This window comes from Molossus molossus, unplaced genomic scaffold (assembly GCF_014108415.1).
Source record: "Molossus molossus isolate mMolMol1 unplaced genomic scaffold, mMolMol1.p scaffold_m16_p_17, whole genome shotgun sequence".
Classification (NCBI taxonomy): Eukaryota; Metazoa; Chordata; class Mammalia; order Chiroptera; family Molossidae; genus Molossus; species Molossus molossus.
Window position 1 is genome coordinate 9,663,902 of NW_023425352.1, and position 72,089 is coordinate 9,735,990.

Sequence of the window (72,089 nt, forward strand, 5' to 3'; positions counted from 1 at the left end):
CTTCATAAGACTATATGATATTAGATGCAAGACACCTAGCATACATCAGTGTTCAATAAGCTGTCCTCTTCCCCTTCTGATGTACGCCTATTGGACCAGAGGACTTTGAAAGCACTAGACATGACCAATTAAAAAAAATGCTTTTCTTTAGCAACATCCTATATTACAGAAATGTCGTTTCCTCAAATGTTAACTCGTGCTGATGTCACAGTGCTCGTTGTTTAACGTATTCCTGGAAGAGTAACATTGTTTATAGACATTCCGGTTTGCAAATTTAAAGAACAAATCCAGAAGAGAAATTGCCACACAATTTGTAAAATTCAGAACTCCCTTGTTTCTATTCTTTTGCATAAGTCATGAAGACCACTTTTTCTTCAGTGCACCAAATAAGACATTTTGTATAGACGGAAATTAATTTATTCTCTTTCTCGGTTTCAGTAAGAAACACATTTGTTATACATTCAACAAGGTCGTATTCACTTTTTCCAGCTGAGAAATATTTAAGGGATCTCATTATATTTGGGAAATTTTTCATCAATCAGAGATTTAGCAGCCACCAAAAAAAGACCTCCACAATTAATCTTTTATAACATGAGTGTGACTTGTAATCTCTACACTAAAAAAAAAGACGAAATATAAGGAAAAGCTATTCAGAAGCTATAATATTTCTTGGCAAAGAAAAATGGCTTTATGATTTTTAAGATATGTTCGATAATTTAAGTGAAACTTACATGTTTGAAATTAGTAGCAGATGCAACACCATTCAAGCTCGATTCACTGGCTGCATTGCATTCGGTGGGATTTAGTAAAAGGTATTTAATAATTCTGTGTTTCATTGGAATCTCACAAATACAAGTATTTCATTCACAAAATGCATGGTTTGGCAGGTTTCCAGGGCAAGAGTTTGCTGGAGGGAAGGTAAATTTATTGATTAAAATAAATCAAATGACGAACAGTTCCTCCAGAAAACTGGCAAAACAAGCATATTCAGAGAGTGCAAGTCTCACAACCAGAGCCAGAAGCAAGTCTGAGCTAAATAGGAATTTATTTAGGAATCCAATTATAGGAATTATAGGAATCCAATAATGCCATAGAGTAAACAGATATTTGAGAATTCTCCAGTTAACAGAGAAAAAATTTAAATACCTAGTTTGGAGTAGGACTTATCAAAAAACCTTGATGTGAAATCTGGTGTTTGTAGGTCTTTGGAGTACTTATAATTACATCCCCCTCTATTTTTCACATTTGTATGTACTAAAAACCCAGTGTTCTCTGATGGAATTTATGTGGAAACCATCTAGATAGTTCTTAAATGGGCCAACATTACTTCCTTCCTACTCCATTTCTCAGTTCCTCCCTCTCTGCACTCTTTCCCCATTCTGGCCACACTTCCACCATAAGCACTTTTATGGACTGAATGTTTGTGTACCAATTAAGTTCATATGTTGAAACCCTAACCCCCAATGCGGCTGTATCTGGAGATGGGGACTAGAAGGAATTAATCAAGGTTACTTAAGGTCTTAAGGGTGGGGCACTGATAGGATTGGTCTCCTCCATATGAGAAGAGACAGGAGGCAGGAGATAGCCCTGGAGTGTTCTCTTTCTACCACCCTCGCCCCCCTTCTCTCTTTCCAAATACACATGTACACAGAAGAGATCATGTAAGCACACAGCAAGATGGCTGCTGCCACACAAGCCAAGAGACAGGATTCAGAAGGAAACCCACTTTACTGGCATCTGGATCGCGGACTTCCCAACCTTCAGAACCGTGAGAAATAAACTTCTGCTGCTTAAGCTGCCCAGTCTGTGCCCCAGTCGACTTGTACAGCAGTTGAGAGACCCAATGCCACAGCTACAACTGCCCGTTCATGCACATCCTTTCTTTGGATGCTTAACTCTAAGGTTTTGGATTCAGGGAAAACTCCATTGAGAATCTGGACACATTTAGCCAGGATAGTTTCATACAGCTCCTTAGATAGCTCTGCTCTGCTTCTATTCTAGAATCAGAGAATGTGAGCATGTTTTCAAAAGGTCCTTAGCCACCCTAGCTTGTCAATTCAGGTGTCACTGATTCTGGGGTTATAGAAAACTACTCCGTCACCCTGGCACATCTTCTCGAAGACCCTGGGGGTGACGCAGTGTCTTAGTTAAGTACTGAGCTTAAAGATCTGTTTATACTAAATCGTGACATATAGAGGGCCATGCTACATTTTTATACATTTTTAGAATGCTTCAAAGAAAGGCATTATTGATAATAACAAATACCTAAGACAGAATTACTGTAGGTCAGGTAATAAGTTAAGGGCTTTATGAGTATTTTCTTATAGAAACGTTACACTAGAAAATAGGGAATATTCTTAGTGGTCTTCTTGTTATTACAGAACTCTGTTTCAGAAAATAGAAGTCCTGCCAAAACAACGCCCCCCCCCTGCCATCACGATCACATTGCTGTTTCCTCTTCTTCACAGCGCTTTTTTCCTTGGTGGTTTTCCCTTGCTCCTTTCTAAGCTCCCCCAGCCCCTCCTCGGGGCCTAGAACAGTGGCTGCCAAGGAAAAGCAGTTCAATACGCTTCCGGCCAAGACCACCTGCCGGCTGGTGACGCAGCCTGCACAAAACCAGATGGTAAGCCCCACGAGGGCAGGGTCGGGCCGTTTATCCTCAGCAGGGCCTGGAAGGAAGCCTGCTCAGTAAAGATGTGCACAAGGAAAAACACGAAGGGAGGGCACAAAAAGGATTTACGAATAGAAATGTTCCCAGAAGGGCCCAGAGAGCGTCTGCAGCGATTCTCTGTCCTTGTGGAACGAGCTTGGGTCAGGGTCTAGGCCAGCACCGGCGCGGGGCAGGGCCTGGAGGAGCAACGAGGTCTGGAGAAACGATCAGAAGAAAGAGGGAAAACGGTGAGAAGAGAAGTGGAAAGTAACCAACACCTCTGTTCTGTGGCTTTAACCGCGGAGTTGGGCGCGGCCAGTTGCCATGGCGACCGCCAGGCCAGAACGGCCTCAGCCTATTGGCTAGGATGTCAGAGCCAATGAGAAGGCGCGATGTTTGCGGAGTCTTAAGATGGCTGCCGGGCGGCTGGCTCCTCACCGGTGAGTAGAGCTGTTTGCGGAGCGGCTCCCGGGCGGCTCGGGCTCCGGCGCGAGGGGTCGGGGACGGCCCGGTTCGGGGAGTGAGGGAGCCAGTGTGCGCGGCGTCACAGCCTGTCCACCGAGCCGCCCCGGGCCCACGGGAGCGTCGCCGGGGCCGGCCTCCGATTTGCTCGGAAGGGGCGTCGCAGCGCCTTCCCCAGCCTGGTGGTTGGACAGGGCTTCTCCGTCCCCCTCCGGCCCAAGTGAGAGGGGCGAGGAGGCTTCCGAGGCGGGACACAGGCTCCGGTTCACAGTGCTGTGTCCCGGGGGAGAGCTGCGGTGAGGGGGACTGTCAGCAGGCTGGACGTGTGCCCCGGAACCTTCGGCGCCAGTGCTGTGCGCGGGACGGCAGTCGCGTTCGCGGACCGGAGACGGACGCCGGCCCCAGAGAGCCCGCGGAGTTCCGGGTTGTGCGGCCAAGCAGGAAACGGTGGACCTTGCAGAGCCCCCCTCCTGCTGCCTCGAGCCCCGTGAGTATTGTCACACTGCCATCCGGCTGAAAGTGAGCCCCGACGTGTTACTGGCGAACTGTAACTTTTTGGGGTGTAAGGAAGTGTTTTTCATTGGCTGCACCAAACAGACTCTGTTTAAGTAAAACATACACATGCACGGAGACTCCTGCTAAGTACATACGTAGTTTATCTGGGTGATCGGATGGGTAACAGATCCGAAGGCGGCCCTGTGATTCACTTGTATTGTCTACTTTTTCGAGAAGAGGGAACACGTTTATTTCATGAAAGTAAATATATTTGCATTAATGTTGATGACACATGTTTAAAAGTATTTTCGTTAAGTAACTTATTCCAAGTCACAGACACTGGTTATCATTGTAAATTACTAACACCCTCTTCAGATTGGTGAGTGGTGGTTTATAAGGTTAAATTCATACCAGACAAGGTTCAGATTCCTGTGATTATTTCTAATTGAATATAAAATATGGGAAACAAGATAGCGTCATTTGGTGAAAATGGAATCGAAGTTCTGGAATATCAGACAGGAGACATTTACTCAATAAACTGCTCAGATTATATCGTTGGGGTTTTGGTTATAATCGCCCCCAAATATGACAGTATTACCTGAATGTGACTTTGATATAGGCAGTTTAGTGTAGCATCCTACGTATCTTTCTGCACTTAAAACAGTGACAAAGAAGCTTTCTTGATCAAATTTTAGCAAATCTAGGCTTATGGGCTAGAGTCATTATTCAGATACACTTTCTGTCTCCAAGAATATGTTGGTATTTAAACTCTGTCCTCTAAAAATTTATAATTTGAAGCCAATAGAGTTCCATTTTTGTAATATAAGTGAATCACGGTGCATTACACAAGTCAGTTACCTTATTTGTAAAAGGTAGTAATTCCTAGTGAAAGAATGGTTGTGAGATTAATGGTACATCGGTACCTGTCACATTGTATACTATGTATAGCAGTGACCTACTTTGTTTCCCTTTTCTGGTTCTGTTTCTTCTGTCATAATGGGTTTTCTTCCCTTTCTCCAGAGTATCTTTGAGATGTCCTGTGTGAAGTGCAGAGTCTAACTGAAAACTATCAGTCTTGGCTGTGGCAGATAGGTTGAGGAGAGAACCTTATCTCCTGGGGTATTGGGGTTTAATCACTATTGTATCTCACTGGGAGAGAATGGAGTGTTATAGCAAGAATGAGGTGACTGAGTATGTGGCCACTTGTAATATTAAGATCCACAAAGAAACATGTTAAAGCTACAAGACATCTCACAGATCACCTGATCATATCTTCATTTTATAACTTAAGAGTGGAGATCCAGGCAAAATGCAGTGTCTTGCCCACAGTTGTGTTGCTCAGAACTAGAAACCTGTCTTTGATTTTCAAAAGCAAGTCTTTTCCTGCTGTACTAGCTGTTCCCAATTCTTTCACAACCTAAAACCCCTTTTATTATAATTTGATACCTACATGGGTGCCATATTTTGAAAGGTGGTGTCTACTACACATATTCATTAGTTTTTTTGTTTTTGTTTTTTAAATAAAAATCAGGTCTATAGCTATAGCTACTGATCAGTGAATATGTGGTGAAGAATAAAGCTTCATTGAATTTAAGTCTCCTCATCGAAAGGTGGATAATATTGTTTGAGGGGGAAAAATATGTCAGGTTTTTAAATATTGAACTTAGCTTAGAGACCTCCATTAATGTCTTCATACAACTTTGTAAAACCCTTAGATTAGGAATTGCTGACCTGTGTCATGTTCTTCTTGATGCATTTCAGTGTGCCCAAGTGTGCTAAGTAAATAGTGACTATGGTAGGTTTTTAAGAGCAAAAGAAAACCCAGCTATTCAGACTAGAATATGATACAAAAATATTTTCAGTTCATAGTAAATTGTGTCATCCCAGGACTAAAGATGTATTCTGTGTTGTATACACAGAATTTTTTAAAAGAATAATTGTCGGAAAAAACTTAACTTCAGAAATAGAGAGTGTATGAAATGAAGAAGCTGATACTCAAAACCATAGAGTAAAAAAGGGATTCTGAATCACATCTTTTGGGGGACAAAAATGATTAAATTAAAAATTATTTGAATTACAGGCTAAAATCTGAAAGGTCACGTATTAATACATGGACTGTTGTGTAGACCTGGCTAGAATCTACACTAAAAACTTAGGTTTCTAGTTCTCTTGTGTACCACTTCTCTTGGGAATGGCTGAATAATTTTCACATTTAAAGGTTAATTTGGAATGATCTGCTTTAAAATAAAGGAATGTGCTCTGAAAAAGTGAGAGACACTCCAAAGAAAGAGTGAATCAGAATAGCCAAAACAAGTCACATGAGGCCTAACAGTATAATCGGAAAAGAATGAAAGACATGTATATGCTACGAATAGGAAGACTGTTTCAGCATGAGCCCACAGCATGTCAGGAAGCAGCCACTCCATGTTGGCTGCTTTACAGTCAAGCTTCTGCTCATGTGGACTGCTCCACTTTGCAGCTCTTCAATGAGTTATCTGTGTTTATCAGTGGCCACTTGTATTTAGGTTGTGCTTGTATTTAGGTGTTTTTTTAAGTTACAGGAGAATGGCACATTAAAGATGTTTAGGAATTGAGTTCTGAAACATATCTTATTTGAATTTTGCCTTATTTCATGGATTTGGATGTAGAATCCACTTTTTAAAAGTTATTTTAATGTTTTCTTTCCTGTGGGCACACGAAATCATACCAGCCAATGCCACACTGAAAACCATTCTTAATGCCCTATCAGCAAGAGCTAAAAACAGATGATTTTGGGAAAGTCCAAAAAGCGATAAAAAATAGGTAACTGCTAGAGCCTGATGAGGAAGGGCATGGCATCTCCAGGGTAACTGAGAAGTACATTTGGGTGCCCAAAGCATAGTCTTCCCAGTAGAGCTGCTAAAGTGGAAGAACTGGGCCTGCTGAGAGTCATGTGCCTTTCACGAGCAGTTAGAACTGAAGTCTGGGCTGAGTGGTACTTGGCTGATGGTGGACAGACAGAAGCTTGCCACGTGTGTAGAATGTCTGCTCCATGAAGTTAGGCGTTTTTGCCTGTTTTGTACACAGCTGTCCCATGTCTTGACGAGTGCTTGGCAAACAGTGGGCATACGGAAGATGCTGTGGACAGGAAAAAGAAACAGTGGTTTCGAGCATAGAAGAACCCCAATTTGGAGAAAGCTGAATTTGAAATTTGTTACTAAAATCCTGAAATGGATAATGAACCTAAAGGTACATTATAAGCCAGTATTCAAGTCATGCTGGAGCTTATTATTGCTTCCCTCTCCATGCTTTTCAGAACAATAGAAATATTTTTAATAATATCTGCTTTTTATTATTGGCATATTTTACATGATGTCCTTTGTGCCAATAGAGTATCTTAAGATGACCTTCATTCTAACTCTTAAAATCCTTAGGCCTGGTTTAGGGATGCAGCCAGGTTTTATGGGGCCTGGAGCCTATATAATTTTGGGTCTCTTCTTTTAAAAAAAAAAAAAAAAAAAGGGAAGTCATACTCTAAATAGAAAATTAGGTATAGTGTTTTGTGCAAATGAGCCTTGAAGCTTAAGCTCCATTATCTTCATGGTAATTTGCTTCTGGTTTTATTGCCCCATTCAGAAAACCACACACCAACATGTTTTATAGAAGCGTTGTCAGCCTGTGGAAATCAGGAAAGTAAATGTTTTGTATCAGTTGTTAAGTGAATGCACTTCAAATGTTAGAAACCTTAAAACTACCTTATAAATGCCGCTACTCATAATAGAAATAATCAAAATGTACTACATAGCCACAGAAATAATAATAGCAAAAAGAATTTAGCATTGATCGAACCTCTAGAATCTCCTAAACACTGTGTTGAGTGTTTTATCTCATTTAATCCTCAGAATAACCCTGTATGCAGTATAATTATCCCTGTGTTACAGATGAAAAAACTGAAGTATTAAAAATTATTTCCACATATTACTAGTATATGGTAGTGACAGGATTACAGTTGCAGTTAGATGTCAGAGCCCTTCTTAAAAAGCCAAGAGAATATTTTAGTGAGGATGTTTCAGAGAGCTAACAACTGATGAGTCTGGACCAAAGTGGCAGAAAGTAAAATCTCATTCTTTGGACTTAGGAGGAGGTCCTTAAAGTTATTGGGAATTCTTTATTTAGAGTTATGGAAAAGACCATGATGTCTGTGTCTCAGAGATAATGGTGGTGGTTTTGTTACTAGGTTACTCACAATAGTGGAACGAAAACTCAGCAAAAATGTTTTCTATTCTTCCATTTTATTCCTTCAGGTTGATAGTAAGTCATGAACAGTACAACCAACTTCTCTGTTTTAGGCACCTTTTAAGCAAACTGGTTTTGGCTCAGTATGTATGCTAAGATAGACTGTGCCATGGAGATTAATAGTGAAAATGTACTCAGTTATCTTAATTTGAACAAATTGATTGCGACTCCAATTTAAAAATAATAATTTTATTAAACTTAACAATAGCTAATGGTTCTCTCTACCAGTGGACAGTATTATTCTAATGCTAAATATTATTCTGAACTTGAACATTAGTTTCCCAACTATAGTATTGTTATTCAAAAAAGCTATATGTTTTTGTTAAAATGTTAGGGTTATACTCCATTTAATATTATTTTAGCAAATAGTATAAAATTTTAAACTAGGATATTCTTTTACCATCACAGTTTCCTCAAGGTAATTGTACATGCAGCTTAACAATTTTTTTTTTTGAATAATTGTTTTCCTGCTCCTTAGTAAGTCCCCTGGACATTTTATACATTTAAATACAGGTGGAACATTTAATTTTGTTTTCTTCTGTCTGTTATAGCTTGAAATATAGTATTATAGTCCTTAAATTGCCTGCAGTATATATTGTTAGGCTCTTAACATTATTGAGCAATGGATGCTTTTACTGGATTTTCTTTATTTCTTTTTTTAGGCAAAATTATGCATATACTAGAGAATCAAGGTCCTATTTTCTTTAGGTCATTCATCTATAGCTGTGTCTTGCACTTGCTAAACTGCTTTACACATTTTATTTATACAAGCAGTTTTTAATTTTTTTAATTTGGAGTGCATATCCCATTATAGATTTTTTAAAAGTTTAGATGGACTGTTCCCAAATCTTAGGTATAATTATTAAGACTCCTGGATTGTCATTTAATGGTTTTAAAATTCTTTGCATGTCTACTTTAAATAGCTTTAAATTTATTCTTTTCCTTTTAGAAGAAAAGATGTGGAGTGGGCTGCTACCTTCTGGCCTAAATGAAAGTGATGTTGAGTTGAACTCTGAAGATGAAGACACATCAGAGAACTCTGGACTTAACTTACAGGAAGATAAAGGAGATGGGACCTTTACAAAAACAGAGATCTCAGATTTCCCTACAGATGGACCAAAAACTGAAGCAGAGGCAAATGTAAATGCATACGAAGACTGTCCCTCTGGAATTCCCTTACATATGTGGAATGTAGGTTTTCTCCGATGTGTTCTTATTAAAGCCTGTGTTCGTACATGCTCATGTGTGTCTCTCTGCCATAGTCAGAATGTGTATGTTCTTGGGAGGTAATAGATAGGAAAGATTCATTCAGAATTCTTTTTTTTTTTTTTTTTCAGTTAATCCTCACCTGTGGATATTTTCCCATTGATCTTTAGATAGAGTGGAAAAGAGAGAGAGAGACATATTTATTGGTTGTCTCCTGCATGACCCCAACTGGGGCTGGGGATCAAACCTGCAACCCAGGTATGTGCCCTTGATTGGGAATCAAACCCACAAGGGCCGACGTTCTAACCACTGAGCAAAACCAGCCAGGGCCAGAATTCTTTTATTACCCTGTGGGTCTGTGTTCAATTCATTGGCCACTCAGATACTTGCTTCCATTTTTGTTTTGTTTTTCATAAAAAGAGGAAGAAAACATTTAGTAGAATTAGCTACTTTGCCTAACATGATATAGGAAGAATTTCAATCTTAATTTAATTTAATTTATTTTTTTATCCTCACCCGAGCACATTTTTTTTCCATTTTTTGTTCAGATAGAGTGGGAGGGAGAGGAAGAGAGAGAGAAACAATGACGTGAAAGAGACACATTGAGTGGCTGCCACCTGCACGACCAACCAGGGCCAGGGACAAACTGCAACCGAGGTACGTGCCCTTAGCGGGAACCGAACCCGGGTCTTTCTGGACCGCAGGTCGACGCTCTAACCGCTGAGCCAAACCGGCCAGGGCAATTTTATTTTTTGTCTAAGTCATTGACTTTTACTCTCAGATTATCAGACTGATTTATTTAGACATAAAGTGAGATGAAAACTCAGGTTGTGGAAGAGTCTTGGAGAGTAGAGTATCTCAAGAAGAGCTTTAATTTATATGTTTATAAACACTAGAGTATAATTTTTAATTATTTAACATGTTTGTTTTTTTTTTGAATTTTGCTTTGCTTTAAAATTGCTTTTAATTTTTTTGCTTTATATAGAAATTTCAAGAATTGCATAAAAAACACTCTGAACAGAAAATCTCAACTTCAGGATTTAGAAGGAAAAAAAGAAAACGCTCTAGAAAAGGTATTTTGTTTTCATTCATATTGATTGTCAAATGTGCTAATGTTAAACTGTGACTAATGGAGCTCATTAATTTTTAATGTAATTTTGAAATAACTAAATACTTAGCTCTTAACACTGTGAATTCTGTTTCAGGTAAATTGAAGAATGAAGCAGAATCTCATAGGTACGTGGAATTAAAAATATTTGTCTATTCTAGACATTATTTGTAGAATTTATACAAATAGTTGACCTACTTACCTCTGAAACATAAGAACTAGTTGTTGTAATATAATTGAGGTAAGCTGTTGAAAACAATGAAAATAAAAATAAGTACATTTAGTGCAAGACATATTGTCTGTCTTATAGTGAGCAGTCCCCAAGTGAAACCCAGTGGAAGGAACTTACTCAGTATTTTGGAGTCAATGACAGATTTGAACCCCCTGTTAAAAAGAAAAAAGTTGAAAAGGTAAGGTCTTTTTTATTGCATCTTATATTACTCAGTAGGAAATGTTTGTAATTAGCCTTGTCTAAGATAGTTCTCATTAATTCATTCAGTGAAAATGTTACAGTTCCTACTATGTGCCAAACAAGGTGCTAGATAAACAAGTAAATATATAGTTACAAATTATCAAAACAAACAAACTGTTAAGAAGGAAATGAATGGTGTTGTGAAGCAGTGCAAAACAAAAATGGAGACCCCACCTGAGCTTGTGGTCAGGGAAGACCTTTCTCAGAAGGTGCCACTTCACTGAAGAATAGGAAGGAACCATCTAAATCAGGAGTGCTAGTGTAGAGGTAATAACCTGGATAAAGATCCTAGGGAAGAAAGAGTCATTTGTCACGGGACATTTGAGTAACTGTAAGGAGGTCAGCCTGGCTGGAATGTAGTCATTAAGGAGCGTGGCTCAAGATAAGATTGGAGAGGCAGGCGGGCAGGGACCAAGCTGTGTAGGACCTCAAGGGGCACAGAAAGGAATTGAGTTTTAGTCACAGTGCAGCTGAGAGTCATTCAGGGGTTTTAAGTTAAAGGAGTGACATGATCTAAATTATGTTTAAAAAGATTGCAATTATGTGGAGAATGGACTGTGGGGCGGCATAAGTAGGTGAGAGACCATTTAAGAGACTGTTTTAGGCATGAAGTCATGTCAGCCTGAACAAGAATGCTGCTGCTGAAGATGGGGAAAAGGCAGGATTTGAAGTGTACAGTGGAAGTAGAATTGACAGTATTTGCCTCTGGATTGTTTGGATGGTAGTGGGGAGGATTTGGGGAGTGAGGAGGGAAGGAGCCATTCAAGGCTTTACCGTAAGCAGTGGTGTGAAGAGTGATGCTAGTCATGAAGGTGGAAAGCTTGGGAGGGGAGAAGATTGAGAGTGGGGCCTCTCCACAGTTCAGTTGGGGTGCGGGTGATATCAGGAAGCAGGAGCAAAGTAGACTGTTGATGAAATAAGGCAGGAACTCGGAGGAGAGTCTGGGCTTTAGAAACACGTTTGGGAGTTGTCATTCTATAGATGATATTACTGAGTAGAGGCTTGAATGAATGAGTAGCTTACATATTCACATAGAGCAGGGATGGGAACGTCCGGCCTGCAGGCCATATAAGCCTGCGAAATCAATGCCAACGAACATTGCATGCCTCACCAAATTAGCCTGACCAAATATAGCAGGCTAATCTTTAAGTTCATAACGTTGTGTGGCCCTCGAATGATGTTATAAATATCCAAATGGCCCTTGGCAGAAAAAAGCTTCCCCACTGCTGACATAGATGAATGATGACAGATTCCAGGAGCTCAAAAACCGACCACTGAGTGGTAGGGGTAGAGGCACAGTCCTGCCTGGTTGAGCCCAAGTACATTGTACCTTGCATGTGTAGACAGATGCCTCCTTCATGGGTCATTGCTGTAGACTACTGTGTATACATTGAGATGATTACTATTTTCTGTTAATCAGTATTTCTTAGAAAAACCTCTGATTTTCAACCCACCATTGGGTGGTAGTGTGTCATTGAGGGCATGTGAATTAAGGAACTAATACAATAGAATTTTACATGTGAACTTGTGATTCCAACTTCGTCAGGTATCCTTGTCATTTAGTCCCTAGTACACTGGGGAGTTGGAACCAGCGTAGCTTTCTGCCACAACTGTGTACTGGTACTCTGAGCAGTCTCTTTTTTACAAATGTTCAAGCAGGTACAGAATTTTCTTACAAAGAAAGATTACTGGTAGGGTTGAAACTAAAACCCAGCCTCTATCACACCATTACGCTCAGTTCTCCAGCTTCACTGCAGAGGGCTGGGAAGCAATTTAAAGTGTGATTGCCATGCACTCCACACTTGTGATTCCGGTGGGCTGGGGGGAGGGAGCACACGAGGGGGTGCTCTTGACTGTCCCAGACCTGTTCTGTAGCATCAGGGAGGAGGCGTGCTGACGGAAGTGGTCCAGGGCCGTCTCTGGCCTGCCTGCTTTACAGCCCCAACTTCTCACTAGATTGTTCTTTTGAGGGAAGAGATGGTTAAATGTTAGTTCTCATAGGACTTTTTTTTTTTTAAGTTTTGTGAATTAGGTGGTCTTTGATCTTCATTTATTTACAATATTTGTTATGTTTTCTCATAACTGTATTTATAGTGTCTGAATTATTTCTTAGTGAATTTAAAGCCATAAATTAAAATTTTTAACCATTGTAAAAAGTAGAAATTTTGAGAGTATTTTTTGTAATCTGTCTGTGTTAGAATTTTATTATTACCCTACATATATGAAATTGTACCTTCTTGATACTGGCTGTATGCGACTATTATTCATTGTCTAAAATTTGTAATTTGTGTAGAGTAACTTTGATAAAGGACACTAGGTGTCCTTGTGCAAAATCTTTGAGACAACTAAGTTTTAGGAACTAGGGTTCTGTTTTACATTATATATTAGATGAATTCTAGAAAAATTATAAGTCAAACATCATTTCAAAAATGAGATTTCTGTTTAAGGGAAGACTGCCATAGATTTTTTTTGTAATCACCCAGTGATCTATTTTATGTTTGGATTTTCTTAACGGTTGACATTCCTCTGTATGAATGACATCTGACTAAGAAAGCCATGGCAATCTTGTAAACCAGCACACTGATGCTGGCCAGTCTTATATCTGCCTAGGATTTGCCAACACTAAATATTCTATGAATAAATGCAAGCCTAACAGGAAAGGAAGGATTTAGTGAAGCCAAATTGTCTCTCTTGGTAGTTCAGCATAATCACGTGCCAGCAGGTTCACACTCATTCTTTGGTTTGGGATCACTGTTTTGCATGCACCCCTCTTGCTATAAATCCGACACAAGTAACAGACATTAAAGAATGTCCACAGCAGAGGCACCAAGATGAAAGCTAAGAATAAATGTAAGTCCAGCATGTGATAGTTACTGCCCAGGAAATCTAGAGAGGATCATGGAAAAACTAGCATAGATTTCTATTTCTAGTTCATTATTTTATTTCTCTGGAGCAGAGGCTGATCTGTTACTGTATCTGAGAGAGCCTTTTAGTCTGGATTCACTTGACCCTCAAGATTAGTAAAACAAAGCAAACTTCTTTTTGCATTTTTTTGCAAACTTCTTAATCCACCTATCCTGCAGTCCTGTTGTCTTTTCCTGGAACGCTGCCAAGCTACAACTGCTGCTCAGGCGAAGTGTGGGCACAGCACCAGTCTCCCCTCTGCCCTCCATGGAGCAGGGTCTTCCTAATATCCAGTGCCGTTTAAAGTGCCCTTTGTGTTACGTACAACTATAATTGTGTTGCTGGCAGCAGTTCTGGGACTTACTAATAATTCTGTAATCATTCATTTGAATCTATGTGGGAATTTCTTTAAAATAAATTTTTTACTCATTAATTTCATTATAAATGTCTCAAGTATTCTTTAGTTGAATCAATTTGATTAGCCAACAGTCTTTATTGAGATAGTTTTATGTATACTTGATGGATACTTTTTGGCATGAAAAACCACGGGTACTTTTAATTTTTAGAATAGTTGCACAATGTCTTTGATGGTTTTCTTTAGTTGTTTATGAGAGGAAACTGCTATTGTATGGTGTAGCTTTTTTCAAATTTATTTCTGTTAGTAGAATGCTTTTTCCAACCAGAATCTTACATTAAACTTCAATACATAGATCAGATAAAAATCTGAGTGCCTTGGGTGGGTAGGCAGGAGGGCAGGGTGGGGGTGTGGAAGTGGGGGGGGTTGTAGTGGTACCATGATTGTTCCCCTGGTGTCAATTACAAAGCGTTCTCTCTTGATCCCTGTGATCCCTTTGGGTGGGTAGGTAGGACCAGTATTATTCTTCGAATATAGGTGAAGAAACCGAAGCCCAGCATGATTTGTCTAAGAAAACAAACAGAACGGATAAGACATGAAATGAGACTAACCCAAATCATTTAGTCACAAATACAGTTTTTTCTGAAGTAAAACCCAACTTAGTTTTTACTTTTCTGACTCAGATAGTTTAAGTGGATAGGCTCTAAATACAAAAGTTACAACACTAATTATTAGCCCCGTCCCCCTTTCTTTATGGAGAGATTACCTATGTTTTTCTCCTTAGCTATTTAGGTCTTATCATAGTACAGCAAACGTGAGTGGATAATTCATTTGTATTAAGCTTTAAAAATTGAATATATTTTTAAATATGTAATAAAAATTATATATTTTTATTCAAATAAATATTTAGCAGCAGAATTTCTGTAGAACTATATTGTGGTGCAGTTTGACTTAAGCTTTAATCACGTACTGAAAGATATTCTACATATGCACATATGGGTGGTTGATCCTTAATGTTAAACCCGGTGTTAAACCCATGAGTTTTATGGATATTTTTGTAGTACTACCTTCTTGGCAACTGCAGCTAAACTTAATTAGAGGTTACTTCCTGCCTCATGGGAACCTCTTAGATGCTGGCCTTAGATGATTTTCCACCTGTGGCCAAATTGCCATCCCTATGTGTTTGTATTAAGATATATCTTAAGCTGAATTCTGATTCCTGCCAAAAGGCATCTTAAAAGCACACCAAGGCCCAGGCCCTGCAGAGTATGCCGGTGCTTCTGTGCCTCCTGCCTTTCCTGTGGTGTGAAAGACATCCTAGGAACTTACAGCTTACTCTTAGGTCCAACTTAAAACTTAAAAAGACTTAATACTCGAATCTTATTTCATGAGACTACTTGTTGACTCAAACTTGAATTCTTGAGTCTTGTACCCTGAAAGAATTGTGATTAGGTCTGTAGCTATGTAGAGCTAAGCCTTCTCTTTGTTGTAATGGTGTCCTCATTTTTAGATATAATGATATGAACAACTTATTTCCTGAATGATTACTATATTTAAAAACTTTGCTAGGTATTTTACACGTATTTTCTTTGACCCTTATTATAACCTTGCAAAGAATGTGGTATTCTCATTTTATATATGAGATAATTATAAGCTGTAGAGGTTTAGGAGCTCATCCAGGTTGCTAGAGGAACTGGACCATGAACCCAGCTCTGACCTCACCAACCATGCTATTAACTTACAGTGTCAAGGCGATGGAAGTGTTTTATCTAAGGATGATTTTGTACTAATGTAAGCCTTTGGAATGTTAATATCATCTCAGAAGGAGAAAGATTGGTTGTGCACATGAACCCAGACATTTTTCAGAGCTAAAAGGAACTATTATATTTACTTAAATAAGTTGCCAGAAAAGAATGAAAAATGAGGGGAAAAAAGGTTATATCTAATGAAACTTTGCTGAAATTAAAAAATAAAAACACTTTTAAAAGACCTAAAAACAAACTTGAATATATAAGTGGAATTCTAGGATTTTATTTCCAGGAGAGAATTTTGGTTGTCCAAACCAATATTCTTGCTTTCTTTAAGGAAACTGACACTTATGCATTAAGTACTGTATCTCATTTACCCAGAGCTTTGACCACATTTCCTAACTCCTAGTCCAATGTTTTTCTACCATATTATGCCATCTCCCTTAGATGCTGCTCTGAATGGCTGGGGAGTGGGAGTTGATTGATGGTGAAGAGACAAATTTATAATTTTAGATGATTTATAAATGAAAATTATATGTATAAGCTCAGCAGTTCATATAAGTTTCTAAAAGAGGAGAATGTTCTTGTTTTCCCCTTTGTGATATTAACTTGTAAGCTGTGTACCCATCCAGGATAGCCAAAGGAAAGTTAGCAAGTTGACTTAATAAACAGACCACTGGTTTATTCATGGGCAGTGGTGGTAAAAATAGGGTGGGTTTCTTTTTGCTCACTACCTGTGATCATTCCAGGTTCTGGAGTAAGGATGCAGCACCCAGATGTTACGTACCCTCAGGCAGCCTGGAGAATTGGAGGCACACAGACAGAGCCGCCATGTGGAATAAGCAGGACAGGCTCAGAATGGTTGCTGTCAGTGACCAGCTTGCTGAGGCGAAAGACTGGAGATTAGATCTGGGATGAGGCATCTGGCTACCCCAGAAATTGTTGATGCAAGGAAAATTGCAGTTTGATACTAGTGTTTTGTTTTCCCATATCTCAAATGAGGAGATACCTAATATTCTATGCAAGAAGGAGGGGCCATTGTTGTAGCATTTCTTAAATGCTTTATTTCTGCTATAAAAGTAAATAATAATTGTAATGTCCCAGGTACAGGTACTGTGCTGTGCTAAGTTCTGGGAGGAGCCCACGATGGAGAAGATATTCTCCATGCCCTCATGGAATGTATAGTCTAGTGTGGGGAGATTTACTTATAAATAAGTGCAATAAAATGTAATTTTTTTTTTTTTTAACCATAGGGCTACTATTACCCTAATATTACTGTGTGGAATTCTCCTGGGAACATGTGAAAGCAGTGGATTTGTATGAATGTTTCCCATTTGGGTGGGGTTCTTTAGAACTAATGCAACCATGGATTGCTGCGCAGTAACGCAGGCTGAGTGAGTCTCCTGTGTGAGAGAAACTGGGCTAGATGCTGAGACACACCAAGCTAGTAACACGTGTTGCCCTTAGTGAGCATAGAGCCCAGGAGGGGAACAGACCAGCCGGTGCTGGAGGGAGACGTGGAGTATAGCGACAGCACAGAGTGGGAGCAGTTAGGTACCAGGCGGGGTCACTGGGTACATGGAGATAAGGGCACATGCATAGATAGAGAAGGTAACATTTAACACGAGACTTAAACAAGGATGATCAAGATTTTTTAAACGGAAACACATCAGAGGCACAGGGCATGTTAAGAGAATGGTAGATGTGACCAGAGATTAGAAAATACAGCATTGCCCAAGTTGAGGCTGAGCAAGCATTTTGGAACCCTATTGCGAAGGGAGTTGGGCGCTATTCAAAAGGAGTAAGGAAGTGATACTGTTTTAAGCTGGGTAATGACATGGTATTTGCTTTAGAAAGATAGAAGACTAATTTGGAGACAGTTATAATCTTTCAAAAGAGATCATGAAGCCCTGAAGCACAGGATGGAGAAATGAGAGTCACTACAAAAATAGAGTTAAATGAAGAGCACAGGATTGGAGGCATTGAAGCTAACTGAGGATTTTACCAAGGGCGACCATATGGGTAGGCAGCTCTAAAGGAGAAGCAGGGCGGGAGTGAGGAGCTTGGTTTTAGACATAATAAAATTGAAGACCCTGCCTTCAATATGAAGATAATTAGCAAGTAGCTGGAGCTGTTGATCTTGAGAGGTTAGATGTCTTAAATTATGTTGAGATCCAAAGCAGCTTATAAGAATCAATTGAAGCCCTAGGATTGAGTTACTGGGCAAATGAAGAGTAAGAAGAAGAGGGGGCCAATCACAGAACCTGCAGGACTTCTGTAATTAAGGGGCAGCAAGAGGAGATAAGGGCCTTCAAAGGAGATTGAAGATAGATATTTGGGAAAATAGTTTTAAGAATGAGGATTAGTTAATATAAAAGACAATCAAGTAGAAGGATGACAGATGGTGTCACCTATGACTATAGAAGGTTAGAGTTAGAATGAGATAACATGGGGCAACTGATACAGTGTTTTAGAGGGGAGAGAGGAAGTACTAACATAAGAAATCAGTTTGAGGCAAGGGTCTGAGTCATCCCATCTAGCCCATGCATAGTTATTACAGTATTAGTGACTGTAATCCTTATGCTGTACTTTACATCCCCATGACTGTTTTTATAACTGGCACTTTTGTACTCAATCCCTTCACCTTTGCACCTAGTCCCCTGTGGTGACCATCAGTTTTTTCTCTGTATCTATGAGTTATTTCAGTTTTGTGTGTGGGGATATTTTTAAAGTCTCATTTCAATGAAGGCTACACAGGAACAACATTTCACTTGGATGATGGCTGTAAACAAGCAGTACACAAATGGAAGACGCATTCGCAGGACTTCTTTTATTAGATGGGGCGGGGGAGTTGGTTAACTGAAAGTGTGAATGATAAAGGGTACATTAGATAAGCCATTCTTAGGATAAAATTTTCTTGTAAGAAGCATATATTAGACCATTTAAAAATTTTTATTTTTTTGTAGTAGCTATTTCCACAAGCTAAAACTCAATTATTTAAGTCTAAGCATCTTTCCATAAATATATGATGAAGCCTACCTGTTTGGTAGTTCCACGAAAATTGTAATTAGGATTTCCTGAAATATCTTTAACTAGTAAATCAATTTCTATAGGAAGATAAAATCATTCTCATATATAACTTTCTTCACATGTTTGATATCCAGCTTAATACCCATAGTCAAAGAGTAGGAGGGGATGTTGAATGAAGGTCTCAAGCAACAGGAATGGGTGGTAGAGAAAAGAGGCAGAGGAAGACTGGTTGAGAGTACAGGGTCAGGGCAAACCCTGATTCTCACGATGACCTTGCCACTTACAGACACTGTGACCTTGGCCAAGTTAGTGAGCCAAAGCCTCTGTTTCTTCTCCTTCAAAACAGCATACCTGTTATTTCATAGGGTTTGTTACAGGATTTAATGAGCTTTCTTACAGTACTAAGCCCAGAGTCTGTCATAATAAGCATGCCATAATTTCTATTATAATTTAACATTGTTAGTAAGAGAAAGTATAGGCCTTAGAGTCACAAAAATATGGACTTGCATCTCTTTTTTTCTTAGTTTAAGAAGTGATATGACCTTGGATAGGCCTCTTAATGTCTCTGAGTTGCATTCTTGTCAGTAAATGGGAGTGATACCAACTGCCATATAGGGTCAACATGAGAATCAAGTGGTCTGAGTCTGTAATGTATTTGGTGGAGTCCTAAGACCTAGTCTTTGCTAGCAAGTGTGTATTTGCCTTTATTCCTGCCTTTAACTTTTAGGTTTTGTTTCTTTCTAGTCGGGCCTTGAAAAGAGTATAGACAAGGCTGTGGAAGAGTGGAATATCGAGAAGGCCGAGGAACTCAGCAACCGGCTAGCTACCCGAGAGGCAAGTCAAACTGATGACACACTTTCTTATTTTCAGATTTTCTAAAATGAATATACATTCTTTTTACAATCATAATTGAAATATTTATCTAAGATTTTCCTTTCAGTTTAAATTAAGTCTAAAACTTACGGTGGAAATAATCCGTGATTGCTGTTCACCCTTAGATTTTACCTAGTTCAGAGAGCTTTCTGCCTGTTAGGATGAAAAGGCTGGCGTTCTTTTTCTTTTTGCATCTTTAACTCGGTTTACCTGTCCCCGAGGGCATGTGTGTTGTAAGGTCACATCTCTTAATGTTTTTCTAACCCTTGCTCCCCAGAAGGCTTTTTAACATCATATTCTGCACCATTCCCTCAGCCCTGAAGAATTTTCAGTTTTCAAACAAACAAAAAAATACAAAAGATATTATATACATATATATATATATATATATATATATATATATATATATTTGTGTGTGTGTGTGTGTGTGTGTATGTGTGTAGTTTATGGTATAAAACTATTAGATATATTGAATATTCTTTTTCCAAGTACAAAGGCTTCTGGAAGATTCTGACTTGCACCTTCTGGAGGGAATATACCTCTGATTGGTAATCACTGCTAGGTGTCGCTAGGCAAGGTCACACAGAGAGTAAAGAGCTCATGTTGGCATATGTTTTGTTGTTGCTATTGTTGTATTGTAGTTTTTTCCTTTTTTGGTCCTTTCTAGGAAAAAAACTCTACTATAGCTTTCACTTTTAGCATATCTTTACCTTCTTCACGTTATTCTTAAGCTATGACTACGCCATGGTGTTTGATTACATGGAAAGCGTCGTCGGTCGTCTGTGTAAACTCTTGGCCATGCATGCTGTTTGCTGTTCTTTCTTACTCACCTGCAGGTGAGCATTTTTTCTGAGATTAGTGATGAAATGACTATTTTAATAAATTTTTCTATGGAAATACTGTTTTACTCCTACATTAGCAGATGTCAAACATCTTCCATGGATGGCTGTTTGTTTTCTGGTTTTGCTGCTGGCCATAAGTATCTTGTGAGGTTGATATTTTTATATAGGGGGAAAAACAAGTCCAGAAGTGAGGCTTAGGGATTCAGAAGTTAGCTTTCTTTCCTGAGGCTTAAATGATGCCCTGGGAGGAGACGGGGTCACCTGTGGCCTCATGTCAGGCAGCGGATGCACGTTAACTCCACTTAGTTTGCGTCACCGTGTTCCTCGCGAGCTCTCCTTTCTCTGCCCTTTGAAGCTGCTTGTGAGAATGTACAGACATGCGCCTGAGGCCTCAGAGATGTGTGCTTGGAGGGTATTCGGTTTCTGCTTTTGTGTGTTTATGTGTATGTCATACTGCTATTCTAGAAGTGGGAATTGTATAATACAGGCTAGGCATTTTCCATTTTAAAGGTTATTTTGTGTCACACTTTGACAAATGAGATTGCTGTGGAAATACATGTATTTTCAGCATTTGTAAGGATAGTAAACATTTTCTCAAGTGTTCTCTTTACCTCCATACAAATGTAATGCTTTGTTCTACTACAGTAAATTAAATTTATTTAGTGTGAGGTTAAAGAATTCTGATTAAAAGAGAAACAATAATTCGAGTCCTAGTCTTGTCTTTGTATAAGTGGAAAAACATCTGGAAAGTGTTTGCTGTTCAGATACAGACATTGGAAAGATACTGATGCCATGTTAATTAAGTACTCATGAAGAATAAAGTAATCAAGATGGATTTCTTAAATAAATAGTTTAGTTTGAGATTTAATTTTTCATATTTATCCCTTTGATGTCAAACACTGTGGAGATGAGAGATGGGATTTTGAGAAGTAGGTAATTGTGAGTTTGGGGCAGAAACCCTTTATAAATTAAATGTATACATGCGTGGTAGGTGTCCTTTTGGAAATCAGGTATGTTGGTTTTCTAATCAGTAGCATTTTCTTTTTTCAAGAAGCAGTGACTGGGACCAGCTGATAAAGCCTTTGCTCAGAGGCACAGATCCTAGAGTCCTTAAAGCCTTTTCTAACCACAATAAGTGAAACTAATTTTTGATGTTTAACATTTATAAGCCTGTGAATAGGGCAGAATCAGTATTGAGAAAAATGAAGCCAAAAGTAGAACCATGTTTGATGATGGGCCTTGAAACTAGTTCCTCAAAAATATGCCAAAATAAGACTGTCAGGGCCCTATTGTTGTGACACAGCAGGTGCACGATTTTCCAGATCACTTCTCTCAAGTTAATGGTGAGACTCTAAGGATGTATATGAACAAGTTCACATGTTTAAAGCCTAGATTGTGCTGTTATCTTTGGTTTTGCCAGGTAGTAATATGGTTGCTTTGGGACTCCCTACTTCTTTGTTGTTAATAATTTTGGAGGAGAGATGAAGTGAAAAATAAACTTGGGTTTGTATCATACTGATGAAACTGTTTAAAAAGTTGTTTTTTAAAAATATTATTTACACACACACACACACACACAAGTATTTGAGCATATTTGTGGCTTGTTAACCTCAGGCCTAAATTGGAATTACCTTCCGTTCATTGATAGTGAGCTTTTGCAAATGCCATTTTTAGGTACTTTTTATAATTTGCAAGGTATTAATAGACACATCTGAAATGTTTTAGTTGTAATCTGCTGCCATCTTTGCTAAAGCCACAAACCTTCAGTTTGGAGTAATGATATCAAATGTTTTATATTTTAAATCTTTTTGCTTGAGTTTATGAACGCAGGCCAAAGGTGATGACTTCTGCCTTCTGTGCTATTGGCATCATATTTTTAAAGAACATCAAGGTCCAACAAGTATAAATGATTTTAAAAATCCCTTTTTAATAGATATAAAAATATTACATTGGCCAGAATGAGTTAAACTAAGAATTTTAATTTTTATTACATTTATTAAATAGACTACTTAAATGTTTGGATTCCAAAACACAGGTAAAGTTAATAATGTTGAAATAATAATAGTTTGTTAATATTTAAATAACAAAGGTAGGAATGGCCATTTAAAAAAAAAGTTAGAATTGATTGAGTTATATTCTTTCCTAGCTAAACAAATTAAGAGCTATCTAAATTTGGGCAGGTTATTAATTTGTAGCATAAACTCTGTTTTTAGAGTAATTTCCTAGAAAATCTGAAGGCATTCTCATTGAAGAGGGCTATATGTACATTGAAGAGATAGTTTCTGCATTTTATATTTACATCTAAGAAGTGGTCCTTCATCAGAAATGCTTCAGGTGCCAGAGTGCTCACTCTACTCTAGCATTCAGAATTTTCCAATACAGTTTACAGTTAGGTGTTAGTTTCCCTGTGAGGATCTGAGGATCCTGACTACAATTCACCCTTATTATTTTGGTTATTAGTTTTATGTTGATACATATGCCATGTTGTCTTGATGGAATGAGAGTTGAATTACCCCCCCCCCCCACCAAAAAAAAATCTTTCCGAAATAATATAATTCTGGCAGGTTTAGCTATCAAAGTACCTGGAGCATTATCATATCTAGAGTTCAGAATTGAAACATTTGTTTAAATTTTTGGAATAGAGATTCTGCCAAACTTGGTGAGTTTAAAGTCACGCATCAGCGCTGTTTCAGAGCTCGAGCGTTTCAGGAAAGGCGTTTGCATCTCATGTGAAGGAGCTAAACTGAAGGACGTGTTACAGGAAGGAAATCTCGTGGTTCTAAACCCTTCATTCTCTAATCCAGAGAGCAGAACTGTTTTCTTCCTGTTTTCCTGAAACTTTCTTTGGGTAGAAATATCTTAGCAGCCATGTTTCCAAGGTAAAACAATTCAGATATGAAGCTGAATGTATAGTCCAGTTAGCTGTTGCAAGAATTTATCAACAGAACCTGTGATCTTACGAAGGATGGCAGGTACTTACCATTTTCTTAATTACAGTGATTTCTAGCAACTGAAGATTGTGTAAACAAAGTAAAAGTGCCTTAAGTATTACTCATTTGTATACATTAAGAATTTAAAATTAAATATCTCCATTTCAATATGTTATTTTTGTAGAAATGAGATTATTTTGTTAATATAGTACCAGGGTTATATATGAAGAATACATTATTTCATACAAAGTCGTCCAGTGCCTTTAAACTGGCTAAATATATTTTATGTCCTTCTTTGAAATTTTATTACTCTGCCTTTTATCCTTTACTTCTTTATTTTTTATTTCTCCAGTTAGACAGAACTGAGTGTAGGACCATTTTCTTTGTGATACATGTCACTGATTAGCAATGGGAAGGAATATCTGACACTGGGGAGGGAAAAGCCTCCCTCATTCCCTAGGCTGCTGGTAGTCAGCAGCTTGGTCAGCTGCCTGGGGGAGATGGGCGCGCTCTGCCACCAGAGGGCTATGTTCTGGGAAGGATCAGCTAGAACTGACTCACTTATATTAACTTTGGTCATTTCTTAGTGGCTTTTTAATTCAAATGGTCCTCTGTGTATCGTTTTGTAGTCTGCACATAGTCCAGGGAGTTTTTAAATGGCGATTTTAGCCTTGGCCAGTTTTGCTCAGCGGTTAGAGCATCAGCCCATGGACCAGAGAGTCCTGGGTTCGGTTCCCGCTAAGGGCACGTACCTCGGTTGCTATTTGTCCCCGACCCCGGTTGGGATCATGTGGGTGGCAACCAGTCAATGTGTTTCTCTCACACTGATGTTTCTCTCTCTTCCCTCGTCTTCCTCCCACTCTATCTGAAGATAAATGCAAAAATGTCCTTGGGTGAGGATTAAAAAATAAAAAATAAATGGTGATTTTAATTCTTTTGAAGCCTTGTTTTTCTTAGATCTTAGAAGTAATTCAGTTATTTCATATAGATGAACAGTTAGCACAATGTATGGAAAATAAGCAATTCCTATGCAGGTGTAAGGGAAGGCTTCATTGAATTCCTTTACATCAATGTTTAAGACATGTTCAGTCCCATAAAAAATGGTGTGCAGCCTTGAAGTTGGAGCATTTTACCATGAGAAAAATAAAAATGGTACTGAGTGATGGGTTTTTCTCACAAGTTTTTCAGTGAGCTTACTTAGATCTCATTGCATTGAGGTTGTTTTCTTTGAACCTTTGGGGTATGAGTGGATGATCACCTAGAACGGTGTTCCTTATGCTCTCTTTTCATTATGTTTATCTGTGCTTTTAACAAACCTTAAAAAAAGATTTCAGATGTTACAAGTCTAATTAAAGAGACAGACAAAGCACAGTTTATACTGTAGATTTTTTCTGCAGTTCAATTAATCAGCATGTTTTCTCTTTTAATTAAAACCATTTTAGTAAATTAAAGCCCACAGCAAAACACATATATAATTTGTTTGTAATTAGCTCTTAATTGGTGGTAGTTGAAGCTTAGCACCCTCGGTTTCTTTCTTCATGATTGCCATTTTATTAGCAGCCAGTCATTAATTAATCTTTTTCTAATTAGCTTATAAAACTGTTGATGGCACATTATTGTAAATGTGATTTTAAGTTCAAAGCTTGTTAATAAGCTTTCTTACTTAGAAGAACAGAGATAAAGAAATTGCTGAAAACAGTACTACAGTTCTTTTAAAAAAAACTGTCTTTTTTATGGGGACTGTGTAAAGCATCTAACAGCTTATGGTTAATTTTTTAATGCTTTTTTCCCCTTATGAATGGGATAAATTTCTTGAATATAAATGTCTATATCCAGAAGTAATTTCAACAGTATAACATCTTTTTCCCTCCTTTGTAGTACTGTAATCTACTTATAATTTGAAGCCTTAATAGTCATCATTAAAACAGGTGTTATATAAACTATTGCACTATGAAATCGAAGTTGATTATATGAATCAAAGTATATCTTCTCACATATCATGGGCCAAATACATTTTTAAAGTAAATTGCACGATGAGTCATAGACACACACACACACACACACAGACATACACAATATTGATAATTGTGTATAAACATCTTTAAGATATGTTTTTAAAACAGTATTTATTGGGTTATACTTTGAAATAAAAATCATTGTGTTTAATTGATATGAAGTTGTAGGTTAGAAATAAGTAATTGGCATTTGTGCAATTGTACATACACATAGACACATGTGGTACACAAACATGCAAACCTGCACATGTTAAGATAACAGTGAAATTAGGCTATATTTTCTGTAATAGAGAGGAGGAAATGATTTGATTTTGAGTCAGAGTTTAAATGACTGGCTATGGCAAAGCTTGTGTGCTGTCACCAGAGCTCCAGCATCTCAGGTGTGACGGTGGAGAGAACGGTACCGATCTAGGTGCAGACATTCTGAATTTACCCAAGCACATACCATATTGAATTAGCCACATCATAGTCCCTATTGACATAGACTACCATTTTATAAAACTCTTTAAGTGCATGGTGTTCTGAGCTGTTTATCAATATTAGTGTGAAGGTTTGAAAGTAATATAAAAAAATAAAGCATCATCAGTCATTGGAAGTGCTTTTCTCCCCTTTATTTGCTTTTTGAACTTTGCATGTTATTTCAACTTTGGCTATTTCTGCTTGTTTATGAGGCAACATTTTAGGATCCATGGAAGAGACTAGAAAGGGATAACTGACAAGGAAAAAATTAAAAATTGGATAAAAAGTAAATGAATAATGTCATATTACCAAAAAGATGAGAGGCTAATTTGTGCCGACTTTTTGCTAATTTTGTTCAAGCCTCAAAATGAGGAGCTGTCACCCGTTCTGTGTAGCACTGATGACAGTGCCAATGATCCATGAAATAAGCTGCCGCTGGCTTTGTTCTGATAAGAATGAACAAATCTGCACAATGTTCGGCTCCCAGAATCTCATTTTCATACTTGCATGCAGGCTAAAAGAAATAAGCTGTTTGCAGACTTGATTAATCAGACATTGGAGGGGTTTTTGTCTCTTTGATCTTTTTCGTCTCCTAGGTAACTTGCTTGACATTAATGTTGAGCTTGAGTAAAGACAATCAGGAATTGTCGACCAAACTGATATAAAAATTAAAGACCTTGACACTTTAAGTACTCCAGTAATGGTTCCGCTTTACTTCAGAAAACATCTGTTTTCATTTAATTAAAGAACAAAAGAGAATGGCATAAATATTTTTCATAGAGACCTATTATTCCATAAAAAGTTAAAGTATGATAATTGGTATTTTTAAATAAGTGCCTTGAAAGTATTCAAAAGGGAGGAAAACTTTATAAATCTGTTACAGGCTAGTAATTTTGAAATGAGTAAACTATTTTATGAAATGGATAAGAAGTTTACAGTTAGGCTAGATTAAGCTGTTTGAATCAGATGCTTCAAATGATCAGCAAACTTTAGAACGGCAAGATTTAGCAAGAAAAACTAACTTGATTTTGAAACTTTGTCCTTTAAAAATCTCTACTATGTTACAAGATGTGCCATTATATCTATTTTACAACCCAGTATGATTTACACATGCTAAACCTGTAAAATTGAAAGGAATTAAAAAAATGTCGTGGAGCATTTGCTTGAGGTTATGCAGACGCTTTTACAAATCTTCCAAGTGGCTGTAAAGATGAATGCCTCAAGGGTCCAGCCAGGGCCCTGCTTTTCCAACCAGCTAAAGCCCTTATCTTAAATCCAAGCAAAGTACCATTAATCTTTTTGAAAGACCTTTTATGGCTTTTAATATATCCCAAATTAGAACATTTTACACCCTTGGTTCCTGAAATATGGTGATAAAAAGCCTTTAGAGCTTAATTTTCCTTACCGCTTGCTCTGACCAATTTGCAGTTCTTTGTGATAATGTTTAGACACCTTAATTAAAATGCAGCAAAATATTGGATGTTCTATATGGAAAATGCTGATACTTTGGCTGCACATACAAGAAATTCTGTATATATTTTTATTCATTTAAAAAATTTTTTCTACATTGTGTTGCTATAGTTATCTGATGACCCGAAACAGTTTTTTAATATAAAAACCATTGACCAAGCTTCTGTGATGTTTACTTGGGCATGAAGATGCATTTTTCTTTTCAGAAGTGAAGGGGGTTCCTGTTGGCCTGTATTATTTATTTGTAATAGTGAAACATAGCACGATATTCTTTTGTCTCCTGGAGCGCAGGTTAGTCATCTTGCCTGGGAAATGTGTTTCTCTCAACTCTCTTCCATAGAAGATCTTGTTGTTCTTTCTGATTTCCAAACATTTCCACTTTTTAAATTCTCCACAAGAATGAGTAAAATATTTATTTTAAGCATATGAAGGACACAAAATTGATATGATTCTTCATCATCATTGTAAGCTTACAAGATTCCTTCTGTAAAAGGCATAGACCAGGTTTGTTTAATGTTTATCAGTTGAAGAACATTCCATTTAACCAGAACCCAAGGCGAAATAAAGACAGAAACTATACCTTTTACATGAACAGGTCTGTTCAAAAGTGTTGCCTGTGTACCCAATTATTACATGTACCTGATCCACAAAATGGCACCCTCTCATGTAAGTACATATATTGTACATTATAATGAATTGCTTTTTACAGTTTTAGATTATGTCGGAACATAGGCTCTAAATCATTACTGTGATGCTAATTGTGCTGGATTTGGCCTTAACATTGCTAGAAAACGGGAAGATTTTATATTCTTTGAACACGAGACCTGCTGAGATGAAATGACCGTGTGTTCAGACACATTGAGATGTTCTTTGGTTTGTCTGTTCCAAATCTAGTAAACTCATATGGGAAAATTTCAATGAACTTAAATGTAAGATAATCTTACTTACTAGAAAATAACATGTTCACATGGTTAATGAGTGGTATATGGCAAATATATTTCGGGTCATTTTTATTTCCTCTTCACAGTATAAGCTCAATTTAAATATAAGATAAACTAGCTATGTGGTACTTTTGTTGGAGAATTTACTTGGCAAATTTTGCATCTGATATATGATACATAGGAGTTCTGTGTTTTACCTTTCGGAAACGGGGACAGGGAAGAGACTAGATGTTCAACATGAATATGGAGAGGCCTAGAGTATGCCTTAAGCGTATGCTGCACGTTATGACAGCAGGCTGTTTATTAGGTCACGGACTGCCCTCTTGGTAACCCACAGCACCTCATTCCCAGCTGCCTTGCATGTAGGTGCCACCGTACGAGGAGTTCTGACCAGAGGGCTGTGTCACTTCTGCACTAAAGCTTTTTGGAGCGAGGGTGTGACCCTTCAGCTGTCTCTTCCTCTGCCACAGTGAACTCAGCTCAGCCACATGTCCAGATGCTGAGACCACGAGGTGGAGGAGAGCCCTGGCCAGTGTGGCTCAGTTGGTTGAGTGCCATCTGTGTCCCAAGGGGTCACCCGTTTGATTCCTGGTCAGGGCACATGCCCAGGTTGCAGGCTTAATCCTCAGTAGGGGGCATGCAGGAGGCAGCTGATAGATGTTTCTCTCTCCCCCTCTCCCTTCTTCTCTCTCTCTCTCGAATCAGTAAAAAAATTAAAATAAAAAATGTTCAGCCAGTGAGATTTGGGGATTTGTTTGATGCTGCAGTTTTGACTAGCCTAACCCGACAGATGCTACCCTGATTTTTCACTAGTGACAAAAGATAGTTTTTCAGTGGATTAGAAATCCTTCCTACTGATGAGTCATCTCACAGCACCCTTCAGAGTTTCATCTCCTCTTTGGGTGACAGTGCTACAGCATTCGAGTCTTAGCCATCTTTAGTTGATTTGGGCGAACTGTCTGTGATAAAGAACTGGACATGAAAAGAGAACCAAGAGAACCGGTCCAGTCTGGAAGCCATCGAGTGTCCCTGCAAGCCCTCTTCCTGCCCCACAGCTTGGAAAGGAGTCCTTTCGCTGAGGCTCTCGCTGCAGTGCCTAGAACGTGCCTGGCAGAGGAATGCATTTGTGCCCTTACAGTATCTGTTGCGTGCGCATTATCCTTATGAAAACGAGGACGACGGCAGTAGTTAGCGCTGCTAGTAGTGGTTTGAGTTTTGAGAAGAAACTGATCCGCCTTCTCCTGTGGGCTCTCAAGTCATAATTGATCTTCTTTTCTTCAGTGGCTCTCCTGTGGTGTGACCAGTTCAGTACCTTGGTTTTACTGTCATGTTGCTTACATTTGTTTCCATTCTTTATATTGATGATTTCCTGGACTAGAACATCAGATCTATTTTTGCTCTCTTTTAGAAACCCCAGTCAGTGCTTGATTCCTACTCATTTGTTTCATCCTAAAGGAAACTGTTCTCCAGGATGAACTGGAAGAAATGTCAAGCATGCCAATCCTCCCTTTGCTAAACCGGCTTCTCTCCTTACACACGTGCTCTTAACCGCTTCCCGTGTCTCACTACGGGTTCCCAAAACATGGGCTTTAATATGTTGACGTTAAGTGGCTTCCAGTCCTTTCTTTCTTGATGAGTCTGCTGTCCACTAATATGTAGTAAGTCTAGTACAGGGATAGGGAAGGTAAGAAACACCAGAAAGAGTTTTAGCCTCTGTTGTTTCACCCGGTTCTTACTGGACACTTTTGAGCCATCCATATAGACAGCATTTTAAAATCAGGGCCCACTAAAACTAGGTCCCCACATTGTCCTGGAGACACTTCCTGAGGAACAGCCCTGAAGCAGAGCTGGGAAGGCAGCAGGGTAACTAGAAGCTGAAGAGCTGGAGAGAGACCGAGACAAAGACTGTTGTAGGCTGTTAGAGAAGACTTTGGGGGTGGGAGGCTCCGTTTCCATTGGACCTTATAGGACTGGCAGGTGGCAGTGAGGAGTAGGAACTGAGGGGCCAGTGCAGGGAAGACTTATGTACTGTGGTCCTGGTGCCCAGACTTTTCACCTCCTAGCACCCCTTTTATTCTTTTTTCTGTCAGTGATTTAAAAGCTGTTGCCCATCATAGAAAGTACGTTTGTGAAGGAGTAATTAGCTTTCCCATGTTTTATTAATCACATCTATGACTGCCATTCAGCGCTTCTGATCTGCATGAGATAACTGGTGTGACCATACTGAGTTGCTGTAATTCTAGCCCAGAGCAAAGAAATGCGATTTCTCTGTCAGTCTGTGCAGTCTTATCGGGTAAATTCCTGTTTGGCCTACTGAAATGCTAAAATAGCTTGCAGATCTTCACCACAACCTTTGTGGACCCTCGAGGGGCCTCAGTTTGGAGATGGATATGACTAGGGTGAGGGGTCTGTGGGCGTAAGAAAAGCGTGGGCCATATTTATGTAGCCACTATACTTTGGTTGTTCAAGGAGTCCTGAGTGCAAGAATTTTTCATTTCTGGACACAGCTCTCTTACCCCAAGTTCTCAAGTATTTGTATTCTTGTATTAACTGGAATATTTATTCTCACTTTTTTTTTTCCTTTTTCTCCTTCTAATTCTTAGCTTGGTGTAAAAATTGCCAAAGCAATTGCCTGCCATAACTTTGTAAAAGCCAAAAAGGAAGCTGAAAATTCACAGGTTGCTCGAAAAAAGAAGAAACTTGCATGGGGGTAAGTTGAAGGCTTTTAGTGGTAACTCAACTAACTTCACAGAAGTGAACACATCCTGTGACGTGTTTTATGAGTCCAGTTTGTGTGTAATTGTTATTGGTTGTGTTTGTATCTGTGCTAGCTGGTTATCAGATTGTAAGTACAGATCTTCATCCTACTTGACATGTGTATTTTGTAATCAATGGAGTATGTGAAAATTTAAGTTTATTTTGCTTTAGCACTTAGTAAACCTGTTACTTTAGTAAAGTATATTAGAAATAAATGGAGATTTTTATGTTCTTCATTGTAGATTTGAAGCGAAGAAGAGATGGGAAACCAAAAGCAACATGGGATACATGTAACCTGCCAGTGTTCTTCAAGATTGTGTGTCTTTTCTTGACCTTTTACTGAGTCTTCAGTTGCTTAATTGACTGAAAAGATATTCCTGCTTATGTTAAATATGTCAGGAAATTGGTAGAAGTAGAAAAAATAAGCATCACATTTGGGGGTCGATTATCAGTCTTTTCTAAAGAGTTCATCCTATTGAAGTGAATGGAATGGAGAGTTCCATTATTTGTACAAGAAATCTAAGCACACACACAGGGAAAAGACAGAGTTTTATTTATTTATTTATAGAGACCTGCAGTATAAAATCGATTTTACTTTTCATTCGTTTGGTATAGCATAGCCAATGAGCTCCTTGTATGTTCTTATCTGTTCTCAGTGGAACTGTACTTATTCTGGAATTGTGTTTTTAACATTGGCATTTGCTTATAATGGATTAGTCATAAGTGTAAAAAAGTCTCAATTGATATTGTCCTTACAAACAACTTCATCTTAACGTTTTAAAAGTAATTACTGGTTCCTTACTGGCTGCCGTGGTTTTGCTACTTGACAGTCACATAATAAAAGCAATTGGTTAGTTTTAGTACCTTTAGATAAAACATTACAATAAAAAAAAGGCAGAATGTAGTGTTTGGAGGATAATTTAAATTCAGCTCTGCCTAGAAATGTCTTCCTAAATCTCTCTCAGCCATGTCATTCTTTAAATTATCAGATGATTCTTAGAAGAGAAAATGGTATAATTATATTAAGAGTAATGTTATAGCCTGGACGGTGTGGCTCAGCGGATTGAGCATCGTCCCTGGACTGAGAGGTCCCGGTTCGATTTCTAGTCAGGACACGTGCCTGGGTTTCAGGCTTGATCCCCAGTGGGCGTGCAGGAGGCAGCCAACTGATGTCTCTATCTCTCTCTAAAAAAATCACTAAAAATATTTGTTTTTTAAAAAAAGAGTAGTGTTATAACTCAAGACAATATAACTTTGAACCTTCTAAGAACATGGTTTGATTGTTTTCATTTGTCTTCCCTATTGCTCCTTAAAAGATTGATGCATCAATGACCCGAAAGAGAGGATTGGTGCCGTGGGAAGTAGATTTCATTGGATGTGTGTCATAGTCCTCACTAGAAGGGGCTTTGGGACGTCGCACCTGGCTGCTAGCTGGGCCGCAGCTGGGTGTTTGGGTTTCCTGGCGGGCCTCTGGCGTTCTGGCGCCTCCCTGCCGGGTACTCAGTAGCCACGACCAACTGCTTATTGTGCTTTTCATCAGTTCCCGTCCTGCAGCCTCCACGCAGGTTCTCGAGCTTCTGGTACAAGCTTTCTCTGGGTTGTAATATAAATTTAGGAACATAGAAATGAGTCATGTGTATAATTCTATTATTTTGTTATTTTTAGATTTACAGTAGTAACAATTTTACTAATTTATTGGTGGCATATTTAGTGTTTACCTATGTTCTGGAATAAATGAGTAGGTTGCTGTTTAAGAGAACAGAAATTATATCTTGCTTCCACTTAGGTGAGGAAAGCCAGTGTAATGAAAGCAGGATTTTAGGAGACTCTTTATCTCCTTATAGAATCCATCACGAAAAGGTGTCCAGACCAAATGTTGGCAAATCTTCTATTTTATGATTTAATATCCCCTATTGTGTTTTGTAGATACAGTCATATACTGCTTTCCTACATCTCATTTGAAAATCCTGATAGGTGAACACAAACTTACAGCATAGGAACCTTTCCTTAAAAAATCCACCGTGCAGTGCATGGTTTTCGTCTGAGACACTGGAAATGCCACCGTTGAGCAGGGGCAGGGCCGAGTTCTCACACAGGCCCCAGGACGCGCATGCCCACGCCTCCTCGGCCTGGGTTTTCTTCTCCGCAGGCATGCGCCACCAGTCTGCTCGGGTGAGGCCTGCCAGAGTGGCCGCCCTCAGGGTGTTCGATCGGGAGCCCTTCTCGAGCCTGCCCCAGGGCCAGCGCTTCCCACTCTGCCTGCCGTCTCACGTGGACGGGGCATTTGAACTGAGTGGGGCATTATGGCAAAATCAGATGTAGCAGGGGACGCAGTGACAAGGGGAGCCACAGCTCCTAAGTCCCTGCCCTGGGGGCCTGGGCTGTGAAAAGCTCCAAAACCTGGTACAGCAGAAGGGGGCTGGTTAGGAGGGAAGGATTTGAGGGAAAGGAAGGAACCCGATGTCTTGGGTTCACTCCGCTAGGACATCATTCGGAACCAGTTTTATTTTTATCAGCTTTCATTTGAATTAGACATTTTACTCATTAAAGTAATAAAATGGGAATGTTATTCTTAGAGTACCCATGTTACCTAAAAAGTGTAGTCATTTGTCTTCTTCATCTGGTTACAGCAAAATAAGGATTCATTTTGGTTTGGTAATAACTTCAATTCCCGAAGCTTTGACGTGCATTTACTACCCCCGGAATGCCTGAATTAGATTAGTAATGTAAATGTCAGCTATTGTTAACTGAGATGAATATGTTTCAGGCCATCAGGATGGCATTAATGTAACTATGATTTATTAAGTATTTCGGGCTAAAACAACTCACTGAAGAACAGTAATTTTGAGCTTTACGGCGCTGGTTCTGAGAGTCTAGTTGGTAGTGCGTTCTTGTTTGGGGACCCTCGGGATGTTTCTGATTTTCAGCAGAACATTCTATTTCTTTCACCAAAAGGAGAGTTTGAATGTATAATCTCAGGTTTGCTATAATTAGTTCTGATGACAGAGTTAAATACCTTGGCCAAAACTATAAATCAGTAGTTAAACAGGTTTCTGCAACTGATCATAAATCTCAAACTCCATGTTCTAAACACTTATGTTTTTAGAGAGACAGCCATGGGAGGGGCAGGCCAAGGACTGGAATAAAATGTTACCTAAATTGGAGCAGCAGCTTAGAACCTTACATTTAAAATCTTACTGATTTCCCTGATGCTTTTTGTCCAGAATGTTATCCTTTTCAGTGTTTTAATAACTTAGCTTATTGTTTACTCTGATAAGACAAGTTTAAATTCTTAAACTATGAAGACTAATTCTCTGAATGTCCAAATGTTCATTTTCTCAGTAAAGATAATCACTTTAAAAAATGTTATGTCTTGCCAAACTATAAAAATTATTGTGTGAGGTTGCTATTTAAATAAGATTGCAATTTTGTATCTTTTTTTAAGAAGTAAAGTTTAGGGAAACCAGATGATGTTTGTTGGACTCCATTTTGGAAAAATAACTCAGTGAAACCTAGTAGTCAGGTTCGGCGCCAACGGAAACAATTCGAGTTCTCCCACGTTGGCAGAAGCCGCTCTTATTTTTAGTATCTGGCAGAGCAGCACATGCTTTTCATGTCAGTTCCATAGTCTTGCAAGCCAACTGTTTATTCATTGGCTTAAAATTTACACTCTGCTAAAGTCTTAGCTGTGACTTTCATGAAATAAATAGTAATATTTGGACAAAATATGTACACGAAAATCTTTTTCCAGAACTGAATGTCGATTGGTACTTGTGGCGTCAAATACCATGGTAACAGAGCTCACAGTACTTTGAAACCCAGGCCACTGAATTTCAAGGAACTAATTTTTATTATGAAGTAATGAGGACCTCTTTCTAGGTTTTCAGATTTAAATTAGCGAGAAACTTTCTGCGGGAAAGCGGAACGTGTGTTAGGGGAAAGGTCACTGAACTCTGAAAGATTACGTTGTTAGTGCACATCAGTTCTTGACCTCCTCAGCGCACTGAGACGGTGAGACGTGACCCTGTTCCGGGGTTGAGCTCAGGGGCTCTGGAGGTTTTGATAAAATGAGTCTTTTCTTTAGTCTTGATTGTTTCCTCCTCCCTCCACACTACTCACCTTAAAAGAAAAATAACCCCCACACGCTGGTAGTGTAGCCGTAGTCAGCGCAGAGACCTCCTGGGGAGGGGTCCTGGTGCCAGGCGAGAGCTGGCAGGCAGCCTGCCGTGAAGAAACAGCAAGCCCTGTGCTCCCATCTTAAAATGGGACATTCGGCGCCTTCCACGAGTGTGTCTTCTGTTCCCCGGTGAGGGTTCTGGAGAGAAGTGTTCATTTTGCTAGAATTTTCGTCAAATACCGTGGTGCTCCCAGGGCAGCTTCCTGTCACACGGGCTTTGTGATCCTGACCCCTGGGACGTAGCTACAGGCTTTTGATGGGAATGCCCATTAAATGCCATGCCGTATGCTGTGCTTTTTGGATGTGCTTGTAAAATCAAGAATTAGCTGAGGGATAATTATCTTTTTATTAGTATTAGTAACCCCTTTTTAGATTTAAGTAAAGCAAGCATACGGCTTTTAAATTAGGTATGTGCCTTTTGTGTCTAGACCAGACGGGCTTCTTAAGGAGCCACAGAACAGAAAGGAAGGACGGGGAAGGGGAGTGGGACCCCAGAGAAGCCTGGGTTCCTGGGCACGCCTGTGCCAGGTTTCCTGCTGAGCCCACTCATTGGCATCATTCCGGAAGCCCCAGCCCACCCCTCCTCAGCCCATGGGCTGCCGCCTGCCAAAGTGCTGCAGGGGACCTTCTGTGTGACACGTACGGAATGAGGTAATCTTCCCACCTCTGATTTCTGAAGGGTGTGTCTGTCCAGTTATTACTTGTTCATTGAACTTAAAGGTTTAGGAACCAGAAGCTACAGTACAAGCTGTAATTATTGATGTCTGTTTCACATTCATCTGTTAGTCCTGGCATTTGATCAAGAAGTTAATGTAGCACTGCGTCTCCAGGCTGATGTGCCTCGGCTCACAGTGTTGCATTGTGTGCTGGGACCGTGCACACGTGTCACTGCCCAGAACGAAACCTTTCATGGGTAACGTGGGATCGTGAAACAAGGAAACCTCGTGGTTTTGGGACTCCTTTCTACATAACATCTGAGAAACATTCACTAAACACCTACGACACGCCAGACACCCAGCAGACTCGTGCAGATGCCAAGATGAGCAAACACAGTCTGGTGGGAAATGGATGGAAACCATGATGGGACGACTTGCTTTTTTTCGGTGGCTTTTAGAAAATCTGACTTTTTCTTTGCTAAGTACAAAGAAATAGTCTCCATGTGCTAAAGTAAGTACTGTAGATAAATCTTGTGGTTGGGTGTGCGGCCTCCCCGATGCGGAGTCCCTGGCGGGGCTGCAGTCACTCACTAGCTTAGTGACCGATCCCACGTGCTGCCCTCGGTGAGGGGACACACCCCGGGCTTCCACCTGTTTCGTAGACTCAGAGACACAATTTCAAGTGTCTCAAGCTTTTCTTAGTCTGTAGCAGCGTGTCCGTTTGTTAGGGTGGCTGTGTCACAGTGCCTGCCTGTGTCAGGGCGGTGGTGACTACTGCAGGAAACGTGCCCCCACCTGTCCTGACCGAACAGTAGCAGTTTATTTCCTGTTCGTGGGACAAGGGAGGAGGTTCCTGCGGACGGGGCTGTGCTCCACGCAGTCATTCAGAGAGCCAGGCTGACCAGCTCTCACCTTCTTTCCCCCAAACCTTGGGTGTCACCATCGCAGTCACTGGAGGGGAAAGAGCATGGGACAGCACCCCGGGCAGCTGTGGGCCTGGCCTGTGAACGTGGTTGCCGACTCGGCCTGCTGGGGGTCGTCGCAGTGCAAGTGTCTGCTTGGAGTGAGGGGGAGCATCGCACAGGAGCAAATGTTCTAGGTCTCTGGATGCAGCCCAGTTTGTTTTCAAAGTGGTTCCCTAGGTTACATGGTGTTTTAGGTAATTAAGTCCTTGAGATCACGTCTCTGCTCAACATACAACCAACCCCAGCATATTTCCTGTCTCGCCGTTTTCAGGGGAGAGACATCAAAACAAATTCACACCTGAGCATATAGCCCATTGTCTCTTTGGTGCAGCGTTCAACCTTTATGCAAACCTTATCTATTCACACATACTCGATACACTCAGTTCAGACCGGGTGGCGTTCCAAGCCGTCAGACATACCTATTCACGGGCATACTTTGATCCCTGGCCGGCCAGGTTGCGAGAATATGTACCTCAGGGTTGCATCTTGTTCAGCCACCAAACCCCAACCCTACACTTGGTGACTTTGCTGCACCCACCTGCAAGGAGGCAGCTGAATGTAGACTGGCTGGTCCCCAGAGGCAGAAGGAATGCATGTCAGTAACCAGCTGGCAGCGTCTGCCACGTTGCCTCAAACACGTGGCCTTGACTTGAAGTAGTGACTGTCGCTGGGGCACAATGTTGAAGAGTCAAACTACTGTTTGTGATTTGATTTGTACTTTCCTCGGGTGCTTTGACAGAGCTGATCAGCATGGCCACCTGTGTCACCAGGCAGTGTGGTGTGGTCCCAAGGGTCCATGCTGCATGGTAAGTGCTGAATAGATGCTAGGCTCTGAGGCCCCGGTGAAAACGTGGTTGTCACCTGCGGGCATCAAGGCTCGTGGCAGGGACGCCGTGACACACTGGGGCACAGCAGGGAGGTTGCGGTGGGGTGGCCTGGGCGATGGAGGTCCAGCAGCAGAATGACACAAGATGGTGGCTGGAACCCACCTACACACAGCTCTGTGGACACACTGGGGAGTGTGAACCTGAGTGTCGGGAATGAGGGGACAGTGACATTAAACTAGAAATGTTTAAATTCACAGGAGGAGTGGCAACTTGAAAGGCAAGACTGAAGGTAGGCTGGTGAGGTCATTTCAGTAGCCCAGGGAGCAACGGCTGAGCACCTCGGCCAGGGCTGTGGGAATCGAGGGGGGGCGTGGGTCCCGCAGGTGTCCAGCGGCAGATTGGACAAGACTTGGGGGCTGCTTGCATGGGGGAGGGTCGGGGCCCCTGGATGGTGATGCGGGATAAGGAGGGTACAGGGCAGGTAATGTGGGTTGTGTTTACTCGTTTAGTCACATTTAGTCATGTGGAATGGACATTTTGTGATGCCATATTTAGCAACGTGGGTCGTATTTAGACATGCTGTGCCAAGGTACGTGGCATGAACACTGGACAGTGTAGAGATCTGGAGGTCGGAAGGGAGGGTTGTTGTAGACGACAGGTTGACGAAAGGGTTTGAGAAGTGGGGTGTCGAGCAAGAACTGTCGCTGAGCTGTCGAGATGACAGTGGGAAGTGGCGGACAGTTAGCATCAGAGGGCCCTGGGGATCAAAGACGCGAGTCTTCCAGTGCCCTAGGTTGGTTCCCTGGAAGCAGCGTCTCTGACGTCTTGTGAAATGATTTATAAAGGGGTGCACTTCTGGAAAACCCCAAGGGAGGGAGGAAAGCCCACTGAGAGGGAAGGAGCCTCGCAAGGAAAAGCCTCGGGGTTGGGAACCAGCCTCAGCAAAGCGGCCAGCCTCCTAGTGGCCACACCCACCGGCCAGGGGCTGCCCCTGGGGCACAGGGACACCGCTTCGGGCCAGGTGGCCTCCCTCAGTGGAGGGCAGTTCTCGGAAGGGGGCAGCTGTGCACTGCTGGCGGCTGAGATGGCAGCTGGGGGCTGGGTACCCGGCCCAATAAAGGGGAGGTGCAGGGAGTGTGAATTGGTGTGTGTGGGCACAGGCAACCCCCCCATGGCTCTCGGGCCCAGATCTGTCCAGCGGGGATGATTTGGACAAGCAGTGCAGGGTGCTGGACTTGAAGTCGGAAGGGTCAAATAATCTGCATGATAAATGAGAGCTAATGTGACTGGTAGTGCAAGATGGGAGCCTGCTGGATTTGAAATCCTAAGTGTTGTGATTGTTGTCTAAGAAGAAATGAAACCCTTTAATAACTGTCCCCGAGATGTATAAAAACTAATGAGCTGTTTACAGATTTCAGAACAACTCATGAGCATCTGCAACTCTGCACCTAGCAGTACCGGGAGAGGGTGAAAATTAAAACCACCCACGACTATAGAGTGTATGCTTGAATATGTAGATGAATAAATACATATATATCTGCCCGGCCGGTGTGGCTCAGGGTTGAGCATCGACCCATGTACCAAGAGATTGCCGGTTCGATTCCTGGTCAGGTTGTGGGCCAAGTCCCCAGTGGGGGGTATGCAGGAGGCAGCCAATCGATGTTTTTTCTCATCGATGTTTCTATTTCTCTCTCCCTCTCCCTTCTTCTCTCTCTAAAATCATAAAGAAAAAGAAAGAAATACATATATCGATACCTAGATACTTAAACGTAGGAATAAATATAGAGCAGAGAAGCTCCCCAAGTAAGTTCCATGGAACCTGGGCCCATTAGGAAAAGCAGGCTTCTGTGGTCAGGTACCTTTGGGAAACATGGCGTGTTGTCACCACTGTGACCTTGACAAGGCACACCGTCAGCACATCAAGGGGTCTGGGAAGTCAGTACACCCCTGTTGATTTTTATCACAGTGCTCAAATTGGTTTAACAATGTGATCACTATTATTTGTTTTAACCTACCACCTATTAACAATCCACGTATTTAGTCAACACTCTGGGAAACAAATCTAACTGCGGTATCTATGGAGCTGTAACTTTTAGACATCTGGCACTTCTCTGGTCCCGGGGACCTTGTCTGGGAAGGGCCTCTCTGCACCCCCTTCCGAGTTTGTGCTGAGCCCTCTCCTCTGCCTGTCCTTTATTTGAGGCTCATCTTTATTTATTTATTTGTTAATCCCCAATGGAGAATATTTTCTATTGATTTTTTTAGATAGAATGGAAGGAAGGGAGGGAGAGAGAAGAGCAAGTGAGAGAGTTTGTTTGCCTCCTGCAAGATCCCAACTGGGGCTGGAGATTGAACCTCCAACCCAGGTACGTGCCTTTGACCAGAATCGAACCCGCAACTCTTTGGTCCCAGTGTCGACACTCTAACTGTCGAGCCAAAGGCTCATCTTAAATCCTCATACTCCCTAGTTTTTCTTGACATCTTCCCCCAGGGCATGGAAATCACATCCTCTGAGCTCTTACGTAGATTTGTGAGTCAAACCCAGACCTAATAAATCTCTGAACATAGTCTGGAACTGGTTTGTTTTAAAGCTCACAGGTGATTCTTCTGCAGCTAGTCTGGTACGAGATTGCAGGTCAGCATTTTATGTGGATGGGTGGTGGGTGGGTGGGTGGGTGGATGGGCAGGTGGGTGGGTGGATGGATGGGTGGGTGGGTGGGTAGGTAGGTGGATGGGTAGGTAGGTGGGTGTTTGGGTGGGTGGATGGATGGGCAATAAATACCTGGTCCTCCCAGTTAAACCACGTGAAATCTTGTCTTGATATCCTCATTCAATATTCTTGACTGATTGGGAATGTAAGCCTGGAACTGCTGTTATTCTGAAAATGTTAAAACCCTTTGATTATTCAGTGTTGTGTAGGCTCCTACCTTAAAGAGACACCTCAATTCTACGAACATCATAGAAGTATACAGGTCGAAAAGCTAAAATGTTTGCATCGCACTTTGCATACAATGCTCTTGGAAGCATCCCTCCAAGGAAGCCAATACACATTTTGCTTGTTTTATAAACATGGAAGCAGAGGCTCTACAGCTATACATCTAGTGTAAAAGGGTCAGGATTGGAATCCAGGTCAGGCCTTTCTCTTTCTCCCTATTCCTGGGGTTCTCCGTGTGGTCCATGAACCACCTGCAAGCAGAAGAATCACTGTTAAAAATGAAAACTCCAGGGTCCCTCTCTGGGGCAGGGCTGGAACTCTGCAGTTTAAGAAGCTCCTTGATCCATGCATACTAATGTTAAGGAGTCGTTGTCTTGGAGTAGCATCTCCTCCCTACATGGGGATGCTGGAATGGGCAAGAGAAAAGCCAATGAAACGTGCATGTTTTATCACAAGCCGTGGGGAAGTAGGTGTACCATGCAGTATAAATGCTGAGTCTAATTCCATTAATACAATGCTCACATCCCCAAACAGGCTGGCTGTACTCAGTCAACCACTTTCATTTTCAAAAAAAATAAAGACAGAGAAAGGAAAGTTTCTGTGTCAAAGAACTCAATTCGAATCCTCGCTTGGTACTTGCTCCTTGCCAGCCGTGCTCAGAAAGAAAAAAAAGAAAAAGAAAATCCAGTCCATGTGCATACACGTTGCATTCCCATGGCAGAGGGCTTAATTCAAGTCCTCAGATGTTTGTCTGCACCTTGGAAGGCACGCTTAGGAAATTCATATATTATCAGAAGAGGGTCCAGCTCCAACAAAAGCTTTGTAAATAGCTTTGTCAATAGCCCAGCAAGCTGCCAGGATTCAGCGTCCTGGTTCCTTTACCTCCAGGGCTGCTCCAGGATGGCGCTGGAGTGTTCTCCCACGTGAAGGGCAGATAACAGAATCCGAAAGCACCGGACTCCCCCATTCTCTGCTCAGCTGTTCAGTGAATAGGTACTGAGGGCTTGCTATGTGGCGGTCACTATTGTGAGCACCAAGGATATGGCATTGAACAAAATAGTCCTCACAGCCCTATCAGGTAGGCGCTGTTACCACCTCCAGTTTGCAGGAGAACCAGATTGCAGGGATGGGGGAGACTGAGGTTCTGCCATCGCAGTGGCACTGAATGCTCTCAGGTCCTGTGTGACTTGAGACCTAATAGAATGATCTACTGATTTGAAGTTTATATGGTTGTTCGTCAAGGTTCTATTAATGTGTGTAAAGCCCCTTAGCACATAATATGTGAAATGTGTTCAACCAATGCTGTTGGGTCCCCGAGGCGGTGGCGCCATGATTTAATGGACCGTTCCTTTGTCATGGCTGTATCCCCGGGACCTTTCACAACAACTGGTATGTAGTAGGTATTCAATACAATTTTTGACCAAATAACCAAAAGTACCTATTACTTTATTAGTTTGTATTTCCTTCATCTTTTCTTTAGAGACGTTTCTGCTCTAAATGTGCCCTCGGTATATTTTTCTGAAAGTAAAAGATTTTGACAAAGCTCCTCATTTCTTTACCTTTCTCTCTGCCACTGGTGTTTAACCTTCTGGAAGCTACAGACAGACCCTTTCTCTGAAAAGAAACACATGTGAACATATACAGGGCATTCGGACATGATTCCAGGGGCCCGTGGACCTCCTAAACCCTCCCATCTCAAGGACCTGCTTCAACACTCCCATTCCGGAATACTCAGCCCACTAAGATACGAGGGCCCGGAAACCCCACCCCATCTGTCCCAAACCGGCAAACTACCCCAAACAATCTACAACACAGTGGCTATTGCATCCCTCTGGTCAAGGTCACACCCAACTATTCTCATTCTACTTGTGATTTAGAGAGAGCAAAGGGAAAAGCAGTTTAGGCATTTTGGATTCCTTACAGTAGATTTGTGGTTTCTGAGATAAGCTAATGGAAAGATTCTTTGTAAAAATAGGTCCATTCAGTCTTAGTGATCATGTTTATAATCCTGAAAACACTTAATGCTCTTTTCATAAGCATAGTTCTCCTCCCCCTCCATCTGTTGGTGAGAAAACCCAGTGGTCACAGTAGGGCCACGCTTTCCTGGGCCGAGGGAGCGGAAGAGTCAAGTCAAGACCCTTTGGAAGCCGAAAGGAGGGTAAGACGAGAGAAGACTCTAAATCATGTCAAGTGCTTTGCTTGACCTCAAAAAATACTTAACCAGGGATGGTGATTAATTGACAGGGGAACTCAAAGGAGGAAGTGGGGAATGTACGAAAACACTTAAGTAGAACTGCCCAGAGGATGGACCTGGAAGCTTCAGCCACAGACTTTCTGAGAAGATGAAAGTGTAGGCATTAGCGTATCCAAGAATTAGGCTCTTAAGTTTTCCCCATTTGGAAGCTAAAAAAAAAAGAATGACCTGCTGCCCAAGACAAAGAAGAAAATGGCTGGGCCCAGAGGGAGCTGTCACTCACATGCACACTGTCCAGGGGGCTAGGAAGGATTATAGCCGCCATCTTGGCTTCTCCAGAGTGAAGCCGCAACGCAATGTCTAGTGGTTGCTAGGCAACCATTAGCCCATCGCTGCCCCTTTCCATTAAACATTATCTGCCTTCTTAGATTGTTTTAATTTATTTTTTAAACAGGAAAGGTAACGCAACAAAGAATTATCAGTGCGACCTAACAATGAAAATGCATTTGAGGTGAAAGTTTCTGCAAAGGTTAGATGACCCTTGGGTGGGATGTTAAGGATAGTGACAGGTGACTGACACCTCTTCTCTGAAATATTCATCACTTGGCATCCTGCTTCCTGGTTCAAAAAACAAAACCAGACTGGAGACATAATGATCATCTCTGAACATTGTAGAACCTAAGGCCAAGATGTTTACATTGATCCAGTTTCAGTAACTTCCTCGGGGCTCTGCTGTGACCTACCCCAAGCTAGACCTCGTCCTAAAGCAGGTTTGTCAGAGGTGCTCCAATGCAGTTCTGGCTCTGGTCAGCTTTGTAGACGTATTCACAGGAACTGACCATAGGCATGTGGAAATAACGCCTGTTTATGTAAGGAACACTTTCTGGGACATAAAACGTACCTGGAAGGGGAAAATACGAGTTTTTATTCAGAAACTCATTTGTATTCAAGAATTAGAGATACTCTTATGACTTACAGCGTGAGGGTGAGGAGGTGCCCAGCATCGGGCGTACGATCAGGATTAGGAGAGTCCCTGCCAGGCTGTCGTGCACCACGCACAGTGTCTACGTTTCCGTGGACTTACTGTCTGGCTCAGGGACCTGTTTAGGAAGAGATTAAGAGAAGAAAGGTGGGTTCATTCCACAGGCTGGGGCTCAAACACAAAGCCACACGTAAAGTTAGCGCCCCCTCCGCCACAACACCTAAGATAAAGGGATGAGAGTGGGTTCAGACTTGGGAGAATGGAGTATGCACATAACTAGGTTCCAAGCCTAGTTCTCCTACTCACCAGTTGTAGGACCTTGGGCGACTTTCCTGTGGCCATTATCTGTAAGTGAGGGTGATAATAACTACCTCATTGGGGCTCTTCTGAGAATTAAACAACACAATGGGTGATAAACGGTAGTTACCATTATTACCATGACTCAACGTTGCTATTACTACCATCTCTGCTGCTAACACTGTTCCAGTATATGCCAAACACTGCAATGCCAGCAAATTATTTTATGGATATTGACAAGTTGATTCTAAAGTTTATATAGAGAAGAAGAACCCAGAATAGCCAACACAATGTTTAAGAAGAACAAAGTTGGAAGATTGACGCTACCCCACCTCAAGATTTACATAAAGCTCCAGTCATAGGACACTATGGTATCAATGACAGAAGAGACATATAGATCAATGGAACAGAGAGCCCAGAAATAAACCTACATTAACTGGTCTTTGACAAAGGAGCAAAAGGCAATGCAATGGAGCCACAATAGTCTCTTCAACACACGGTGCTGGAACAAGTAGGGGTCACATTAAAAAAAAAAAAAAAAAAAAGGAATCTAGTTATAGACCTTACACCCTTCACAAAAAATTAACTTAAAAGGGACCAGTACAAAAGAAGAAATAAATAGAAGAAAACCTAGGTGACCTTAGGTACTAATGCCTTTTTAAATACACCAGGTATGATCCATGAAAGAAATAATTGATAAAATGAACTTCATTGAAATGAAAAACCCTGGTCTGAGAAAGAGAGTTAGAAGCCAAGTCATAGGCTGGGAGAAATATTTGCAAAAGATACATCTGATAAAGAACTACTATCCAAAATATACAAAGAACTCTTAAAACAAAAACCCAATTAAAAAATGGTCTAAAGATCTTAGCAGACAGACACCTCATCCAAGATGGCCAAAAAGCACAGAAAAAGATGCTCCACATCATACTTCCCAGGGAAATGCAAATTTAAACAACAACGAGACCCCACTACACAACTACTAGAGTATCCACAGCCCGGAACCTGGACACCACCCAGTGCTGGTGAGGACGTGGAGAGACAGGAACTCTCATCCATTGCTGGTCGGAATGCCACCTTGAAAGACTGTGGCGATTTCTTCCAGAACTGAACATGCCTTTTCATACAAGCCAGCAACTGTGCTCCTTTGTCTTGACCCAAAGAAGTTGAAAACTCACATCCACACAAAAACCTGCACATGGACGTTTATAGCAACTTTACCCATAATTGCCAAAACTTGGAAGCAGCCAAGATGTCCTTTGGTAGGTGAATGAATAAATAAAACTTGGTACACCCAAACAATACAATATTATTTAGTGCTGAAAAGAACTGAGTTATCTAGCCATGAAAAGACACAGAAGAACCTTAAGTGTATGTTACTAAGAAAGAAGTCTATCTCCTGGATGACTCCAACTACATATGTGTGTGTGTGTGTATATATATATATGTATGTGTATATATATATATATATATATATATGCTGTAGAAAAGGCAAAACTGTGGAGACAATAAAAGATCAGTGTTTACCAGGGCGGGAGGAAGAGAGATGGATAGGCAGAGCACCGAGGATTTTTTAGGGCAGTAAAATATTCTGTATGATGGTCTAGTGATGGACATATGTCATTATATATTTGTCCAAGTCCATAGAATGCAAAATGCCAAGAGTAAGCCGTAATGCAAACTATAAACTCTGGGTGATTATGATGCATCATTGTAGGTTCATCAATCACGGCAAATGTACCGGCTGACGGGAGATGCTGGTAACGAGAGAGGCTGGGCGTGTGTGGGGCGGGACGCACACGGGACACTGCAGACCTTCCTCTCAATTTTGTTGGAAACATAAAGCTCTAAAAAGATCAAGTCTTTATTTTTAAAGGAATAATAAAAAGAGCAGAACGCAGCCTCCCCTCTCACGGACACTTCTCTCTTGTAACCTGTAGCAAAGGCAGGAGAAAGTCTTCTCCAAAAAGTCACCTAGACGGACAGAAAGTAGGCGGGGTAAATGGTATAAGGGAGTTCTCAGGCCCCGGAGGGACTGTGATAAGGGGATTCACGCTGGTTGAGGGGGACCTGGGAGACTTCCCTGAGGACAGGAGAGGGGAGCTCGGCTCTGACAAGGCAGCGGGACCCAGAATGAGAGCGTGGAAGAGTGCTTGGTCGAGGGAACAGCCTCTGCTGCACATTCGGGGGCTTCCGAGAGGATGGGGGTGGGTAAGAGAAACAAGGAGGGGAGGGATGGAGCACAGAGAAGAAATATTTGCTAGATACCCACAAAATGTCAGGATGGCTAAGAACCTACCTGATGCCGTTCTAGACACTTAACATCTACAATTTATTTATTGGTCAAAATAAGTCTGTGAGGTGGGCATTTTGATCCCCACGTTACAGCTCAGCGGACTGAGACGCAGAGCCCGTGAGAAGGGGACCAAGCGAGGCTCAGTAAGTTAAGAACAGCTGGGAGTGGGGAGCTAGGATCAGACTACAGGCTGTTTGGATTCCAGGTTCCTGCTTTCTCCACCACACTGTGGACATGTTCAGCCTCATGGGTAAAGCCAACTGGAAGTCTGCAAAGTGGAGTCTGAGCACCCAAGAGCTGATGTGAAATAAACACGCTCAGTTGGCGGTGAACGAACAACACTAGGAGAAAGGGCTCTCCCCCTCCCCCTTGTACGAGTTGTACACTGTTCTGTTGCCTATAACAGTGGAGTTAAAACAGATCCAGGCCACTCCAGTACCGTTAGTCGAGGACTATATCATAAGTCCCCTTACCTTACGGTTGAGTGTTTGGGAATCATGAATTCCTTAGTAATCTGGAAAAAAAAAGTTATGGACCCTCGTTTTAGAAAGAAGTGCATAAATATCTATACAATTTAGGGAAGATCCAGAGTCTGGGGAGTTGTTGTTCTAAAGACTTTAGGGCAAGAACTCTGGACTAGGCCCTAGATTCATCAATGACAACCTGTGTGTGTGTGTAATTGTACATTCACCAAGCGAGAAAGGAGTAGAAAATGGAAGTTAGCTGTTTTCTCCCTGAACCTGTCAGGTAGCTAGAGACGGGCACCGGGCTTAGAGCTGTCTGCAGGTGCACCTCCTGCGGATCACAGCTCCGAGGAGGTGAGCCCTGCCCTGGGCAGCGTTTAGCACAGGGCCTCCCGACTCGCGGGGGTTTCAGGAGGAACTGCTGCCGGATTAGCCAGCCTTCCCGTGGTTCTCCAACCCCTACCCAACCTTACATTTAACCAGTGGCGAATTACCCTGTATTAACAGAGAGCCCGCCATGTTGTGGCCTGGATTCTGGTTCCTGCCCTGCTGCTCGTTAGACCATATGATGTCAGTCAAGTCAATAAGATGGATGACTCAAGGTCTCAACCCTAAGTTGTTCTCAGTCTTACAAAAAGTCTTGAATATTTATTTTTTTAAATGTATTTTTCTTTATTGATTTTACAGAGAGAGGAAGGGAGAGGTAGAGAGAGAGAGAACATTGATGAGAGAGAACATCGATTGGCCGCCTCCTGCATGCCCCCCACTGGGGATCAGGCCCACAACCTGGGCATGTGCCCTGACTGGGAATCGAACCGGCGACCTCTTGGGTCAATGCTCAATCACTGAACCACAACGGCTGGGCTAGTCTTGAATATTTAAACAAACAAGGAAGACTCAGTGATGATGGGAAAAGGAGCCCAAGGTCTGCTTGCTCTTACGTAAATTGAGGGGTTGCTTAGAGCAGAGGCCAGCCCATTACGGCCCAGCCTGCCGACCACATTTGACTTGCCAGGCTGTCCTGTACACAAAGTTTTGCTGAAGCATCGCCACTCTCATTCGTTGACATATTGTCTAGATCTGCTTTCCTGCTACAACAGCAGAGTTGGGTGGTTGTTGGAGACAGTATGGCTCCCAGAGCCTGAATAACCCGTACTATCAGGCCCTTTGCGGAGTTTAGTGGATAACCTCTCATTTTCCTTCTATCACAAGACCTCCACGACTTCCTGAGCAGGTAGAACATTCAATCTGCATTAAATATGATTTTCTTTGAAGAACTCGGCAGAAAGTCTGTGTGTCCCAAATAGATAGTGAGTGCCGTTCTCTGGACAGTGGGGAGTAGAAAGCAACCAAGCCTTTGGGATATAGAAAGTAGGCTGGGCTCTGTCCTTTGGGGAAACTATTTTTAGTCTGCACACAAGTTCCATTCGTTGCCCTAATGAAGCTCCTTAGGGAGGGAGCGGCTCGCGTGCATCAGTTGGTGAGCATGCACTTGTCATTAAAATGACGTTTCCAGGAAGTCACAGTTGACAATGTGCTCAGTTGTGTAAGAGCTGCTGCCCATGCAGATGGAGGGGTCTAACTGGGGTGGTTGGACCAGCTGGGAAATCATCAACTCTGCATGTTTGTCCTCGCAAGTCTCCTGGACAAGGTACAAATCGGTAGCTTGGAACTGGGCTGGCTCCTTGAGAGGTTCTGACCCCTGGAGCCGTTTCTGGGGGGCCTGGATGAAGCCTTGAGCAAATAGAGAGATCAGCGAAGTTAGACTGGGCTGATTTTCATTCAAGTCTTGTACCCCTTCTCCTTGACCACCTTCCTCCTCTCAGACCATCCCTCTTTAGTCTTTTTTCTTAAAATCTTAAAGGTAGATTCCAAGTCAAGAGATCTTCTGTTTTTCTTTGAACCACTGTGGGTGATTGCATTATTGGCTTCAATTCTTCACCCCCACTGTATTCATCCTTTCCTGGTGACACTATAATTCTCCCACTATCTCTGTGAGCAGAATGGCAGTATATAGTTTGAATGCTCCTCAAACGTGGGCTTGGCCATGTGACTGTTTTGGTTAATGATATACAGGTGAGATGGCAGTGTGCCAGCTCTGATCCTAAGCTTGTGTTTCCACTTGTCATTTGGTACATTTACCATCCCTGCAAGAAAAACATGCCCACATTAGGTAGGAAAGGTCAAAGACGCTAGTCGAAGGAGGATGAGAGACATATGGAGGGGAGTTGCCCCAACCACCAACATACCTGCAGTGAGAGCTGCCAAGATGTCTAAGCAGAGCCCTCAGCTGAGCCCAGCCTAGATCAGCTAGATTCCAGCAGAACCACTGATGTGAGCAATAATAAATCATTGATATTTTAAGCCCCTGAGCTTTGGGTATTTTGTTACACAGCAAAGCTAACTGATACCAACCTCCCCCAAGCTCTGGAAGAAAGCAAGAGAATGGTTAAATGAAGGGGCCAGGGAAAGTTCACCTACTGTGCAAACAGCAAACATGAATATAACCCTTCTTTATTTATGGACAAAAAAGAGGAGGAGGAGGAGGAGGTGGAGGAGGAGGAGGAGGAAATAAAGAGGAAAAGAGGGGAAGGAAGGAAGGAAGGAGAGAAGGGTGGAAGAAAGAGAGAATTTGGGGCAATGACTGAAGAAAAATAAGATGGGCTTATAGCTAAAGAAATTAGAAGAACACAGCATGAAGATGCAGAAAGAGATTATTATTTTGAAAAGGTTTACCTAAGGAAACCAAGTTTTAGATAGTTTCTGCTTGGTACTTATAAAAAATTCAAGGATTTACTTTCAAGAACAAGAATGTAAATGTAAGATAAGGCAGTGGTGTTAACAATACGAGCTCTCTCAGATCACTTCCTTCGGTTCACTCGCCAGCTGCCATGTTGTGAGGATACTCAAGCAGCCCCGTGGAGAAGCCCAGGTGGGGAGGAGCTGAGCCCTCCTGCGAACAGCCATGTGAGTGAGCCGCCTTGCAGGGGCATCCTCTGTCCGTAGAGACAGCTGTTCCAAGAGAGGGGAAGGTGGAGGCGCAGTGACTTTTACGACCTACCATTTTTTCTACGCCATCATTTTCTCAATTTCCTACTGGCTGCACAATCAACCGTATGTACGTGGAAGAAGCTGTACAAGAATATGAACGCCAGGAGGTGAGAATCGTTGGGGGCTATCTTGGAGGCTGGCTACTGTACTCAGGGTATGTGATACTTGTCCTAGGGGAAGAAATTTCCCAGTAAACAATAGTTGCTAACGTTTATCCTGTACTTTCTATGTTATAGAACTGTTGAAGGTGTTTCACATGTATAAATCATTTAGCCTTCCCAACAACCCTGAGGTAGGTACTATTATCCTTATTTTATAGATGAGGAAACTGAGGCACCGGAAGTTCAAGTGGTTTGTCCAATGCCATTTGCTTATGTAGGAAACTCAGGCGGTCTGGCTTCAGAAGCCACACTTGTAGGCACTGTGTTATCCTGCCCCCGGCCATACTAAATCCTGCCACTATGGCTTGGTTTGCAAGTGTTTTGTAGACATGGGAACGGAAACATCAAGGAACCAGCGAGGCGGGGTGGCTCCTTTGTTACTGCGCTAAGAAGAGCAACTCAAGAATCCAGAAGCTTGTGCTCTACAGAGTGACCTTCTCTGCACATCCTGCCCATGGCAGCTGGCTCCCTGGTCCCCTCGCCGCACGGGACATCCTCACGGGGCCTTCGGATGGTGCGCATATGCTGAGACCAAGCTACTTAAGCATTTTCACACCTCCCTGGAAAAGAACACTATTAACTTTGCCCTTTAAGTCAACGTTCCGAGCCAGTCTCTGGGCAGTTATCTGCTCTCGGCCACCAGGGAGTGCAGGCAGGTGGAGAGCATTTCACTTGCCTCTATTTGAATAGTGTTGGGTGATAAATTATAAATGAAGATCGGACCTGCTCAGAATAGCCCCGCCTGTACGTTTGACCCCAGGAGAATGTTAACTTACACCAGAAGAAAGCAACTGATTTCCCAGCAACACTCCCTGGCTGCCTCTGTGGCCCCCAGAACAGAGCTGGCTGGGGTGGAGCAGCTGGAGATGGAGACACAGGTGAGGTTCTGCAGGAAGACACCTGAAGGTCGGGCCACTGCCTCCTGGGCCCTCGGCCATGTGGTAGTGCCCCAGAGGATGCTGCATTGTAACCCTGAGGGAAAGCCAGCGAGGTTTGTCATAAAGAGATAGGAAGCGTGACTTGGAGCAGAGGGGCAGGTGGGGGGCTAGCCTGGGAGGACAGGGAATGGGCGCTCCCCTTTTTGCTGCTCTAACTTCATGATCCTTCTTTTCTTTCTTCCTTTTTGGCTCAGACGATGATGGAACATGTGGCTCACAGCTGACCCTTGCAGGGATTTCAGAGAACGATGGGAAGACAGAGAACACCTGGGCACCTTTTACCATTCTGCGTGGGGAGGGGGGGGAGCCCGCTGGACCCCCCCCCACTCCTTTCTTCATGGAAGGCTGCACTCTCCTCACAGGAAGAGAGAGGGACGCCGCGATTGTGTGCTCAGGGACAGGAGGCAGGATGTCTGAGCAAGTGGGCTCCGGTTAGCCACCGAGGATGAGGCATGGTTACAGGAGCACACCTCTTTTCCAAAAGCCCTTGGCTCATGGTCCAATCAAGGGCTCCTTGAAGGTCACAGTGACAGGAAACAGTCACAGCATTGACGCTGAGCCAGCACTGTTCTAATGCAACATGTGGCAATCTTTTGAGGTAGGTGTACTATTGTTGCCACTATACAGGGCAGGACAGTGAGGCGCAGGGAGATGAAGTAACCTGCCCACGTGTATCCGGGTGTCGGCCGAGCCAGGAACACAGACCCAGGCAGTGTGGCTCCAGAGCCCGGGTTCATAACCATCATCCTCTGCTGCTCAGAGCAGGAGGCCCCTGGGGGCCATCTGCCCTAGCTCTTCCGGACTGTCACTCACTCCTAGGCCACCTCACCCTGTCTGTAACGCATCCCACCGCCAGTGTTGTTTACTTAACGTTTTTCTCTGAATAGTTCGTTATGTTTCATTGTAAACATATACAGTGAAACCTCGGTTCTCGAACGCCTCGGTTTTCGACCAAATGGAGATTCGAGAAACTTCTGTCTCGGAATCCGAACAAATATTTGGAACTCGAACTTCCGAGATGAGCCGAGTTGAGCCGAATGGCGTTCATTTGGCCCAGCGCGCCTTGCTTGCGTCATCAGTGTGAGTGCAGAGAGAGTCACGCTTTCCTATTGGTTTCATTGCTTCGGTTCTCGAACAATTCGGTTCTCGACCGTCCTCCTGGAACGAATTATGTTCGAGAACCGAGGTATCACTGTATTTTAAGAGCAATCTTGATATTCCTACTAAAGATGAAAAATCAGTATCATTTGCCATAAATAGAGGGACCTGTAAGAACAAATTCCGTGAAAACAATGTAACGAGATGTTAGCGAGGGCTGCCCGCCCGGAGCCCTGGAGCCCGAGCTGGGGGTGGGGAGGAAGAGGAGCGTGACCACAGGACGGGCCTCCGCGGTGTCGTGCTCTCTCAGGGACTGAAGTCACACTCGCCCCCACGCTGTGATAGGTGGTTCAGGACGGTCCTCTCTCCTCCCCACCGAGGCAGCCGGAGCTCAGAGAGGGAAGTGCTGTGTCCCAGAGCCGAGGAGTCAGGCCAGCACCCAGGACCCCCGACTCCTGAGCACCGTGACCTCCACTCCCATTTCTAGACACGTTCCCACGTGCTGCAGCGATTAGGTTCATTTCAGAGTCAATTCTTGTCATTTACATTTGACTGTGGCTCTGCCACCTCCTAGTCCTGCAGTTCACACATTCCTGGAGCCTTTCCAAACCCCTGCTAGCTGTCGCTGTCCACTCCGGACACACGTGAACGTGAGTCCAACCCCTGCGCCTGATGGGGCCTGTCTGGCCACGTGGCGTGAGTTGCCTAACCTCTTCCCATCTGCTGAGCCCCCTGCAGGTGGAGGCAGACGGCACTGGCTCTGGGAACTTTGGGGGTCGTGAGACTGAGGGAGTCATGTGCTCCCCACGCGCTTCTCTGGCCTCCGCACGCGCTGAGAGCCACGCGGAAAGGGAAGACGCAGCGACAAAGTCGACTCAGGCAAGTGTGGGACCTCTACCACCCTGACGCACACTGGGGACCGGAGAGTACAGATACGCACGTGGGGCCCCCCGACTTGAAGAGACCCACGGGGTGAAAGACAGAGAAACACGTGCATTAAAGTGATGGGACTCTTCAGGCGACAGACCCTCACCCTGGGCATCATCAGCCGTCTTCAGCCCGCCTCCCCCATCTAGCAGGTGTGGTCACCTGCTTTCCTGAATCGCATGACTTCAGAACTAACAGATGAGAAGGAGGCTGGGCTGCTTCTGGGGTCAGGCCCAATGGACTCGACAGATAAGAGGGGCTGACGTGGAGAAGAGATAAAAAGGAAGAGTTGGGAATTGGGGTGCTGAAGCCTGAGGTCACTTAGTGGAGGAGCAGGAAACCTCACACGCTGCAGAGACCCTGAGGTGTGCTGGGCTGTAGGACACGGTAATCAATAACCAGCATTCAGGGTGACCCCTGAACCGGGGCTTTGAGTTCGCTGTTCCTCTGTGTCCCTCTGCTGGCCTCGCTCCTCACCTGCTTCAAGCCTCTGCTCAAACACCCCCAACCTCAGTGAGGCCCACCCCGGCCACCCCATTCTCAATTATACCCCCTCATGGCGCTTGGAACTCTTCTATTCTTTTCCCACAGTACTTATCACCTCTGGACATACTGTTTGTCACCCCTCTATCCATCTATGTATCTATGTATCTTTCTGTCTAGTCATCCATCCATCTATCAGTCATCTACCTGTCATTTATTCTGGCTTTTCTTTGACTCCTGTTTCTGGAACTGTTACAATGTGTCAGCGAGATAACCAGAGATGCACAGCCAAATTGTAAAGGAGCACTTTATTCTCGCCGCCGGGCTGCGGGGGGCGTAGCCTCCCCTCAGATCAGCAGCCACAATTCTTCTTGCTTGTCCGATTTTTTTTTTTATCCTCACCCGAGGATATTTTTCCATTTTTTGTACAGATAGAGTGGGAGGGAGGGGGAGGGAGGGAGAGAGAGAGAGAGAAACATCGACAGGAAGGGACACACCGAGTGGCTGCCACCCGCACGACCAACCAGGGCCGAGGACAAACTGCAACCGAAGTACGTGCCCTTAGTGGGAACCGAACCCGGGTCTCTCCGGACCGCAGGCCGACACTCTAACAGCTGAGCCAAACTGGCCAGGGCTTGCTTGTCCGATTTTAAAGTCAGAAGCCCCATCCTCCTTTGCCCCCCCCCCCCCCAGAGGACAGGTACAATAGTGGGTGTGACAGCGATTACAGAAGTCAAAATTAGCATTATTCACCGGGCTCATGAATACCTGCACATACCTACCAACACGTGGGGCAACTATAATCTTAGGCAAAATTCCTTTACTTCTAGGGGTTGTTAACCTATTGTTGGAGAAATATCGAGGAAGGTCCATTGATGATAAAAAGGGAGCCATTTAGTAGTCGCCTTTGCCTCGGGCCCAGGTCAGAACCTAAGTTCCATAAGCACAAATGTAGGTTTTTCTCCGGATAGAGCCAGTGGCCCGCGGATGTAGTAGGCTCTCAGTAAATACCTGTTGGTTGACCTCCAGCCTCAAGCCATTCAGGAAGGGTCAAACTGTGGTTTTGAAAACAGAGCTCTTGATAGATGCTTTCGCTCACCATCTGCCCCGTGATAGCGTCAATGGGCACACCAGTCCCCTCTGGACAGTGACCCGATCTCGCTGGTCTTTTCACCCAGCACACAGCCAGGGCTGGCACACAGGACCACAGACCTCCTCCAGCCCAGCCCCCTCTCACGACTTCCCACGAAAGAGCTTCTACCGAGAAATAGGTTTACTTTCCTTTGCCATTTGCCCAACTTTTTTCACAATTTCTGCTTTGCTTACCCTGCTTTACAAACTTATGTTGAAGATAAGACATCTATGATATGACTAACATAGAAGGAAAATAAAAGACTGTTGAGTCTTGCAATTTACTTATCCATGCTCATTCACTTAAAAAAACAAAAACAAAAAACTATGAAGGCGAAGTTTCAAATTAGAAATCCAAAATGCCCCGCTTCACTTAAGTACTTTTTAGGACCACCGTTGCTATAGCAACTGGAAGCAGCTCTTGGTGGTCACTGTGCCCAACTCTATTGAAGCTAAAAATCACCTTAGCCTTGAGCATCTGCTTGGCCAGCATAGTCAGGACTGAGTTACAGAAAATTAAAACTACTTAAACCAGCGAAATTACTTTTACTGAAGCAAAAGAATCCTCTCAAATCTAAGTGTTTTTCTTCTTAAAAAAAAAAAAAAAAAAGAAGCATAATTTGTCGGACATTAAAATAACAAAAGGGCTTTGAGAAAGGATTATGGGTTTCTGATGTTTCGCCCCTAGAACTCATTTACTTTATATCCGGCTGGTGTTGTAACGTTGGAGCTCTTTCTCTTCCCATAAATAAAGATCTCAATGATAGCACTTCATTCCTTCTGCCCAGAACCTTCTTTGGACTTCTCCCCTCTCAGACTTGTTAACCATGTCACCTGGGGCCGGGGACAAATTGGATGCAGGACTTCTGTTGGGGGCAGGGAACTCATTCGCAGAGGTTTTCATTACTACAAGTTCGAAATGGAACATGTTGCAAGTCCGGAGAGTTTGAATGGAGATGCTGAACGTCAGATGCCTTTCCTAACCGCAAGGAGGAGAAATCCATTTGAAATGGAGAGTTCAAAGCTCTCTTCTGAAACCCAAAGGCGCCTGGTCCTGGGATTTCTCCGAGCCCGGGGCTGCTGGTGCGTAGTCACTGGGGGGATTCTGATTTCAGAATGCGAGCCCGGTGTTCAGCCCTGGCCTGCCTGCTAATCACACGCCTCCTCCCCCCGGAAACCTACAGCTCTCTCCTGCAGCACGGATTTAATTAGGGTGAAATCGCTTTAAAAATGCACGTAGATATCCCTTCCCATGTAAAGCGACTGCAGAAACTACCCAGGCTTTGGATATCTTTTGAAACCCAAACAACTGTATGTAAATAAAGAGCTGTTATTTACCAACAAGGGGACAAAGGCCCGGCACCCTTCCGCTCCAGGCCTAGGAAGGACGTCTCTCCCGGCAACTTCATACTTATTAGCGTGATTGCCAACTTCGGTTTATTATTCACAAACTCACCCTGAGCCCGGGCTTTGAATTGAAAGAAAAAATGGTGTTTGTGTTCCAGATTTTTTGCTTTATTCTCATGACTGGAGTAAAGGATGAAGTATTTTCTGCCTCAGCGGAGCCAGCGGGGAAGAAACATGTTGTAATTACCTTAATAGGCGGGCAAGGACACTGCTGGTGAAGCTTCTGGTCCCGGGAAAAGTGGGGGACACCGGGATGTCCACACTCAGCTTTCCAGGTCTCTGCTCACTCTGGGACTAAAGGAGGGACCCACCCACTTTGCAAAGGTGGCCTGTATCCAACGTAGTGGCAGAAAAACTCTCTGCAGATAGTAAAACGCATAATGCTCATTGGGTATTACTTTGATTGTTTTGAAAGATGAAAGTTGATGAACAGATTTGTGTTTTAAAGGAAAATCAGCCTTGGCCACTGTGGTACAGTGGTTAGAGCATCAGCCCTCACGCCAAGGATTGCAGTTTCCATCCCCACCCGCTGGGGCGCATGTGCGAGGCAACAAATGGATCTGAGATATCTCTCTCTCTCTCTCTCACTCTCTCTCTCCCTCCCTCTATTCCACTCTTTCTAAAAGTCAATGGAAAAAATATCTTCCGGAGAGGATTAACAAAAAAAAAAGGGAAAAATCAATGTATTTGAGCCACACAAAAGGAGAGGAACAAATCTCAGCTTTACTAAAAAAAAATTCCATTAAAAAGTCATCACACAACAAGCACATGACTCTGAAACAGAGAGGTCTTCAGACAAAGATTTTGATCAGGACAAACCGATCAGGCAATTATCATAAGAACAAATAGTGGTCAATGCTTGGCCTACACAATAATCTCAAATTCTGGTATCTGATTGGGGATCAGGTTCCAGTATAATCAACTTCCTCCATAATCACTAAACAAAATAAAATAAAGCACAAAACAAGCCAAGGAAGTCTCTGTTTTACTCTCAAGAGCATTCGTCACTGGGTTCAGGCTTTAAAGGAAGAGTTTTGGTAAACAGAGAGCGGAGCTTCTCCATCAAATGTGTCTGCTTGTCCGGTGCACGTGTTTCTTGACAGTACGTTTTCTACTACACACATTGCTTTAGCTTTATGTCAGTTGTTCCTCCATGATGTTGGGCTAGGGTTTATTCCTGGCTGACTCACAGGGAAGGCAGGCAGGCTGGATCTCGGTGGACAGTTCGCATTTGGACTGGTGGCTTGCTCTATTTAACTGAAGATCACTGCCTTTCCTAGGGGTCATTAGCACATCAAAATGGTGTTCGCTGAGCCAGGAAAAGAGATACATTATGCTTGCCTTTTTTCTTTGGTCCCCAAAGACTAATTGTTGGTTTATGTTTTTTGTTTTGTTTTTTATCCTCACCCGAGGACATTTTTCCATGTTTTTTGCACAGATAGAGTGGGAGGGAGAGAGAGGAAGAGAGAGGGAGAGAGAAACATCGATGTGAAAGAGACACATCGAGTGGCTGCCACCCGCACGACCAACCAGGGCCAGGGACAAACTGCATGTTGGTTTATGTTTTAAAGTACCCTTTCCAGAGCTAAGAGCACATCATGAGTTAAATTAACCAATCATTAGGGTTAAGAATAGTGGTGTGATGTGGGCACAGTGTCCCAATGACCGGGCTGGACACCAGGATGAGACTGTGTACCGAACACCAAAAGCCCTTCTGTTTCTGATGCTCTTTGACACACGGCGAAGTGTTTCCTCTGCATTGTTATTCCATCCGCACGTCAATGCTTTGATGTGGGGAACTGACACTGCCTTTGCAGATGAGGACACAGAGGACAAGAAGTGGTAAGTAAGCCAAGTCGGCGCCGGCAGGGAGCATTCAGATGTGGGTTTTGGCACCCCAGGGCCCCTGCCTCGCCCCAGAAAGCACCGGTTTTGCTGATGACGTCATGCACTTGGCTTTGGGGCATGCACAACGCTTGTTGGGTTACTATCCCAAACTGCCCAAAGTCCACCTCATACTGGCGTGATGGGGATGTCCCATGATTCCACTTGAAGATCTGACTTACCTGCAGAGGCCAATCTCGACTTGCAGCTCAGTAACTCAGAGGAGGCCTTGATAAGCACCAAGAGAAGCTATTAAAATAAATGTTTGGGGGCTGTCCCTAGAATCTGTGGAGGTGCTCAGCCAACTTCTCTGAGTGGATGGAAACCCAACCCTACTGCACGGAGAAAAAGCAGCAGGCACGAGGGGAACATCTGGAGACATCTGAGTGGCTTTGCTCCCAGGGGACCTGGACTAGCACTGTTTCAGGTGGATGTTGTTCATCTTAATTATTATCATTTGCCCTGGCCGGTTTGGCTCAGCGGTTAGAGCGTCCGCCTGTGGTCCGGAGAGACCCGGGTTCGGTTCCCGCTAAGGGCATGTACCTCGGTTGCAGTTTGTCCCCGGCCCTGGTTGGTCGTGCGGGTGGCAGCCACTCGATGTGTCCCTTTCACATCGATGTTTCCCTCTCTCTCTCTTCCTCTCTCTCCCTCCCACTCTGTCTGTACAAAAAATGGAAAAATGTCCTCGGTTGAGGATTAAAAATATATATATATATATTATCATTTAAGCTTACTTGGTATCAGGTGCCTCGAGCTTCATGTGTTTATGGTATCAAATCATCTCGGCTCTCTTATGACATCAACACTGTTATTTTCCTGTCTCGCAGAGGAGGACATTGAAGCTCGGAGCAGCTGAGTGGCTTTCCTGAAGGCTCAGTGGCCGCTACCCATACTGTATCCTGCTGCACGGGACTGAGATGTCCCAGCTGCCTCCTCCCCTCGGTGGTTCTAGCACCATTGCTTGCCCTCAGGATTCTGCCCAGTCAAGCTCTAGATGTACCAGGCCCATCAGACCCTGTCAAGCCAGGGCTCTGGATGGTTGTGAGAACGGGTCAGAAGGAGCTTCAGGTCACTAGCATGGCCTAAGCCAACCACAGGCAGCCCTTGTGTTTTAGGACAGTGGGGATGAGGGGCCAGGAACCACTTGAACAGCAAGGGCCTCCATTCTGAAGAGGTGTGTTTCTGTTGCAGTTAGCAAAATACATCCTCAGACCCTGTCTGGAGTTTTCTAACTGAAGTCTAGTTAGAAAACTATTCAGATTCAACCTGAACTTCACCTGTCGGCTCTTCTGAGCAGCACACCAGCGAGGCGGCTGGGTGCCAGGGGAATTGGGCTGCTTCTTAATATGCAGTAATCACCATTACCTCTCATTACTTAACAAATAGAGAAGCAGAGGGCCGTGTTATTTCAAAAGAGCCTCCTGAGAGTAGAGCTGGAATCTCCACGTGTTACCCGGCATTAGCTGGGAGAGGCCAGGCATCAGATCTTGTCATGTGCACCCCGGGGAAATGCACATGTTATGTACTAATCACTCAAGCAGCACCAGGACCATTCCTGCCCTTTCACTTTAAGCTCAGACCCGAGAGCCTCCTGGTTCTTCTGTCCTTGCTAAGAGAGAACTAGTCAACCAGGAAGAGCATTGAACCACGAGTCTTCGTTACTAGCATTGGTAGCAGGTGGGCTGGCTTACCTTGCTCTCAAACCTAGCACATCCACCTCTTGGTCGGAGGCCCAGTATCAGTTTGGCAAAAAAGAAAAAAATTAAGTGAGAAGGGGAAAAAAAAAAAATCAATCAATGAAGTAGTGGGGGAAAAAAGAAGGTATATTGTTTGGTATTTGCAGATTTTTGAAAACCGGATTGTAAGACATTGCCATCTTTGGAAATAAGGCAGCTACCTTCTACTTTGGGTCCGCCAATCCGCAAGTATTACTGAAGTTCTATGGAAAAGACGTGAGTTAAACACAGCCCATTTTCTTGGGAAATACACTCTTTCCCTGGGCAATTTTTAGCATCTTAAACAAGCAGTTTCCGATGAGGAGGTAGGAGAAAAAGAGACCTTTAGTTTTAGACTCTAGATTTGATTTCCTTTTAACGTAGGGTTGCAGCTTTGAAAAGGGCTTTGCTTTTTCTAGTGGCGTGAGGACTAAAATTAAATTTGGGTTTAACTAAACATCCTCAATGAATAATGAGGATTACATGTTAGGGATCTGTCTGCCCATAAAACTTTGGACTTCACTTTGATTGGCATCTCTGAAGACTCAGAGCTGAAGGCACACTTCTAATTCCCAGGACCACGAAGACCAGGTATTCCGCGTGCCGGCTTTGCCTAACCCTACGCCGACTGAAGAGCCTGCACTTCTTGTGAAATCAAGGACTAACAAAGGGAAAGGGACAGAAGAGATTACCCTTTCAGAACCCCGCTTTCCACTAAACCAAAGGTAAGCTCTTTGTAACTATTGATCAGGAAATAAATCCTCTTGTTATCCCACAGATGCAGGGAAACCTTCTCTCTCTCCTTTTCTTCAACTCTTTCTGCGAGTGTGGAGTCTATACTGACCTAGCTTCTCTTCTCCTGGACCTGCCAATTTGGAACTTTTCTGATCTTAATTGCTGAATTTTTTCTCCCTTCTCAAGACAGGGAGTGAAAATACCCCAGCTGGCGAGTTACTCTTTTTCAATTCACCCAGTAAGAAAAACAGTGATATATTGCCGTCTTGGTCAAGTCACTGTAGCCTCTAATGTGACATACAATATCTTAAAACAATGCTTTTAATCGTATTCAAGGACTAATGTTGTAAGTACTTCAGATTTTTCTATTAAAAATTCAAGAGTATGACTCTAGATGGATTCTAAACACTTTTTGAGGAAATATAATTTTTCTTATTAATGCTCCACACAGAAATACTTTGCTGAGCTCACAAGTCTTTGCCAATGATTGTTAGTGATCAGCCGCTGCCGAGGTGGTGATGGGGGCAGTAATGATTAGCGCATATGTATTTATGTTATTTACGTAGAAAATCCATGTGCCGTTGGTAATGAATTGAAGGTTAAGTGACAATTTTTCTTTACAACCACTCTTGTCGTACACTCTGTGAACTGAAAACTGGATTAACCTTTAATTACCCCCAAGGATCTCTCAACCCTGAGACACCACCACTCCTACCAGTAGAATTTGCATATACAAGTTAATGAGAGAAACATCTGTTTGCATATTTGGTATCATTACTATTATGCAGATGAATAGATAATAACAATGTGATGGGCATTTCTTCGTTTCTAGTCTTTCTTCCTGCACCTACTGATTCAGCTGGACTTGTATTAATTGGAATTGCAGTGTGATCTGAATGCCTGCAGAGCCACAATGTACTCAACTGCTGCCTCTTACAAAATGTACAGCATATAGGCATGTGTGTGTGTGTGTGCGCGCGTGTGTGCGCGTGTGCTTTAAACAAAAATGTGTTTCCCCCTCTTTAATCCAAATAAGAAAAAGCAAACACTTTGAACGTCTTTTTTGGAAACACTTGCTTTCACACACATGTAGCTTCCCTCTCTGATGGCTATATCAAATGTTTCCTACAAGGAGTTTGACAATCTTAGCAGGGACAAAACCCTTGGAGGCCAAGCCAATTAAACTTTATTTTTCTAGCCAGGCTAAGAGACTTGCCTGCAGTCACCTTAGTGGATAGTGGTGGATTGGAGTTGGGTCTCGGGGGAAAGAGGGGTCTGAGAGTCTGGCCTTGTGCTTTTTCAGCTGAATTGTGTTGTCCCCTGGTCTGAGTCCACTTTTAAGACACAACAGTCAGGAAACCCATTTTACACAGTTTCCTAGGAATTCTATGTGGTTATAAATTGAGGCCATTTAAAGAGTATACATTATGTATATAAAATGCATGCTATACATACAATCCTTATTGACAAGTATATTTTGTGTGGACATGTTTTGATTCTTGCATATCCAAAGCTTGTATTTTTGTATTGGTCCAAAGACAATGAAAGATCTCTTGGAGATTTTCGGAGCTTTAATTTCACGGTACGGTTCTCAATACTTCTTTCTAAATGAAAAGAAAAAAAGAAAAAGTGCAGCCTCTTCATGCTTTTTAAGGTTAAAAAACTCCCAGTTCTAACTTAAGTTCCCCTCCTTCTGATTATCAGCCTTGAGCCAGGCACCATCACCTCTGGTACTTCTCGCTTCCCAGAATATACCAGGGAAATCATTTGGTAAAACTACTTCCCCTGACTGTATTGTCTCATCAGAATGAAGAAAATTCTTGGCTTTCATTAGTGAATCCATCCTCATTAATTCAAACTAAACAGTGGTGGTGGTGCAGGGGCAGCCAGATTAGCTGGTGAATACTTTGAACCATAGACATTTTTATGGGAATCTACTATTCTTACTGCCATGGGCGTTCTGTAATTAAGGCTGGGCTGAGACTCTAAAGGTCTTTTGGATACATGGTTAAATCAATTGATCTGTGATTTCATATGCATTATTTGCAGGCAAAGGTACATTATGGAGCTATTGGAAGCAATTTGTTCTCTAAGCATGTTCAACATTCTCCTTACATTCTATCTCCTTATTTAGATGCCATTCATTTACACTATTAGAAAATAAAAGGCATTTCTTAAAAGGAAAAAAGGGAAGAGCTAGTTCAGAGAGAATCCGGGTTATTGTCATTTCCAAATAAGTAAGATATTTGTCATATTCTCCAGGTAGACATGGACATAATGTGACAATTTGATTAAAAAAGACATTTTGAACGCCTGGTGTGAACAGAGCTGTGACCGGGAATTAGGTTTCTATCTAAAGTATGGTCCTCTTGTACAGTTAGTTTATATACTCCATCTCTTCTGTTGTCTGGCAAGTGACATTTAAATACCAGGTGAAAATCAATGCCTTCCAATTGTGACTATAAAGACTACATGTGAATGCATGACACACCATACATATCAATAACAACAAACATTTGTAGGATGGCCGGCTGGCTGAATAGGTGGGTGGATAGATAGATGGATGGATGAATGGATAGATGGATGGATGGGGACAGCATGAGACGTCCTGACTCTGTTAGTCATTTCTAGACTCTTAAGGAGTGCACTATTTTCAAAGTCCTGAGTACACGTTCTAGTCCCTGAGCGAAGTTTTGCAGAGAGAGGTATCACTACAATTTATGACTTCTCGCGTCAGCGGCTCTGTCCTGCAGGCATCCAGTGTAGGTTCCAAGCACTCTGGAGCTGCTTGGGTAGTAAGGAAAATTATGATGTGTTCGTGTATGTATGTGTGTTGGGGAATTCATAATGAATCTATAGAGAGCAGTGCTTCCTAGACAATTGGAAGGTACAAGTTAGCTTCTAGCTCCATGGTGACTTACGTATTCTTTTATTCGCGGTTCTCTTACTGTATTTTTGGCTGTGATCTAGCCTCCAGAATCTACAGTGCGTGCTCTTGAGTGTGCTGATTTACCCCAAGACAGGAGGGACAAGAAATTAGGAGATGCAGGACCTGGTTTCCCTTGTGGGAGGTTAAAGGTGCGTCTGCTGACCCACTGGTGGGCACCCCGAGGCTCCTGCTGGGCAATTGCACTTCACCCACTCCTGACAAATCGGTCAGAGCTCTTGGCAAGTGACCAAGCTTCTGGCTGCCACAGGAAGTGGAAACATGTATGTCGTGCTGCGATGGACAGGAAGAATCTGGGGCAGAACTTGGGTTTCCATGGGTCCCTCAACTTTGGGGCATTTGATAGTGTCAACCATCCATTGGGCCGAGGAAAGAAAAACTAGAACTTCTCTTAACATGCTTTCATCAAAGAGATAAGAAATAAAATAAGCATTCTCAGTAATTATTATAATAGATTGAAATCAGTACCTGCACATAATTGAGTCATAAATATATATATATGGAGATGATCAAATCATTTTTTCAGGGAAAGGGACACATGATCAGACAAATTTGGAGACCTCTAGTCTATAGGATGATGCACCACATTTTGGGACCCTTGCCCACCTCTTCAGTTTTGTCTCCCACTCCTTCCCATTCATTTGTCTGTGGCTCTGGACAGTCTGGAGATCCCGCCCAATTCAGGTCTCTAAATGTGCCATGCTGTTGTGTCCCTGAGGGCCCTTGACATGCTACTTTTTCAACCTTGGACTGTCTTTTTCTTTGCTTTATTTATTTATTAAAATAAATAGTTTATTAATTTTTATATATAGAGAGAGACATTGATATGAGTGTACAACAATGATTGATTGGCTGCTCCCTGCATGCCCTGACCCGGAATTGAACCATCAACCTTTGGGTGCCTGGGACGATGCTTAGTCAACTGAGCCGCACCCGCCAGGGCTGCTTCGTGTATCTTTATTTTACTTTTGTAAAGTTTCCTGTATTTGTTGGACAACATGGATCTCTCTTCCACAGGCCCTACCACCCCCTCCTGGTATCTCTTTACAGCCTTACAGGTTTATCACCCTTATTGTCTTCTGAGCAGGGACTTGAGGGCAGGGACTGTTTCTGACAGAGTTGTGCAACAATGCTTGCAGCGTGCATGAATGAAAGAGTCAAGTGAAAGTCGTCTTCACTGACAACTAGCTGCCGTGTGGGGACCCTGCGAGTTGTTTAGGTCACCAGGAGGGGTCACCCTTGGCACTTCCTGTAATGGGGAGAGCCTAGCTGTTGTATTTTTTCTGAGCAGCGGGTTCTCTCCCAATATGGCAGAGTCTAATTTCAGTTACCTCCTCCCCTTCCCCTTTTCTCCCCCACTCACTCGGGAACAGCATAGAGACTGAGCCAGAAGGCGAAGCAGAGCCTCTAATTTATGATGCAGATTTTATTGTGCGCCAGGAACACCCTGAACAACGTGGACTGGGAGCCCCTGGCGTGTGAATTTGTTCTTGCTGGAGGGACTCATGCTACCTTGTAGATGCTGCCTTGCTTCTTCTAGACCAGAGCAGCCGTCAGGGCCCGGCAAAGAAATATAAACGAGGCTTTCAAACATGTCGCCGACAGAAACCACCAGACAACGAGCAGACCTTGTGAAGTATAAAGTCACATGGCTGCTTGCGACTCGACGTTGGGCTGGGGATTCCTTTGCCTTCCCTGGACAGACACGCGCCCGCTAGGCGAGACCTTTGTGTCAACCACAGGGTCGGAGAACGCATCTTCATTTGCCTCCACAAACTGTTTTTAAAAGACAAGTAATTGCGAAGGAGTTGGTACAAATAAAAAGGGGTACGGAATGTCTCAGTCCCATCCCTTAAAATGGCTATTAATTTTTAAATGTTTTTTTCTTTTTTAATTCAAGGACATTTTTATACCTTAGTAATAAATTAACATTTCAAAAGTACTTTTACCTGCTGAGATGGTTCATTCCGCTAATATGGGTAACGCCAGTGGACTCAAATAATTAGTGTAAATTGCCTTTGAAAAACACAGAGCTGGGAACAACTCTAACTTGCTAGGGCTTAATGCCCCTTGCCTACAGGATGAAGAGTCCTTAATGGGGCCTGGAAAAACAACTAATACCTACAAATCAAAGGAGAAAAGCCGTTTTTGATGCATTTGTCTGAGAGTGTGAATTTTAAACTAAATTGTTAACACTTCCTCCCTGCTGAGGGTCATGGATTAGCAAGGCTGGGAGATTCTTTGAGAATCTTTCACACTGACCAGGGGAGGTGGGGGGTTCCAAATACAAGTGTTTTCTTAACCCTAATCCCTACCTCCCTGACCAGGACAGCTCTGCATTTCCCTCTAATTAGGTGAAGAATTAGGAGGTGGATAAATGTGCGCAGGGATGAGGATAAAGTGATTAGTTTGCCCCAGACCATGATAGCGATTTCTACGCGCTACCTAGTTCCTTTCAAGATAATAACTTTTCTCTTTTCTACAAAAAACGTATTCAAGCAAACCTCAAACATGTATTTGTAAGCAATGATCATTATCTCTGGGCAAGTTCGGGGCAGCAGAGGGACTATTTTTACTTTCCTTTGCATTTGTTAAATTTTCAATACATTTCTAGCCCAGAGAGTCACACCCAGGGCAGTTCCTGATCTGACCCAAGGATTACAATTACATGTGCCATCTGAAGAAAACGTAATAACCTAACCCGCAAGAAATGCATTCACATTTAAATGATCCCTTCAGTGAAAGGGGACCAGGACACGTTTCTGAAGCGCTATCTGAGATAAAGCCAACGGAACACGTTTTGTGCATATGAATAGATCCTACAGTGCGTGCCTTCAAGAAAAAGATACTGCAGATATTCTGCACTGAAGTGTAATTTTAAATTTGAGGCTGAGTCAAGCAGAGACAGAATAGCTTCTCACTTCGGTGACATTAGCAACCTTCACCCTTGATGAACATCCGTGGACCACCTCGACCTCTAAATCTGCTTCTACACACACAACAGCAGACAGTAAGAGACACGGTGTTTTACACGCGGTCAGTTCTAGAACTGCATGCACCAACCTTTCCTCTGCTTCTGTTCTCTTAGCTCACTTGTTGACTGAACATATTGTCCTTTGTCTTTCCTACTACATGCCTTCTGGGCAATAAACCTATAATGAAAAGAACCTCAGGCAAAAAGAAAACTGATACCCAGCAAATAACAAAACATAATGTTCTTCTACCTCCTCTCCAAGGGTGTTTGAAGGGCCGAAGCGTGTTATCCCCCTCGGTCCTGTAAGGCAACGAGCTAAACTTTCAGAACAAGTTCTCCTGCCTCATCTCTCTTGGACGTTCCTCTCTGACGACTGGAATGAGCCAGAGCAAAACAGAAGGAAAAGTGCTGAGTAGTCTCAGCTGATCCGGAGTAGACAGAGCCCTGGCCTCCGGAGGGCACCTCACGTTATTATCAGAAACAACGCGAACAAACAAACCAAGAAGACCCCGACTTCTTTTAAAGTGCAATGAGTTTTCCTTCCCACCCCTCCCAGCGCCTCGGCTGGTTGGAGGTATGATGTGAGCATAATGCCGGATTACGGTATACAAGACAGATCACACTACATTAGCCAGGATTATGTTGCCTCTTGATCTTATCAGCTTTGTTTCCTGAACTACTAAAAGATCTAACACAGGCTGGTTAGCAGTTTGGCTTAGACCATCTCCACCGTCATCCATCACTGTCACGGGTTAGCGGGAGGCATCAGGCCAGAGCGAGGAGACAGGAGTCGGTGCTGACACGCTCGTCCCAAACCAACTCTAACTGCACATTCAACCAGCTCGTCTCATGCTTGTCCTTCTTCACCACGAGGCTGTCTTTCCTTTGGTATAATATGTGTACGCCGGTTGCCTTCTGAACTCGTATGGTGTGTGTCACGCACCTCAGTTGTTAGTTCTCAAATTCTTAGCGACAATGGATAAGAGAGGCGACCAAGGTACAAGGTAGAATTTACATTCCTGAGCTGAAAAGTGAGCCAGATGTCTGAGGAAGAAGGACTGAGCAATAGATGAAATCAGACCAGTCCCATCCTCTGGATTTAACTTGGGTCAACTCTACGTCCACAATGGAAATTCTCAGCAGGAAGGATGCAGCCTTTAGTGTAGCATCATTAAAAAAAAAAAAAATTAAGCCCTGGCCCGTTTGGCTCAGCGGTTAGAGCGTCGGCCTGCGGTCCAGAGAGACCCGGGTTCGGTTCCCGCTAAGGGCATGCACCTCGGTTGCAGTTTGTCCCCGGCCCTGGTTGGGTCGTGCGGGTGGCAGCCACTCGATGTGTCCCTTTCACATCAATGTTTCTCTCTCTCTCTCTTCCTCTCTCTCCCTCCCACTCTATCTGAACAAAAAATGGGAAAATGTCCTCAGATGAGGATAAAAAAAAAAAATAATTAAAAAAAAAATTTAATCTGCACTTCCTTCAAACTCATTCATTTCGGCTTTAAAATCTGGCCTTTTAAAATGACCCCAGGAGGGAACACTTTGTAAAGTGCGTGATTGTCTCACTCCCGTGTTGTACACCTGAAACTGAAACAAAGTAATATTGAGTGTAAACTGTATTTGAGAATTTTTTAAAGAATTAAAAAAGGTACAGAGAGAGAGAGAAGGAAAACAGAGGAATCTTAGATGCGTAAGGTAGAGGACTAGGTCCACGCGTCGATGCCCAGCTTCTGTCAGAGTCCACACGCCCACCCACAGCTGGAGGTGGGGTCGTCATCGGCAGGAGGTCAAGGTTATGGTCTCAGGCACAGTGGGGCAGGGGCTTCAGCAACATCTGCCAGGAGGAGAGGTGGGAAGGCTGCTCCTTCTGTGCACGAGAACCAGAGAAAGTGCGCCTTCTGGCCTAGCAACAGATCAAGGAAGCGTGTTTTCCTCAAAATTTTGAGTGAAATACAATAAAATTTCAAGAAATTAAAAAAAAATATATATAAAAATATCCTGATGCCCCGAGTCAGCGAGGATGCCCAGACTCTGACACCCCTCCAGGGGCACCGAGGGCACCCGCGCCTGGCACTGACCCCGGTCACACAGCCTACGGCGGCCTCCCCCAGAGACACGACACAGCGCGACATTCGGAGACGGAATTCTCTACCTATTTGTGGTCACCTCTGCTGGGATCATGGCACGGGTCTCCAGCGGGAATCGCTGCGTGCCAAGCAGCGAACTCGGTAATTGTAAGAACCCGTTTCCGCGCAGGAGGGACGGCCGGGCCAGAAGATTAACATTGCTGCTACACGATTACAAGTTCAAGGAGTCCGGCCTCTTATCACGTTAGAGCGAGGATGGAAAGTAGGAGCGATCCTCTTTAATTTGTAATTATTTCCCTGGGCCGTGAGGTCCGGCGGCCTCCTCCTCACCCTCGCGGGCTGGCAGGCATTGGTATGCCGAGGCCATGCGAGCAGGCCCGGTCCTATCAGAGGAAGACATATTTGATTATTCTTTCAAACCAACTCAGAGAAGTTAATCTCGTTGAACTTCTTTTTATTCAACAAAAGAGTTGGATGTTTCCAAGTCTAATGTGACTATAATGTTCATTAAATGGGCTTCTTTACACCTTTAAATGGATTAACGACACATCTTCACAGTCTAATTATTATACATGTCATTCAAAAAAAAAAAAATCACAGATCTAATTCAGGGGATGATAAAGGCCCCTTTTTTCCCTTCCCCACCACTACGGAAAAGACACTGCAGAAATGGCTGTGATTTGTATCTGTGCCGTTTTTTTTGAAAGGACCCACGTTGCTCCAAGGAGGTGGGAGGGAGGGACGGCGTGGAGTGTGTGAGGTTTTCTGCCCTTGTGACTTTAGTTCAGAGATTTAGGAGCTGACCAGGCCAGTGCGTGCCCCTTCCGGGCTCCCTGTGCCAGGCACCGCAGGGCTACCCCGCCTCAGCCTGCCCAGCTAATGACTTCAGTCTGTCTAAAACAGCTCTTCGTCAGATAAGCGAGAAATTATGGACAGCCCCCCCTTTGGTCTCAGGCCTTTGGGGCTTCTCTGAGTCCCCCGGGCCGGACCTTTCCTGAAAGGGAGAGAAGAACTCTCTGCATGTCCCAAGAAACAGCGGTTCGGTTTACACCTGTACCCTCGACACCGGCTCTCTTTGGCTGTGTGCATTCCTCCTTTGCTGGGGGGCATTCGATCTGGCGTGCCCTGGCAGCTCTCTGGTGTCCTGAGACTGTCATGGGTTTGTCCACACTTGGGACAAATGTCCTTGCAGCTCTTGGGAGCCCTGGAGTCTTCGGTAGAGGGCAGAGCCCCATGATCCCGCAGAGAGCCATCTCAGGCTTGCTCACTTCACCGCGGAGGAAGGTACAGATTTGCCTTCATTGCTTTGCCCCCCAGTGTTTACTGGGAAATTATTCTAGAGCAGGTACTCGGCATAGCAGATGCGGTGCAAAGACGAGCAGACACGATTCCCACGCTCAGGGAGCATCCAGTCGAAGAGACGTTAGCATATAGTTTTGTAGCTCAAAGGAGGCTCCACATTTTCCACGTGAGAGGAGCTTCGAGTGGCGATCTGGCTAGCAGGTGACTGGGGCCTGGCTCTGGGGTCGTGCCTGCTTAGCCGGCACCCACTGTTTTTATTTCCCTGGGACCCCTATGGATCACTAGATAGCGGTGGGTGGAGACCTGGGGAGGAAAGGAAGCCCCAGCCCCTCCCTTGGGGCCGCCTCTGGACACCTTCCTGGAGCCACGGGACAACCTTCCCACCAGGGACAGGGCTCCTCCCAGGAAGACTGGGGAAGGGGCGGTGGCCCGGGCGTGTCTTCGGAGCATCGTCATGGCTCAGGGGGGAAGCACACGCTGTGCCCAGCAATGCCAGGCGGGCACAGCAGCACTGCACTTCCTGGGATGTGACTGCCAAACACCCACCCTCTTTAAGCCTCAGCCGCCCAAAGCCTACCTGTACCAGGGGGCTTTGCCTTTCGAAAGGAAATTCCTGAAGCATTCGAAACGCCAAGGAGCAGTGGACTGATGGCCCGTGGGACTGGTGTTCGGACCGACGGACACTCTTGGGCATGGGCAGCCGAGAACCACGTGGGCTCCCACAGCCAAAGCCCCATTTCAGGCTCCAGGTCTCACTCTCAGCCTGTACCTGAAAATCCATCCTGGGCCTGCCCAGGGTCCAACCTGAGCTCTGGTTTACAAGCCAGGGTGGTGCGGCCGGGGCCCGGCGCGTGCTGTCCCCAAGCCTGAGCTGCTCCAGGCACCAAGTTCAGACATGACACCCCTGCTCCCCACTCTGTCCGCCTTCTGGTCTCCTTCATTTCCGGCCTTCCGCAGGGTGTGTATTACAGAACAAAACTCTTCAATAAATCATTCGAGATCCATGTTGGACCAACGTCAGTGATCAATGATCAGAATTAATTGCTCGCTGAAACACAAGGCATCGGGCTACAGAGCGTCGACGTGAGCTGGGAACCGCACGCCTCAGCCCCCCATCTTCCGAAGGAGCGCGAGGCAGGCACCTCGACAAAGCAAACATCGGTCCTGCGTCGCACGCTGCCTGCCGTGTCCCTGTTTCCATGCTAATAAATACTGAATGAGTAAATAATTTTATTTCCTCTCTGTGTTATAAAGATTCAGTCATATTTGGCCAAGTAACTTCAGGGAGTATCAGTAAATACATTTCCAGGAGTGCTTTCTCTAAGCCTTATTATGCTCTTGGAGAATGCCCCCCGATCATTCTTAGAAGTCGAGGTGGAAGGAAGTGGCGTGTGAGCCAACTTTCTATTAGAACAGCCTGGAAACTGATACTGCCCACGACCAAGAGGGAAGTCAGCCGTGGGGACATCATGTTCATTCACTGCGTCACCCCCTCACTCGATTGTCTTCCCCTTAATTCCCAGTGGGGTGAGATGGAATATCACATTATAGAAACAAGACTCGTACCCAAACCAATGCACGTTGTAAATGATAAAATGCCAGAAAAAGTTAAAGATAAAAATCTGACTTTAGGATAGTTAAGAACAGAATTTTAATATCATATTATATATGTAGAGAGTGTATATGTGGATATAATTTATGGGGCATAAATGTATGATTAGAAACATAAATAATATGCTCGTTACATATGGGATAATGCGAATACCAAAGGTCTGTACTCATTAGCCGGAAAACGTATTATTACTTTAAGGTTTTCTTCTACCAGAGCATTCTTCAATTATCTGATTTCCATCTTATTTTTATTTGATCTGTCAGATAGGAAGGGTTAAACAACCTCATTATATTTTATGTTACCTTTGTCCTGGGCTTGTCAGGGAACAGACAATATGCTTTGATTTGCAGTCATTCAGAGACCTGACGCCAGTTTTGGATGCTTGGGAGGGAAAAGGATCTTTGTTCAGGAAGTTACTTATGGACAATTAACATGTGGAAACTATACCAAACAGTATGTGAAAATAAGTTCACGTTGAATTTCCAAAGGGTGGAGGCTCATTCTTTTTTACGACTAAACTGTGACAACTCTTGCTGATGGAATAAATGGGATCATATTTCAGTCTCCGAGTAATGATCAGAAACGCAGCTTTGTGAATTCTTTCCTAATCAAGCCACCTGTCACCCTTCAGTCTCTGCGTATAATGGCATTTTGTTTCTGGAGACTGGCCCGAGTTCAGTTCTTCCAAATGTTAGGGACCGCGGTCTGACTCCCCGTGTCTTGCTATGATGAATAGGTACACTTTCAGCCGGCTGGCCACCCTCCACCCTCCAGGTGACGCTGGGGGTCCACAGTGTCCATGGCAGGCGTGTGAAGCTATAGCAAAGCCAGGTGTTCTGCCATCACTGTTTGCTTGTC

General features: G+C 43.1%; 1 protein-coding gene across 3 annotated transcripts; it reads left to right on the forward strand.

Moving 5' to 3' along the window:
• Positions 1-3,055: 3,055 nt before the first annotated feature.
• On the forward strand, positions 3,056-37,509 carry FAM204A (family with sequence similarity 204 member A). Of its 3 annotated transcripts, XM_036264912.1 has the most exons (9): positions 3,135-3,599; positions 6,674-6,835; positions 8,832-9,073; positions 10,074-10,161; positions 10,294-10,324; positions 10,507-10,606; positions 19,450-19,539; positions 30,839-30,945; positions 31,235-37,509. In XM_036264912.1, the coding sequence occupies exons 2-9, from the start codon at positions 6,817-6,819 to the stop codon at positions 31,284-31,286; spliced, it is 729 nt and encodes a 242-aa protein (XP_036120805.1). In that variant the 5' UTR covers positions 3,135-3,599; positions 6,674-6,816; the 3' UTR covers positions 31,287-37,509. The 3 variants fall into 3 exon arrangements, with proteins under 3 accessions (XP_036120804.1, XP_036120805.1, XP_036120806.1); XM_036264911.1 differs by lacking the exons at positions 3,135-3,599; positions 6,674-6,835 and adding an exon at positions 3,056-3,090; XM_036264913.1 differs by lacking the exon at positions 6,674-6,835 and having other exon boundaries at positions 3,136-3,599.
• The last annotated feature ends 34,580 nt before the right edge of the window (positions 37,510-72,089 follow it).

Excerpts from the sequence above, each read along its gene's own strand:
- FAM204A (XM_036264912.1), top strand. Across the intron at positions 9,074-10,073 it reads TTCCCTTACATATGTGGAAT|AAATTTCAAGAATTGCATAA; the intron begins GTAGGTTTTCTC and ends TGCTTTATATAG. Across the intron at positions 19,540-30,838 it reads ACCGGCTAGCTACCCGAGAG|CTTGGTGTAAAAATTGCCAA; the intron begins GCAAGTCAAACT and ends TCTAATTCTTAG.